Source organism: Medicago sativa, chromosome 4 (genome assembly GCF_051527215.1).
Source record: "Medicago sativa cultivar Bolivia chromosome 4, Bolivia_mono, whole genome shotgun sequence".
Classification (NCBI taxonomy): domain Eukaryota; kingdom Viridiplantae; phylum Streptophyta; class Magnoliopsida; order Fabales; family Fabaceae; genus Medicago; species Medicago sativa.
In genome coordinates this window covers 39,143,545-39,213,480 of record NC_140752.1, presented here as the reverse complement: position 1 = coordinate 39,213,480, position 69,936 = coordinate 39,143,545, and the positions used below count along the sequence as shown (strand labels likewise).

The window sequence follows — 69,936 nt, the reverse complement described above, 5'->3', positions numbered from 1 at the left end:
ATTATTTTTTTTTTTGAGGGAATAATTATTTTTGTTCTAGATGGAGTAGTTATAATGGTCATGTATTAAAATTTTAAAATAATTTTTAATTGTCTATTTCGTTAATCAAAATAATACGTTAAAATAGTCTTTTAATATTAATAATAACTTTTTTCTTATAAGGATTGATATAAAAAAAAAAATACTTATAAAAATCGATAAGACACTAAGTCAATATATTGAGGGACTGATATGGCAGTATCAACGGAACATTATAACGCGAGAGTCTATTTTAACTAACGAATTGCATAATTAAAGACTATTTTGAAAATTCGATACATTTAGGGATTATTGTTACTACTCCTAGCATATTCAAGGACAAAACGACTATTACCCAAAAAATAATTGTAATAAAAATAGCAAACAACGACGTTTGGTTTGAATCTTTTTAGGTTATTTTTTGACACAACCACACAATTCAGTTCGGTTTGCGACTTTTATTTTACCAATTAATACAATCAAACTACAAGTATAAGAGCTCTTTGGTGGTAAGTGGTGTCAAATCAAAGCAAGATGAAGCCTATTTATAGACGAGGCATTACAAGAATTCGTGCTCAACCCAGTAGTTACGGATTTAAGAGTTCATTTACACAATGTTCATTCAAGTGCCAAAATAAAAACACCAAATTGAAGTCATTTAGGTGTTACAAATGTAGCACTCACTTTGGCTGGTCGTAACAACCTTAACTTTTAAGATTTGATCATTTGACTTTGGCCATCATTTGGTGACGATTTTGGAACTTAATGTTGTGAAATGTGAAGTGTTGCTAGGTTAACATTCACATTTTGATCATTGAAAGTGGTATTAATTGACTATGATCTTGATCCGGCCAACGAATTTCCATAAATTAAAGAGTTTGCCACCTATTTGCATACTTACTACAAATATCTGTATTTATCTATTTACTCAAAACAAAAGAAAAAGTAGTAAAATGCAAATAAAGCTTAAATAAAAGTATCATTTTATTAAATAAAACATTACTAAAAAGTAGTAAATCATTGATAAAATGCAAATATTAAATCATTACTAAAAGTCCAAGGTTCGAACTTGACCCATATATATTATAATGCATAGTCATTAACAAATGAATCATGCTCATGAAAATCAAAAGAATCTACTTTCCCTTTTCTTTTGGGACAAAACCAAAGAATTATTTTTTGGAGAGAGTAAGGACACAAATATGAAATGAATTTGTCTTAGAAAATATGATTATACAAATATCACTCTCTCCGTCTCAAATAAATGAGTCATTTGATTATTTCACAAACATATTAAGAAAAGTGAACAAAGGAAAGAGTGAGAAAAATGGTTTTAAGTGCCCTTGTCATGTATTAGTGCATCCATCGTTATCATAAATGTAAAGTGAATTAAGATATTTAATTAGAAGTGATGAAAATAATATTAATTAGAAAAAAGACAATCCATAGTAAAATGTTCATACTAACCCGTGCCCCAGAGGCACCAGTTAATGAAGCAAAAGAGAAAATTTTAATTTACAAATGTGACTTTTTTTAAACTTTGAATGTATTGACTGCGCAACTCTCAATATAAATACTAATATATTTGATTCTTTAATCAGGTTAGCATTTTTCATATTAAAAAAGTGAAATAGGGAAAATATTTTGTGACAATTTTTTTTTAGCTTTTATATATGTTCAGTCCCTACAAATATGGTCATTTAAAATTTGGTCTTTCAATTTGCTAATCCTTGTTTTTTTCCATTGCAAAATTTAATCATTTAAAATTTAGTCCCTCATCCCATTTAAACACTGCCACGTCATTGATTAGCTGACGTGTCACGTCTGATTTCTCAAACAAACGTGAAAGGACGAAATGCCCTTGATTTTATCTTCATTTTCTTTAATATTCCTCTTCTTTCTCTCATCCTCCTCTCTTTTCTCCACCCCCACCCCACCACCACCACCACCTCCACCACAATTATAGATTCATGCAAATACAAACTTGGTTCAACTTCATCTTTTCTTTCTTCCCACTTGAATCAGGGATTAAAACATTTTCTGGCATTAACTGACTCCTTTTCTTCTTCTTCTCAAAACCCTTTTCCCTCCTCTTCCCTTCTTCTCCGTCATAATCGAATTGAATCGTCACCGCCATAACCACCCCTTTTCCACCTTCCTCCGTCGCGTTTCAAGAACTTCCCGACATTAACCTAATCAAAGCAATAACCATTGTGTGTCTTAGATTACCAAACGTAGCATCACAAATCTTAAGCGGAAACGACGTCGTTCACCGATCTGTAGCTTCATCTCTCCGCTTTTGCTCAGGCATGGTCTCCCCGTCGGCAAACACTACGTCCCTAACAAACCCCTTCCGATGAATGAAGAACCTACATGGGACAATGGTACTTCATTTCCTGAACCTTGTATAGATCGCATTGTTGATATTGTTGGAATGTATGAAGCATTGGCGTGGCTTTGTGGCGGATTGAGCTGTTTTGCGGGTTTGAGATTATTGGTTGTGTGGAGCTTGACGGTGAACCATGTGGTGTTTTTTTGTTGTCACATTGAATCCATGAATTGGAATTTAAGGGGTGTGAATTGTGGTGGGTGGTGATGGTTGGGGTGGTGAAACGTGAGGAAAGGGAGAGGAAGAAGAATGAATTGGAATTTCAAGGGTATTTTGGACATTTCATGATTTAAAATTGGAATTTCACATAAATGAGGAAAATGAATTGATGGTAGTTTTGTCATTTCACGTCATCATACGTGACACGTCACACGTGACAATGTTTAAATGGGATGAGGGACTAAATTTTAAATGATTAAATAGTGGCAAAAAACAAAGATTAGCAAATTAAGGGACCAAATTTTAAATGACCCCTATTTCTATTAACAGGGACCGAACATATATAAAAACCTTATTTTTTTTTTGTGTTTTCATGTCAAATTGTTACTCCCTCTGTTCCTTTATAATTGTCACTTTTGCTTACAATTTTTGTTTCTAATTAACTGTCGTTTTCAAAGTTCAAAGTATCATTAAATGTGGCTTTACCTATATTACCCCTATATATTTATTGCAGAGAGAAATGTATGAAATGAAGTATTAAATGATTAAGGTTATTATAGGAAAAAGATAAATTGTTGTATCAAAAGTAGTACTCCCTCCATTCCTTTTCTTTTGATGTTTTAGAACTTAAACTTTATTCCAAAACTTTTGATGTTTTAGAATTTTTAATACTTTTTATCCAATTTTACCCTTGTTGAAAAACACACTTTGAAAATTGGAAGTTTAAATAATAAATGCAATTTGTGTGGTGAGTTTCAATAATTAAGGAGATTAGAATTTTGAGAAAAAAAAATCAAGGAGTAAGTAAGGGTATTTTAGTATAAACCATACAATAATGATTCCTTAATATTTGTGCAATCACCTAAAACATCAAAAGAAAAGGAATGGAGGGAGTAAAAGTATTTGTTGTCTTGATTTGATTTGTGTAAAAAATGTGAGAATTAAAAAGGGAGTACAATTTACAAAGAGTTTTATCGAAAATGTGATGGAAATCCTATGACTCGAAGTCTGTAAAAGTGATGGTAAACTGTGATTCCTTGGTTTGGAATGCAATCGGTTTTGTTCCCAAGTCTAACATTTGACCCACTCTGTGAATTGTTGCATGTACTGTGAATGTGATGCGTTGAATTGAATTTTTAAATATACACCAAGTAATAGCATGTGGGTGGGTTGTACTTGTAGGGAATGGCAACAGCAAGGGTGGGTTCCACACCATTTCTTCTTACCTCTCTCCCATACAAGAAGAAGAAGTTGATGAAGAACAATAATGCACTAATCAAATCATTCCACTTGTCATCATCATCATCTTCATCATCTTCCGTCCAAGTAACAATGTCCACTGACAACCTCATCCAACAACCTCATCCATCCTTCGAAATACTCGGAGGCGCACGTGACCGTTTCCTCCCATCTCTAACTCACGTGACACGCCCCTACAACCCTTTCCCCTTCATCACTTGGAACCGCCACGTCGAAACCATCTTCGCTTCCTTTTTCCGATCAACCCCTGACGTCACCCTCCGCCGTCACTGCCTCAGAACTCAAGATGGCGGATCAGTCGCTCTCGACTGGGTTTCCGGTGACGACCGTCGCTTGCCTGCCGACGCTCCTCTCCTCATTTTACTGGTTCGTTTAAACTTATTTTTAAGTCAACCAAAGTAAAATTCTATCTATCTACCGGGGTCGGAGTTTGAACTCTGGATACTCCACTTCGTGACTCTAGCTACTAGATAGAGTACGAAAAAGTAAAATATAAAATTTTTGTTTGTTTATATGCAGCCAGGCTTAACTGGAGGTAGCGGGGATTCTTATGTTAGACACATGTTAATCAGAGCTCGAGATAAAGGATGGCGTGTTGTTGTGTTCAATAGTCGTGGCTGTGGAGGTAGCCCTGTTACTACTCCTCAGGTGAATCATTTTTTTTTTAAATTGTATCTACGGTGGTCCACTGTGATTTTGTTGACACTTGCCGTTGTGCTTGTGCAGTTCTATTCAGCATCGTTTTTAGGAGATATGTATGAGGTTGTTTCCCATGTCTCTGAGAGATACCCCGATGCTAATTTATATGGCGTTGGTTGGTCACTTGGAGCAAATATTCTCGTTCGTTACTTGGGTCAGGAATCACACAACTGTCCTCTTTCTGGTGCTGTATCTTTGTGCAATCCATTTGATTTGGTTGTGTCAGATGCGGACTTCCGAAAAGGCTTTAACAAAATTTATGACAAGGCTCTTTCCTCGGCTCTCTCCAAGATTTTCAACAAGTGAGACACATTTATGTTATTGATGTAAGGTTAATCTAACTACATATGACAACTTTTCTCTTTTATTTTTGGGTGTAGACATGCTTTACTCTTTGAAGATATTGGTGGTGAATATAACATTCCACTGGTCGCCAATGCCAAGTCTGTTAGGGACTTTGATGATGGACTCACCCGTGGTAGGTCATACTAACTTGTAAAAGTTGGATAGATAGATAGATCAAAATTGTCGAGTATTATTATCTGCTGAGATACTCTTCTATGGGGCTTTGCAGTTTCTTTTGGATTCAAGTCTGTGGATGATTACTACTTAAACTCAAGCAGTTCGGATTCCATAAAACACGTTCAAACACCTTTGCTCTGCATCCAGGTAGAAAATTTTGACTCTAAAAAGTTGTTACCCTTGTTTCTCTTGGATATGTAGTTGCATAAAGTTGAAAAGATATAAACAACTGGCTGCATTGTTATCCACTATCAAATGTGATTTGCACAATCTCCATTTATTGATTCAGTTATACTAAGTAAGGGTTATATGCGATTTTAAGAAACATATAAACAGTGTTTTTTTTTTGGACGAAATAGGACTGAAAGAGATCACTTTACCCTATCCAGTTATAATGAAAACTCACTGTATGAGATGATGCCAATTGATGACTCTCAACATTATTAGTAGCTCCTTTTGATTGCTTCATATTGAAAATTCACTTGTTGTGTATGTATACCTGCCACTCCTGATTGTGAGATTTAATGCCTTATTTGGTAGGTAGGATGATGTTAATATAAGTTACAGCAAATTATTTACTTAAATTTCATCAAAAGCTGATAATGATAATATCATGATTCCTAAAGTGCATGTGTTTGATCTTTGCCATTTAAAAAGATTGTCAATGAATTTGTTCTTATATTATATAGAGTTTATGCTATCTGTGTTGCAAAATAGTGAAATTTAAATGGGCTAATGGAAGAACAAAGTGTATTGGAATTATGAAGTTAATTTCCAAATGGGACTTATCATTTATTTAATATTAGATTAAGCTATCCAGCTTGTAAGTTGTTAAGTTGTTACTGTTACCCAACTGCTAATAGCCTTAATCTCTGGAACTGGTTAGAATTTTGCATCTTCATTCTTCAAACAACAACAACCAAGCGTAGTCCCACTAAGTGATGTCCGCTATTAGCCTTAATCTCTGGCACTTGTTAGATTTTTGCATCTTCCATTGTTTAAAAAGCAATATATTTTTACTCTGATGACTTTTTTTTTCCAGGCAGCGAATGATCCGATTGCTCCTTCTAGGGGAATTCCTCGTGAAGATATCAAGGTATGCAATTTTATTTTGAATTATGCAATATAGTGTTATCTTTCTTGACTAAAAATGTATTCGGTAATTGTGTAAAAGAGATCGAGAATAGGAAAAAAGAATAAATAGAGATTAAAATATTATAATGTTTCGATTTCATTTGTTGATGAATGGTATAGATAAGATGATACATGTAACGACTTTAAAAGAAATTTTATATGTATCTTAACGTGTGTTGATATCGTATTTATCTTTCCCCAGAATTTTATAACAAAATTTCCACCATTTTTGGAATTCAAATGCCGACGACGCTATTTTAACTACATTTCTCGTACTGTTTTCTTTTACTTCACCTTCTGTTATATACCAAGCACGTTGTTGATCCTTTTTCAACCATCACATTTTCATATGTACCAAGGACACTCTTCAGGTTGGACATTGTGATTTCATCACTGACAACTGATTCAGTGGATTATTTTATGGTATACGTCACTTGGTTGTTAAGATATGTTTGGGTTCACTGCAATCATGTTATGATGTAGTAGTCACTGCAGTTATAATCTTGTAGTTGTTGGATGAAGATCAAATGACCCATATTAAACAACAGCCAATGATATTTAATACACAGACTCTGAATGTGAGCTGTCTGATCTTCATATAACAATTCTTATAACTAACAATTTTTTCTTCTGTAAAAGATGAACACTTTTTATGTTGGCTGATTAACTAAACTATGATTCTGCTAATTTTCTCCTATGTCTATCTATATTAAGTAGGGTTAGTCTTTATTTTTGGGAAAGACAAATATTAGTGTGTTAGTCGTTATGCTAGTATTTTCTCAAACTCCTTTAACCCTTGGTCCAATCATCCCCAGGGTTAGTCTTTATTAACATGTTTGTTTGTATTGCTCGATATTCAAGAATGATCGTTCTATGTTGTCAGGAAAATCCAAACTGCTTGTTAGTAGTGACATCTAAAGGTGGTCACTTGGGGTGGGTTGCTGGTGACGAAGCTCCACTTGGAGCCCCTTGGACTGATCCTTTGGTCATTGATTTCCTTCAATATCTGGAGACAGAAGCAGCCAAAGCTCCACAAACTTGCAGCAATCCTGGAGTTAATAAAGAGACATTCCACCATCTTCAAGTGTAGTGTGACAGTTGGTTACATGTTTCGTCGTTCATTCATCAAGTACATTCACAAACGGAACATTCTGGATGTGCTAACACGTGGAAGCAACTACATTCTTGTTCCTACTCCAGCAAAGGATGGTGAATATTATTTATGATAAAGTATATAATTTCATTTAATGAATGGCTATAGAAAGTATAGATAGAATAAAATAATTAATTTGTACTGTAATTCTTTAAACATTCATGACTGTAATTTATTTTGAACTTTTAAAAGTTTATCATCGTTATCATTGTTATTTTATTGCTACACTTCTAAAATGATTTTTTTTTTTACACTTTGTAGGCACTGGGTTTCCATTCATCCTATATATTATATAATGTGAAAGGTTACTTGGCCAAACATTGCAGCAGTTTATTTAGTATGATAAAATAGAATTAATAAAAATTATCATGAAAATTAAGCTGAAAATTGCAGCAGTTTATTTAGTATGATAAAATAGAATTAATAAAAATTATCATGAAAACATGAAAATTAAGCTGAAAAAAAGTATACCTAACCTTAAGCTGAGGGATGATTGTGTTAAGTGACAGATAATTGGTACTGATAATAACGAAAATCTAGGTGTTAAATGGACTTTTAAAGGGTTCTTCATGATTTGTTGGTTGCAGCTTTTCAGAAAGATCAACCTTATTAGTCATTTCCATCCACTATCTTCCCCTCAAAATTCCAAACAAAATTTGCTCCGAAGTATAACAAGCTAATAAGATGGTGCACGATCAGCAACCAAAGGATTAAGATTTTCCAAAGAATACCAAGTCAAAATTAACTTAGCAAAAATAAATGCACATGTGGGTTAAAGATATACACAATAGCATAAAGATAAAAATAAATCAAATAAATAAATAATAGTAATTTCTCGGAAAATATTTTTTCATATTTCTCACTTAAAAAATGAGACCCAATTTATTGAAAATTTTGGAATATACACAAATTTTACACACTAACTCATAGCTGGGACACATTTTCCTCATGTCCCAAAAGACATCATCTTTATCTCTTTACTTGTCATGTATGGAAAGTGTTGTTCATCGTAAACCTATATGGCTTAAAGGTCACATTGTCAACTTCTTTCACATAAGCATAAGTAAGTACCAAAAAGAATTGTTCTATTCGTCTCTCAAGTTACTTAAAAATTTATCGATATAATCGGGTCGTAACTCCCAATTACATAAATCTATCGGGAATTACGACCTGATCGTTTTTTTTTTGTTTACATTGGATCGTAACTTCCAATTCAAAACACACCTTTGTAAGTAGCCACATAGTGTAATGGTGGGTGTCACCACTCACCAGTCCTTAACCCCCTCCAAAATCACAACTTTAAGATATGACACTTTTGCAAATGTTCCTCTCTTATTTCCCTTTCCTCTTCATCAACGACTACTCTAATATCCTCTATGAACATGTTAAGAAACGTGATATCCATAGAAATAAGTGAGAAAAGCTCAAGATCACATTGTTCTCTCCACCATTCGTTACTCTCATTTCCTTGACTCTCCACCATTCTTATCTTCAAGAATTCCCTCCGCCTCTTGTAATTGGTGGTCAAAAGTTCAATAAATGTATCCGGAAAAGTTAACAAGTGGGATACGTTTTCTTTCCTCAATTTCTCTTATTTTAGTTTGTCACAGACACACATAAGAGCCAACAAGTACAGAACATGTCATGTCATATAAAAAAATGCAAGGAGATCATTGTCCCAGCCGGGAATGAAGTGGAGCGTGTCAAGAGCATTCAGAGGCTAGACCCACATGTACCAGACATTGTTTTTGTTATACTTTGTTTCTATCGATTTAAATTATTATTTGGGAAATATTTCATAGACGTCTATCCAATATCCATTCTACACATTGAGAGAAAGAAATAGAGAAGGTGATGTGATATATTAGTGATGTGATGAAAATAGAAAGATGACATGTATTCCACCAAGTCTTTATTATTGACTTCCATCTCTTTTCCACCAACAATCTGTGAAATTCGCAATTTCTCTTTCGGGATCCTTTCGTGATAGTTTCTTTCACTTAACATAGGCAATGCTAGTACAAATATCATCTTCTCTGTGAATAAACATATATAGATGCTTATCTTAGCTAATAAGACTCATCGACACTATGGAATAAACAGTTTCAATTTTGTAAAATGTTTCTTTGGTATAATTTTATTTTTTGTGAAATGTTTTAAAATTCATTAGTTGATAAAAACAATTTCATATAATTTTTTTAAAAAATTCATTGACACTACTAAATAAACAAATTCAGTTTCTCTAAAAAATTACGAGTAACTAAATAATTCTATTTATGTTAGATAAGCTAAATAAAGTATGATCTATATATAATATGTAAACGACAAAACAAAAATATATTTAATTTGATTTATATTTTTTATTTTTAATAATCATTTAATTTTAAAATATTCCATGTTAATAGCTTTAAAAAAAATTATTAATATTTTTTTTTATAAATTAAAACCTATTAAATTGGAATATTTTAAAAAAAAGAATCATCAAAATTTATAAATATTAATTCTAATTTAATTTTGTTAATACCTTGCAGACTTTCATATGAGTTGAATTATAATCCAACATGAAATTTAAGCTAATGAGGCATGATACGATAAGTTTTAAGATTATCTAACTTATCATATCCTTCTGCATCATCAAATTCTGGATTATCGTATCATGTATTTTATCTTGCACACTAAACAAACCCTTAAAGAATATATAGAGAATGTCTGCAAATGCTAACTCAATTGATAAAAATAACGAAAATGCTAGATCGGACACCTCAAGTCAACTGCTCCACTTACGTGTGTGAGTCACTATTTCTTCTCTTTAGCAAAAAAAAAAATAAAAAGAATTAAAAGGAATATCTATAGAATTGAACCAAGACCTAAATAGATTGCGGATTGATTTGATCTTAATTGTGCTGCAAGCCGGTTGAATTACGTTGTACCATAGTTGTTCAGCTAGTTTAATTTTTGCATTTATTAGTTTCTTTTTTTTGTTAATATTTGTAAATTTAATTTATTTGTTATCCAATTCAACCATAATTGAAAGTGATTAAACCAACTAAAGTATAACTCAAGAGGTCTCACCTATTCAATCACCAATTTGATACTGTATTTAAAACATTAAAACAAAGTCGTGCTAAAGTGGGTAGATTAAGAACATATACCAAAGTGGGTATGGCATTAAAATTGTAACTATGAATTGTTGACTGTTTAGGCAGTAAACAGTTCAAAGGAAAGGGGGCAACTTGCCCCGCAATTAGATTAGATGAACTTACAACATCGATTTCTGCTAGACTCCACAAAACAGGGAACAATTAATTTTGTTTATAGAAAGTTAGTCAAAAAAAAAAAACTTTTTCAACCCATCTTCTCAGCATGCCACCATTCTACAGATCTCAGAATCTAAAGTCAGGGTCCACGTCCATTGCCCAAGCAAATTTTGCCAGCAGAGATTTGGTGAACATCTGAAATTTCAGGTAATTAGAAGCACAGATAAGTAACAAGTAGTAAACAAATATCAGTGGCAAGTTGTGATTCAGGTTCAAAACAGGCACAACGATTCATATCGATTGGGTTCAGATTTGATTCAAATTGGGACACAGTTTGCATGTAACGTAAGATACAGATAACCATATCGATAAAAGAATAAGTTAATCTGAACAAGTGAAGAAGCCAGCACCTTTTCAATGGGAACCTCATGCCTCTTGCACCAGGCAACTGTAATCCTGGGGTCGAGGTAGTTTATCTTGGATGTGCCCAATGCTACAGTTTTAAGATCTTCTTTTGTCCTCATATCACGTTGCATTTTCTCAATTTTTGCATTGGTTTGAGTTATCTTTTTCTCTAACCTGTACATTGGATAAACCACGATCATCATGAATCATATTCAAATTCAAACATGCAATGGTTAAAGATGTTTTGGATAAACCACGATCATCATGAATCATATTGAAATTCAAACATGCAATGGTTAAAGATGTTGAGAAAGCTAAATTACGCTTCGGGAGTTAAGTTCCGTTTGCTTTTTCCATCCGAACTCTTTGTAGGGGGTTTTCCTTTCCTTGCCCTGTCCAAATCTACTTTCAGCTCCTTCAGATCAGCCTACAAGTGAAGATTAAGGCACCTTCGATTATGTGTTCATGGCCCAGAAAAGCCAAATCTATATAATTCAAACATATTGATTAAGAAATATCATACAGTCCCAGGTTCACGATCTCATATATTCTAATTACCTGAAGTTCGTCAATTTTCTCATTTAATTTTGTCATTTGTTGACTGTGAGATTTTGAAACACTCCGTTGATGATTACAGATGATTGCAACCTGTTACGGAAAAAGAAAGACTGTTACAACATAAATGAGAGTAATTAAAATCAAAATACTAAAACCAATATTTTCATCCTAATTCACCTCTTTATTTGCATGATTATAAACAACAATCTTTTCTGCAACATCGCCATCTTTAGTGTCCTTATTCAACTGTTGTCACACAATTCAAGGAAAATTAAATATCAGTCTAATATATAACCTAACACAAGAAATCATCACATAACATGACAAGCTATACATGCTAGAATAAGGATATATGCAATTTTGTATATTTTGATCCAAGGTTGGGTATAGGGATGCGTGGATGGTGATCTGGGTATTTTTATCAAAGGGAATTCATGTTGGAAAAGAAAAAGCAGTGAAGAGGAAATTACCATGTAAGTTTAAGTTATTAAAAGGATTTTTCAGCCTCAGGTATCTGCTTTGATGTGAGGGCTACATATATAAAATTGTTGATGTAGCTCGACTGTGTAATACTAAGACGTAAGGCTACAACTTCAACATTGATCTTAACCAGCTTTTCTTTGGGGTGTGTCATGTGTGTGTGTTGGGGAAGGGGGGGTGGGAATCAATTTCGTAAATAATATTTTTAAGTTTAAACCTATTTTTACCTTATCATCTAATGTGATAGATGCATTGAATGTACGGAAGACTTTTGCTGTTAAGCCGGGCATGAGTTCCTTCAGATGAGTATTTAATTTATTTGTATCCAGCATATCAAAGAGATTTTCACCAGGGCTTTTATCTGAAAAGAGAGAAAAACACTTGAGGGATTTATCTCAAACTATAAACATATTAAAAAGAAGAATTAGTTTCTCACCTTTTTGGAACTTCAAAATTGCATTATAAACAGGAAGCTCAACCTCAACTGTATTTTCATACTTGATTGAATCTTTACCAAGGAAGTTAAACTGCATTAAAACAGATAATGAACAAAAAAGAATAATCAGTACGGGAACAGGTATTTGGAGAAATCTAAGAGATTGATAACTCCACTTAGAAAACCCCTAAAGGATCCTAAATTAATCAAACCCAACCAGAAGAACAAAGGTGAAAATAATCTAAAACTTCAATACCATCAATTTGTTGGGGGCTTCTCTTGTCACATTCTCTACTTTTAATGTGCAGCAGCCAACAGTATCAGCTTCATCATCATCCTGAGCAAATGCAATTAACAAATAAATAATGAGCAGAAATCAAGATAAACCGTCTGATAATGAAGGCACTAAACACACTAGGAAAGTTTACGATAAATTCAAAGAATAGAATACTTTTGTAGATTTATTGGAAAGGCCGTGGCTACACCGTCAAATATTCTATGTCAAATAAAGTTCAATTAAACAAACCTATTTTAAAAGCGGATTTTTATACAGAGTAAGCCAGGAACAAACAATACCTACTTCAATTATACAAACCTATACATTCGTGTCTTTTGGCCTCTTGTATGTAATTTTGTGTTTTAGTGAAGGGGGTAACTTGTAGATAGCACAGAAAAGATTTAGCAAGTGCACATATAGACATAATACCTTCTCATTACCAGCTCTCAGAGCCAGTTTATCAATAAGATAAGTAGCAACGGCTATCTGCTGCTTTGTAATATCCTTACTCGTAAAATTTTTCGTGTAGGCAGCCCTGATGTTCTCTATATAATCCTGCACCAAGAAATTAAAATCTGGCAATTACAGTAGTTTTTTAAAAGCAAACTAAAAATATCATGTGAGAAATATGGAATTTGATAAAAGCTAACAAAGAAAGCATGAAAGCACCTTCAACAACCTAGCCTTCTCGTACTTTTCCTTGTCACTTTGACCCTTCAAGGAACTACTAGCTGCCAGAAACACATACTTGAATAACTTTGAATTAATTGGGTCATTCCAATAGCATAACCATGTAACTGTATTGTCGTGTCTTATATCCTTCCAGCTGCCAAGGTTATATAACTTGATCATATTAACAAAATAAAAAACAAAGCTTTCGACTTGGTGGTAAATACAATATTCTTTTGCATTTAAATTTATTCTCCAAAAAGATTAGGTAAAATAATACCATTCACCAGGAATAGGACATTCAGGAATTGGTGCATCCTTTCCAATATTAATTGTGATGTCACTTGGATGAATGCGTTTTTTCAATTTTCCCATCTAATAACATAAACTTCCGTCAGTAAGTAAATACTATAAACTTTAGAAGCCAGTCAAAATTCTGAGGATGAAATCATATCTGAAATTCTACATGTATCTAGTTCCAGTAATAACTAGCATAATACCTTGGGATGCTCTCCACGGCCACGGAACAATCCTGGAGGTTCAACTCTGAAATTTCCAACCTAAAGAAGATTTAATAGAAAATAGTCATAAGCTAAAATTTTACTTCATGAGTAAATTTGAAATCAACAACTTGCGATATGAAGATACATCTAAAAATTCAATAGAAAAAGGTCAGACAATTTAATAGGAGAAATAACATGCAAATTCACCGGTGCATAACTCCCTTAAAAGCAACCATTTTCTGAACACTGTTTAAAAAAATCTTTGAAAAAAATGATATATCATTCCTTGCAATGCCACAGATTCAGCAAAATGAATTTTAATAATATGGCCAAAGATAAAATCATATCCACAAGAAATATCAAGAGTAAAGGCTAAGTCAAGAGAAGATCGTGTAACATTTTTCCGCTTACAAAACATGATGGTCAATTACAGGTCATAAAAGTTGTAGAAGAATTAGGAGAAAATAACAGGAAAAGAGAGAGCAAGATATAACCTTCTCTTTAACACCATCGACAATAGCCCACGTGTATTTCTCCTCTTGCTTCATTTTTTCTTCCTTCAGAGCTTTCTTCTCCTGCGTAAAGGGAAAAACAAAAGGGGTCAACAATTAAACAATAGATGACATGAATAACAACCTTTCAGGTTAACATGGTACAAACTTGCCACAACTCACCCACATAGTACATACTATAAGAGACATGGAAATCAGAATAAGGTATACAATATTTCTGAATTTTACTAATAATACACTTTCATTGACTTCAAATATGATCAGCATCAGCCCCAAAAGTAATTAATTACATATAACTCCTCTCTAAATAAAGAACAGGACAGTGAAAATATATAGACATTATGATCTGAAACACAAACAAAACTGTAGCTCTTCAAGAGTCTGGAATCCTCTCCCTCCCACTCCCTAATTTTGCCATGCATGAATTCTGTTATTCATGTACTGGGAATTCTGGGGTTGTCACTAGCGACTAACACCAGACAAGGCTGGACCTCTCCATCATCTTTAATTTCCCTTTCTAGTGTACAACTTAATTAGGAGTCAAAATTGTCTAATACACACGCACACACACACACACACACACACACACACAGAGAGAGAGAGAGAGAGAGAGAGACGAACATAATCTATAACATCACACCCACATCTCCGCTCCTCCCAAAACTAAAATATAAAAGGCCTGCGAAGGAGTAAAAAATTGGCTAGAAACTTCATACACTGCCTTAGTTTCTTCTCTGTTGCCTTTTAAAAGTAGTTAACAAATCAACAAACTTATACGTATGTTTCGTAACATCAATGAAATCGGTGTTACGGTGATCAAATTGTCAACAACCAAGCTAATTTTAAATAGTGAATTTCAAATTGTATTAAACTGTGAGATTGTAGGATTCAAGGACATTAATTAAAAAAGTTGGACAAATATAATATACATGAAAACAAAAGGGTATCGTTTAGTAGGCTCCTTCAGTAGAATATTCCAATAGGGTACCGTTTAGTAGTGCTCCTTCGGTTCTTTTTCATTCAACGAATTTAGATAATTTGATTTTCAATTGCTGGTGAGAATTTGTGAGAAATGAATAAAGAAAAAACGTCATTTACGATAGGAAATAATGGCTTGACAAGTTGTACCAAATCATGTGATTCAACTAATCACATGGTGCAGTACTCTATTGTAAAGAATATATAAATATACCAACTAAAATCAAAATTAAATTAAATTTTCATATTAACCAATTGGTGTGTACATATTGGAAAGAGACAAAAAAATCCACTCAAAAAAGTAATGTTCCAGAATGTATCAATTTCTATTTCTATTATTGAGAAATGAAATTACGTATACGCAGTTACCAACTTACTTCTGTAGTCATTTGTTTCTTCTTTTCCTTTTCACTTTCGTACCAGTCATAGATTGGGGTGAAGTCACAATCTTTCAAGTTCTGAATTACATGCTTTCTTCCTAGCACCTCTCGCCAGTCATTCCAGAAATTCTCCTTGAACTTATCTTTCTGCATGTAATCTGTATCTCGCATAACTGCATACATTGTAGCAACCTGCAAAGCATATTTAAAGACCACAATACAGTCAAAAACTCAGAAGAGACTTGAGAATTACAGAAACATGTACACCAAAGTATTTAAGTAAACACAATTCATTAAAAAATGGAACAAAAGCATAGTTTTTAGATATTATATCGCACCTCCTCTTGCTCAGGAGTCAAATCAACAGGCTTCCCCTTATAAAGCATTTTTACTCCATGGGGCTGGTAAGGAGGAGGGAAAATGACACCATTGTGAACCAACGTAGTCCATTTTTTCTGCCCATCACCAGAGCTAGGAAGAAGCGTTGAAGATCTGGAATATTCCGAATCTCTGCCTGATTGTTTAGACTTGTTCTTGGTCTGTTTGCTCTTGGTCTGTTTGCTCTTGGTCTGTTTCTTAAAAGATGCTGAACCAGACTTATTCACTTTAGTAACTTTTGTCAATATCTTCTTAGTGGAAGATGGTTTATCGGTTAATTTTGGTGACGACTTGAATCTGTGGGAAATGGGAAGTTCATCATCATCGTCATCTTCTTCCTCCTTAGCCTTAATCTCACACTTGACAGAGACTTGCTTAGTTTTGATTGAACCAGCTGAATCTGAGACCTTTGGCTTCTTAACGGAAGAGTGGGAAATGGGAAGTTTATCATCATCGTCATCTTCTTCCTCCTTAGCCTTAATCTCACACTTGACAGAAACTTGCTTAGTTTTGATTGAAGCAGCTGAATCCGAGACCTTTGACTTCTTAACCGAAGAGTGCATGGAATCACAATTTTCTAGTTCTCTCTTAACTGGTAGTGTAGATGACTTTTGCTGTTTACTACTAGTGCTGGAACCATTTTGCCGCTCTTTCTGAACTTTTGAAATAGGCTTCTTATTGGATGTTCCCAAATTAGGTTTCCGTAAGAACTTTGCTGACAGAGGGACATCATCATCATCATCCGAGTCTTGAGAAGATTTCTTGATAACAACAGGGGCTACAACTTTGTTATCATGATTAGATTTGATCTTCCACTTAGAACTCAGCGGTTTATCATCATCGTCATCCTCTGAATCTTCACAATAACCTTTTGTTTCATTCTTCACATTAACAGGTTTTGGTTTATCACCTAATGAAGACGAATTTGATGGTTTTGCAATTCCTGCACAAGGTTTCATGGGCAATGGCTTAGAAGTTTGGCCATTTGAAGAAGGCACGTCAGTAATCTTTCCATTTGACTGTCCTCCATGACTGTTAGAAGTTGTTTTCTTTACTTCGGGATGCAACGGACTCTTCTTAGCGAATCTTTTGAAAGTTATCGGCTGATCATCATCATCGTCGTCATAGTCATCAAATTTTTTAGGCAAGTTCGGTTGAGCCATTGTTCAAAATCTGGGCATGTCAATCACACACACACACACACACACATACATACACAAAATCTGGGTAAGAAATCAATCATGAGGAATTGAAAAAATCAGCAAGAAAATATCATTTTAACAACAGCGTCGATCCTAGCAATGGAAAGCAAAAACAAAAATATGAGCTTGAATTGGTTTCCCCAATTTATCTATCACACACTAACACTAGATAGAATGAAATGGGACCGCCTTGGCGCGCAATATTAGAATCACAGTGCGCTGCATTTTATCGCCGCCGCAGCGGAATCGCATTCTCGCGCGGGAAATAGGAAGGAAAATCGGAAATGGAACCAAAAAGAGAAAAAGAATGGGCGGAATTTCTACCTGTTTCCGGCGACTGACGACGGAAACTGGTCAGTGGTGCGACTCCAAGTTCTTGTTGCTGATACAAAAAGGGCAAAACGGCAACACCTGCATTCAGCTTCAAAGCTCGCTCGCTCTACCTCTGGTCTTGTTTGCTAGGGATTGTGGTTTCTACGACATTCACCTTCGATTACGTGCCTTCTATTCTATGTTTTGTAATCCTAGGGCTTCAACACAACACACAATCGAATTCTGCTCGCGTCTAACTGAAATACCAAAAATATCCCTGCGTTAGTTAAGTAACACAAGTGTTAAAATCTGAGCATTTTAACATGCGTTGCGCAACTTAACTCACGCTGGAATTAACACTTGCCTGAGTTAACTCACGCTGGAAATTAACACTTGCGCGAGTTAACTCACATTGAAATTAACACTTGCGCGAGTTAACTTACGTTGGAATTAACACTTGCATGAGTTAACTCCCGCTGCGTTACTTAAGTAGCGCAGGGTAAATTGGTAATTTCAGTTGTGCGCGAGTGTTTTGTGTTGGGAGAAGAGCAGAATTCCACACAATCGATGTACTTTGTTTATTTGGGCCTAATTTTTTTTAAATATTAAAGCCCGATTTTATTATCAGTCCGATTTTTCCCGCTCACATGTAATGTCTAAAAATGAGACGCCGACTCTAAATTGAATTAATTTAACTTGATGAGATGAGGTAAAAAATTGTTCAACTTAATTTTAATTGATGTACATTGTGAACCTTTCTTATTCTTTATTGAACTTGACTCAATTCAAACTCACAAACAATTCAGTTCAGATTGATAAGTTGAATGAAATGAAAAAAAGAAAAAAATAATTAATAGAAAATGTGTGCTCATTTAACTGTAACTTTAAGCTCAGATTTTTTTTTTTGGTCAAGTAGCCTAGTGGCTAGAGAAATTCACCTTTAAGATGAATAAGTGGGGTGTCCGGGGTTCGAACCCCGGCCCCTGCACAAAGTGTGCATTATCCCTTACCAAATGAGCTAAGCTCAGATTTAAAAAATAAATAAATAACTAAGCAATGTAAATTGTATTAAGCCCAATGAAAAAAAAATTAGAAGGTTCCTTGTCCGCCTGTATTTCTCAAAGCACGCGATTTGTCAAAATTAGTTAACCTATTTAGACGTTATATCCATATTGATAATATAGACAAATCATGTATTTTGAGATATGTTGGGAGGGGATAAAAGAAGCTTTCAAGTGTTTATATCACAAAAAATTTCATTACTCTTGTATATATGGTTTTTTTAGGAAACTCTTGGATGTATCTTATGATTGGTCTTGCACTCTTTTATGTACGAAAATATTAGACTGTAGAGAGGTAGATTTTTTTATAATGCGCGACTTCAATGGTAAAGTTGGTGAAAGTTTCTTAATTCTGAGATTTCTAAGTGTTGACAATACATAAATAGCTAATTCTTTTAGAAATCAACGCAAAAAAAAAAAAAAAAAACATTTTAAGCCGGATAGTTATAAAAGTCTACCTAAATGATTTGATTATAAGTCAATTATTTGTACATAATAACTTGATTATCGAAACTTTGAGACGTTTATAAATTTTCATCCAACCTAAAACATGTTATTTCTTCTTGTTTTATAAACTTTAAGTCGGCTGCAAAACCATTAAAGTGTTTCACATTTTGCGAACCGGAATTAGATCCAGTTTTTGCACTAATGTCAAAACATTTAAGATCATCTAGACCAACTTGGTTCCAACGATAAAATTAGCTTCACAATATCAGAGAATAAATAATGTGGATATTAATGGATCCATCGCATACAACGATCTTTTAGGCAAGTGTAGTTCTTGAAACGGATAAAGAAAGTGCAGCAAAGTTAAAGAAATTTAAGAATGAATGTAATTCATAGGTGAGAAGATTAAGAGATGACAAAGAAAAGAAAAACTAAGCAACACTAACAATACTTACAATAAATATAATGGAAGTTAAGATATATTCTAAAACATAAATGACAGACAAGACTTTGAAAAAGTGACTAAACAATGAAAGATATAAATTTCACTTTAAACATTACAAATTATACTGTATCATCCTGTAAAACGCTAATTAATTACAACATACTGATCTCAATGACTCAATTCCAAGATGGGAGAAGACTGGTGTTGATTATGATTTCACCATACTATACACATAATTGAAAACTCAGTAGCCTGCTGCAGATGCAATACAGTGTGGATCAAGCATGATTACTTCAGTAGAGGACCATATGTCTAAACTTCATCAATCCGGCATCACAAACTTTAAATTTGAGATCCAAAAACTAAGTCACGTAGAGAAGCCAAAGGTGAACTGTAACCATGCACTACACTGTCTCTCCAGAAAGCCATTCCTGTCGCAATTTCATAAAAATGTAATACCACTTTAATCAGAAAGCCATTTCAGCAGTATTTTATCTATAAAATAAAGGCAGCTTGTGCAATTTCGTATATAACATCTTTTAGATTTGAGCTGCACATAACTCAACGCAAAGGCTAGCTTAAGAGGCGAGAATCGCTGAACCCTTATAACTTGACAACATCTCTACTCTAGTTGTATGGGATCTCAGTAATATCTGTTTATATTTATAACCACTACATAAAATAGTTATACCACCTTAATTATTGATTGTGAACACAAAAATTGTAACCAATTCAAAATACAAATCAAACATTCAACAGAAATACGTATTCCGTATATAAATTAGATAATATGATTGCTCAAGAGGATAACCTATCCATGAGACCAAACCGACAGTTGCTGCCAAGAAGAATTCCTTGTTGATAATGTTTAAACTGGAACGAAAAACAACATCAGTTTAGAGATGATTCTAAATTTTGCTAGAGAGCACCAGACCCAAAATGCAGATGAAAACTGGACTTGCATTCACTTACAGGAACAGGCATGCAAGATTCCCATATCCATAGAATATGGTAGCCCACGATGAACCAGTGAACCTACAATCATAGTTAAATCGGTAACGTATTAGAAACAATTTCAGAAAATTGCAACACAGCATTTAGAAATGGAAAAGAAAGCAACAGAAAACATGAGTACACACACACAAACACACGCACGCGCGCACACACACATATATATACACACACAATAAATCAATTATCACTGGAGTCAAAGCAAATAAAACAATATTTATTTAAAAAATAATCCCATAAATTTTTTAAATTGAACCACCACCCACCATGACAATTAGAGTAACACCTCATTTTCTACATATTACTGTGACCAACTATTCTACAACAAACTTATTCAAAAAAGTAAAAAACTATTCAGCAACAAACATGCCAAAAAAAAAAAAAAAAACTAATCTACAACAAGGATTTAACCATAACGGGGGTTGTAAGTAACTCAGGAAATTTTCAGCGAATGGCAAAAACAACAACTTGCGTGAATAATGTGACAAATTTGCAACAGTCAAAGGCTACACTATAACACTGCTTTGAGATTTAACGAAAATTTGATATTGCTGTCATTTTTTTATCAATAGAAGAAAGTGAATTACCACATGAAATCACGAATGAATAAAGCACGTGGAAGCATGAGTCCATTTCCAAGCATCGCAAGCAACATAGAAAAAGCAGACAAGCCTTTCATGTTCTCAGGATTGAGAAAATTTGTCCACTAGAAAAAACAAAAAATGGGTCATAAGAAAAATGCATAGGGGATGAAAGATGAATTACACTGCTCTTAAAGCCACAAAAATATTCATCATATATAACGTTTACCATCTGAGAAACGGGCATCCACATGAAGAGTAATGTAGCAGTCCATCCAGATATTCCACCAACAAATTTAACACCTTTCTCAGAAAGTTTTCCAGTTCTTGCCTGTAAGTAAATGAAAATGAAAGTGAAAACCTATTTCCCTGCTTCAATTCCATCCGACCTAATCTAGAAACAAGACATGGAATTCCAAATTTCTTGGTTTAGTTAACAAATACACATTAAAATAGAACAATAGTTAATCACATTTTATCACCATCATCCTCTTTTGCATAAGTTGGTGAATTAAGTACTTAAATGAAAATTCAGGAAATATATTAAGTTATGTGTTTAACATTGGTATGATAGGGCTAATAACATATAACAATCTGGGTGGGAAATATGAATTCATTTTGACATTTTGAGGTTTGTCAAATGCGACAGACAAATATAGTTTTGTTATAATTTTCTTCCACTGATTCACAATGGGGTACAGTATTTGTAATGGGTATGAACACATGTACATTTTATCATGCAACCCGGACTAAGTTCTGAGAAATAATCAAATATAACCTAAAGGAAATAAGAAGATTACCATGGTAACAGCCACGACAGCTATGACAAAGGAAATGGCACCAGGCAAGATGCTGTTAGGTAGATAGGGGACAAATGTAGACCACATTATCTGTATCCAGATTGTAAATTGGGAAATGCGAGTTAGGAAATCGGTAACAACGTCTAATTTTACTAATACTAGGCTGGGAGAAGGAAAACACTATTACTTGAGGAAGCACCGATAAACCCCCAATTGTAATGAAATCTTCCCAAAAGCGCCAGATTCCAGCATTTAGTAAGCCAAAGTAATTCATGAAATTCAGAAAAAGACCTGACACTACAACCACTGAAGTTGCTAAAAAGTACGGCAAAGGCATAGATTCCGCTAATGCCAACTGAACAATGACAACATATGTTGAAATTACACCAAGTGTCTGCACTACCATTGCTTCCTTTTCTCTCTTCTTGGCAAAGTATGAAAGTAGTGACAGGTTTCCAAGCAAACTAGTAAGCATTCCCTGCATTGACAATCATGTCACTAAAGGTCAACCACATTAGGATATAAGAGCAACGCCACGCCGTGCATGTTTGATTAAAGTACATGAACAAAGAAAAATTAAAAAATTTACACTTTACTACTATGAAGCACAATTTTCAAAAAATGTTAAAACCTCATTAATTCAGCCAAGTGAAGTGGGTATGCAAGAGCTTTTGAAACAACAACTCTCATTCAAATGAAGTAAAGATACCATGTGACATCACATGTTCTCAAACTAGAGGATCAGCTATTTTTTCAGAGGAACTCAAAAGGTCTTCTTAAGGTCATGTAATCTCCATAGCACAAGGCCGTTTCTGAGATTTTGGTGGCCTAGGACGAACCTACAATTTGGGTCCTAACTAATAAATGTATATAAACATCAAACTTGATACAAAAAACTTTGAACTTTTTATTTAATATTCAAATGTTCATACAAATCAATTCCTACGAGATTTTCTAGATGCGAAGTCACTAATAATTGTATCTACATCAATATTTTTTATCATATCTTTCTCAATACATAAAATGGCTAGACCATTCAACCTGTCTTGTGACATTGACGATCTCAAATAGTTCTCCACTAGATCCACGAAAAGCTAAATTCTGTTTAACAAGACATTTAACAACAAATATTATTCTTATTAAAACTTGTCTCAAACGTTCTTTTTCCTTTGCAATTTCTTCTTGCAAATCTTTATCAATGCCTTTGTTCTTTTTTAATCTCACTCTTGTTTCATTCAAAGAATTATGATATCTATGTTACACTGATGTTTCTATATACTACCTATGTTTTTTTATTTTAACTCGGTTTATAAATTATAACAATCACAGTAAACGGAAACTAAGCCCATTACCAACAAGCACACCTCCCTTTAAAAACTAAGCAATATTTTTAGGGCCTAATAGACCCCTAAAAAAAATTGGGGTCCAAATTTCGTACTTATTTTTTGGAGCCTAGGACGGTCGCCCTCCTCGCCCTGCCTCAGATACAACCCTATTGATAGACACAACTCATAGACTTGTACAAAAAATGAGTTCAAAAACATCTATCATATCATAATATATATCTGAACACAATTTAATACTCTGCGTAGTAAATATTCAACATTCTAACTTAGTAATAATGCAGACCACAGTAACAAAATTAAAATATAAAATCATAAAATGATCCTGAAACCCACAAGACAAGTGTATGATTTAAAAATTACCAGCCATGGAATAGCAAAAAGAGCAGTATTATTTCCAGCAATGAGATTTCTGGCATTAAGTAAAATCTGTGGCATTTGCAGTAACAGGAAAGGGACATTAGCTGCTCCAGAGAATTTTGATGTAAGTGAATCCCATTGCTCATAATCATAGCTTCTTTCATTTCCCTTCAAACAAAACAAAATGTGATTAAATTCTTCAATTACGGGTGTGAGTGTGAGTGAGTGACTGTAGGTACCTACCTGATGATGTGGATCAGAATGAAGAGCATTAAGAGTAAAATTGGGTCGGCGTAAGAGACGGTATTGTGTGGGGAGAGAAATATGATTTTGGTGAAGGCGAGTAGAAGAAGAAGAAGAAGAAGAAGAAGAAGTGGGATATTTGTGTGGTAGAAAATTGCGGTGGTGTTGTTGACTAAGGTGTTGAAATTGAAGATGAGGAAAAGGAGCATAACAGGCCATGAGTTTCATCAATTATTATTAATTGCATTCAATTCAACAAAAGACGATGTTGTTGATGTTGTTGTTTAGTTGTTTGTAGAAGAAGTGAGAGTGAGTGTGTATATTGTTGTTGGGGTCGGGAATAGCAACGTGATTGGACGGTGGAAGATGTGCGTATCCCCAACAATACACGTGGATTCAGATTCACTCTTGATATTTGCATCCTTTACCGCTCCATTTCCTCCTTCTAAACGTTAAACTCACATGGACACACCTTATCATTCACGGAATCATTTTTTACGGGTCTCGCCAACCGATGTCTGTCTGGGATGCTGGTTAAGGAATTTAAAGATCAAAAATTCTGTCTTAGAAATATCAAGGTCTTCTTAACGAGTGTCCCCGGAACACTAAGTATTCTAAAAGGAGAAAATACTATATTCCATAAAAAAAGGCAAATGTTTCAATTTTCAATGCAATTATTACAAAAAATTTCAAAAAAGTTAATTTTTAAAGGTCTTAAAAAGTGCCCGGGGGCACTCGTTAACATTTTCCAAATATAAATTGTCATTTTTCATTGAGTAACTCTTGACACAAGTTTTAAGGAGTAATTAAATTGCATAAATATATGTATGTTTTGGACTAAAAATCCTTATTTATAATTAAATTCACATGTGATAAGTCAAATGTCACAACTCATTTAATAGTTTTGCGGTGTGTTTTTCAATAAGGGTAAATTTAGGAAAAAATATATTAAAACATCAAAAGAAATAAAAATGGCGGGAGTACTTTTTAATAAAAACTTACTTTTTTTGTGCTTAATCAATGCCCAGGTCATCAAAACTATTTTATTAACATGCTAAAGAATATCCTTCAACTAAAATAAATCAAAGATTTTGAGTTCGAATTCAACTCAGAAAATACAACAATATTAAATATTTCAAGTTTTGAAAAAAAAAATATATATTTTGAGTGAGAGTTTTATGTTTATTGTAGTCCTACTTTGCTAGAGGGATTAATCTTGTATTATTTATATTTACTTGAGTAGGTCATCTAATATATGTACCATTCTTTTTAAGGTTATGCTAGCAAGTGTCCTAAGGACATTGCTTAAGGAATCCACTACAAGAAATTTTATCTTGAAAACATAAGTCAAACACATGTAAAAGTAATAATTACACAAGTTTTTATACAAAAAATACTATTTTTTGTTGTTTAAACAATGTTCAAAGGACACTTGTTAGCATTTCACTTCTTTTTAAAGCATGTACCCTAACCGTTTGATCTAAGTAAGCTTATATAAAACCATAGAATTCTCACTAATGAGTCTCTCTCTCTCTCTCTCTCTCTCTCTCTCTCTCTCTCTCTCTCTCTCTCTCTCTCTCTCTCTCTCTCTCTCTCTTAAACGTTTCTGCTTGCATCTTTGCTCTCTACACAATTGTCTCCATCTAACTATCACCATTCAACGATGTCGATGATTCTCCGACGTTTTGCCCCCTTCATGAATCTTTTCTCACATGCGATAGTTGTAATAATTGTATCAAACTGAGATCTCTAATTCATTCCATCCGATGCGAGGATCTCATGGGTTTTCTTCATCCTGATTCTTTGCGTTTTTAATGATTTTGAATGTGATTCTGGTTACTGTTGAACGATTTTGAATTTATTATAGTTCATTTATTTCAGGACCCTAAATGTGGCTTGATGTGTTACACGCGCACTCTTAGACGAGGGTGTCGTTCTTCCCAAGAAACGATTCCATACGATTGTATTATTATCTTGCTACAAACACATGTCAACTATAGTGGCTCACTTTTCTGCTTCATGATCTTGGAGTTACTACCCGATTCAATGCTTCATGATCTTGGAGTTACTACCCGATTCAAAAGATATTGAGATATGCCAAATGCGAATTAAAGTCTCACATTAGATGGAAGAGTTGAGGTTGAGAAGACCCATATGGTTGTTGCTCTTTGTCTGATATGATGATCAAACCTAGTGAGACTTCACTCATGGTCCAACAATAAATGGTATGCAAGCTTCAAATGTAAAATAGTTGCCTTCCTCACCTTGCGAGGGGTGATAAACTTGTAGTAGGAAGAAGTGTGGCTCAAATGAAGTTTCCAATTAGTAGAGATAGTTAGATTTATAACTAACTCATCCTAGCTATAATTATTACTTGCCTCTATATTTAAGGCATCGTGTAACGACTAATACGTAAATTCCAGAATTCCACTTCTACGCACAAACCATGTTTCTTTTCTTCTTCTCCAGAAAAACTAATAATGAGAAGAAAAAGGAAGTAGTGTATTGAGAAGTTCATAGATATTTAACACCTAACACCTCAAAGTGATACTTTAGTAGATAGACATAAAAGTAAATGTCAAATGCTATTCATACTATAAACATAATTGTAACTAGCTCATGAAACTCCTCTTGATACAAGTCTTCCTAGGAAACAGTCGCCTCATCATTTTGGAATAGAAAGTTGAGATCTATAAAATCAATCCTTCAACATTTTTGATAAAACATAATTACTCCAAAAGACAATATTTTCAGGGGGTTTATCAACTTCAATGTTCCCTCATATCGTCCTCTTTCGTCTATTTTTATCAGGAAGTCAAATTTCTAGGTACATACTTCCTTTCTGTTCTGTATATATACATGTCTCTATGATGAGTCCATCATATCAATGTTTCAAAAGCATGGCTTCCATCTCCCTCTTCCTTGCGGCATGTTTTAGTTTCTCCAATGCAACAAGTCCAACTTGCCTTACTCTTTCTCTCGACAAACCTATCCTGTAGGAATAACACAAGAGTCAACACAGAATTTGAATGAAAACTAGTGCAGTTAGTGTGACACTTTCAGGCTTAATAAGTGTAACCTCAATTTGTGAAGAAAACTAGACTACTCCATCAAATGTACATTCTGAACACGTGAGTTACGTAAAAAGTTATGCTATGGATGAATCAGATAAGGTCCTAGTGAATCGCCAATTTAGTATTTGAAATTCTAGGTGACAATTTAGTCTTATGAAATTAACGAAAGTCTAAAATGATCTCTAAAATAAAATTAAAAAATCTTTATCACGTTAGTTTCTGTAAGATAATATCAAGGACTAAATTGGCACCTAAGTAAAAGAAAATTTTCAATTTCATGAATCATTTTGAAATTTCGTATTTTATGACCAAATTAAAAAATTGTCTAACACTAACAATTACATGGATAAAATTGGCAATTCACCCAATAAGATGATGTATCATCGTATAATTTTACTCGGCAAGGACATTGGATAAAAGAAGTAACAAAATGTCACGGTTGAACTCACCGTTTACTAATGTCTTCCCATGTAAGACATTCTTTATCCAATCCATAATAAAGACGAACAATTTCTCTCTCGCGTTCCACAAGGGTCACATTAATGAGTCTGTTCACTTCTTCCTGTAAATATTTACAAATGGTATTAATATTTATGGAAGTTTAGAACATAAAATGCTGCAATTTACTCATAAAACAGTTAAGCTGTTATATCAACATTATTATTTTGGTGTAGGTGTACAATATATTATTATGCTGCCTTTTTTGCTCATTCAGCATTTTTCAATTTAATAGGCACTCTCATGGCTTTAGGAATCAACAACAATAACCAAGTCTTCTCTCACCAAGTGATATTGATTATATGCATGTGTCAATGTGATAAAGTTCAGCTATGTATTAGGCCTGATTGTTTTTATACAACAAAAAGTAATTAGTGGCTTCAAAATCACCCATTTCGAATACATCAATTTTGATGCTTATTATCATCCTGATGTCATAACATACTCTACCATAAAATTTACGCACATAATTAAAGAAGGTTTGATATAAAGAGCATTGCAGGATAGAAGGCATTCAAACAATCTTCTGCTTTTCAGCAATGAAATGTTTATGCTTTGCAATCAAGACATGTTTAACTCAGATATTTTGCTTATTACCTTTAGAGCCCACTCATCTACTCCATTCCATGGGATGTTCTCATTTTGTTTATCTGCAATAAACTGTGAGCAAAAAGATGAAGAGAATGAGACGATTGATATTTTTGGGAAAAATACAAAGAAGAAAGATGTAAATCCAATGATCTTCCTTGATGGACTTGTAGAAAAAGTATTAAGTAAAACTTACGCTATGATGAGTGTCTCCTGGAAGACCATTCAGAGACGGGAATGCTTCCCTATCTAAGGAGAAAACTTTGCTTATAGCCTGCAATATGAATATACACACGTTAAATAAATGAAGAATAGTCAATAAGATATTACATTAAGTGTATGTGGATCGTGTAACTCTCATTGATTTTGTTACCTCAGTAGCATTTCTGACTTTCCTTTGAGACATATTAAGGCTTTTTGCAATTCTCTACAAAATAAGGGAACAGATGAATCATTTTTTTGAAACAGTGATACAGATTAAAGTTGCTTTATTGTTTATACATTTAGCTGACTTACATCAATAGTTGGAGTGATGCCTCTCTCTTCGAGTCTATACTCTGCATTGCGGATCAGAGATAACCTCTCATGCAAATGAGCGGGCAATCTTAATGTTCTTGAATTCTCAACTAGAGCTCTTGAAACACCCTGTCAGCACAATTATTTAGTGACGGTGGTTCGACAAATTTGAATTGCAAAATACCCTTGCACAGATTTCTCAAAACACAATTATGTAGTATTCCGAAACTAATGAAAACAAAAACAAGAAAAAATGGTGCACAAAGTTCATTCTCTCCATCTAAAATTATTACTACAGAAAAATGATTTATATGAGTAAAAAGTGAGTTACTGATTTATTGCAGAAATTATGGCTCAAAATGGACTGCAATGATGATTATAAAATAGAAGCTATATGGTAAACAATTGAAACAAAAGTATTTTAAAGAAACTGTTTTAGGAGATTTCCAGAAAGTATTTTCCCATCTACTGTCCTTGCATCCATCGGTGAATTTACGACGATTAATGTTTAAAAGAACACTAATAGAAGAATATCTGATAACAAGCCATACAAAAACTAGGTTTGGAAAATTCTTATAGAACTGTAAACCTTACCTGTCGTATCCACCAATAAACATAAGTTGAAATCTTGAACCCTTTTGAAGAATCAAACTTCTCAATCCCACGAAGTAGTCCAATCAAGCCACCCTATAGAAAAAGCAAGGCGAGTGCGGAGTGTTTGTCAACAGAGGAAGAAACAAAGCTAAGAAGATACGAAGTTAAAACAAGGATATCTTTATAATCACCTGAACAAGGTCACCCATTTCAGCACCCATATTATCATATCTTTGAGCAATGGACAAAACTAAGCGAACATTGCTCATAGTTAACTTTTCTCTTGCTAAAGAGCACTCTATTATTTTAGCTCGTAGTTCTGCTCGAGAAATCTTCAACGAAGTTGCAACTTGATCATCGGAAGGTTCACTTCCTAATCTTTCCTTCAGTCTGAAATTCAAGTAATAAGATTTACAAATAGTGTGATTCAGCTACTGTTCTCTTCAATGTAAAACCACAAGAAAAGAAGTCAATTTACAAAATTATCTGGCGGAATTCCCTCAAACGATATAAGATACATAAAGTAACATGGAGAATGTGCGTTTTCAATATAAAAGACAACTATTTTGTTGAACTTTATATGAAGTGTAATAAATGCTTAATTATTTCTATAACTTTTTCCCTATAGTACATCCTAATGCAATTATTTCATTGTCTACCACCAGCAATATATTGTTGGAATGAAGGCTAAAACCAATGTGAGGCAAATATTTGATTTCATTATTTAAACACAGTGAAATAAATTTAAATTAGTTGCTCATGCTCCACCTGCAAAAATGTTCAGTTCACTATATTATCCATAAACTAAAAAAGAAAACTATGTCTTCAACATTGACTTTCGAGGAGCAGTAGAGTCGTAAAATCAGCGAAGAAATTGCAAAGAAAAGTTGTTCTTGCCGAGAATGATAGAACCCTTGTTTACTTACGATAATAATAATGATTAATCTAATTCCTCATTCAGTTGTAGGATTAATAGCCATGATTGATCATTCAAACGTGTAATGCTTTAGTAACAAAATTTCTTTTCAAATAATCCAAAGATTGCTTAACTTAAGAAAATCACTCACTAACTTCTACAATTACACAATTATGGAACTAACAGTAAAACTACAAAAAAAGAAGAAGCATATTCATCATTTTTATGAATCACAATTACGAAAACCAACAATGCAGGCAATTAATTACCTAGATTTATGCTCATCTAAAGAAAGGCCAGCTTTAATTTTCTCAGATAGCTTTACAACTTCAGCATGAGAGAGCAATTCGTCACTCACGACACCTTTCACATATCCCTTCAAACGGTTTTGAATAAGTTCAGGACTGATTGTAGACCTCAGCTGCATCACTGCAGAACAACTTTTAGCAGCGATCTTCCTCTTGATTGTCATTCTTCTTTGCCTTGCAGACACTCCAGAACAAGTCACAGATACCTTCCTCCGGATTTTTTCTCTCCTCGAATTCTCACTCAACACTTTCCTTTCAAATGAAAGACTCCATTGCTTTTCCAACATCGACTTCTGCAGCAAAAGAAGTGCGTCCAATGAATAATCCATGTCAGAACTTTCAACCTCAAAGTCATTAGAATTGTATCCCTGAAACCATTGTTCCGAATCAGCATGCACTGCGCTATCGACAACGTGTTCCTTAAGTGCCTTGATAGACTGATTCTGCTGCCTTTCAGATGGTGGAAAAGTTGGAGTGTATTTTGATGATTTCTTTGCAACTATTACAGATTTTGAAGGAGGAAGTTGATACTGTGTGGAACCAAAATCACATGATGCATGAGAAAACTTTTCTATAATATCTGAATAATGGTAAGATGAACTCAATAGTCTCTTTCCTCCACTCAATCCAATAACTGCTGCAGTAGCCATTATTATACCATCAAATTTTCCTACTATACTATCAATAAACTGCACCTATTTCTTTCAGAAACTTCCCAAGCTCTGATAAACAAAAAGCAAAGAAATTATTATTAATAAAGATTAACAATTATTAAAAATACAACTATGCAAAAAGCTAAAAACAAAGTAAATGGTATATGATATTGTTGTGGGTGGAACATACCTTAAAAAATTGCAACTATGCAAAAATGTATAGTTTAGAATTTTTAGAACCACCGAATAAGCTATCCAGCTGCACACTGGAAAAAAAACCTTCTTGCTACTGCTATTACTAGATTTTTATTTTTTATTTTTTTTTTCTTCTGCTTTTTATTATTTATTGTTGATATAGAGTGGAAGTTAAATTTGGTTAGGAGAAAGAAAGGGATAAAAAATAGAAAATGAAAGGAAAAATTAAATTAAATAGAAAAGGAGAAAAATGAATAGATAAAGATATGGAAAGAAGAGATGTCATTGGTTGAAACAGATATGGGGACCGGAGTTGAGTGGTGTGTGATGCATAGTGTTTCTCTTCTCTCTTTGTTCCACGTTCCCTTTGGATTCCACATTATTCTTTTATGTTTCATATAACTGTCTTTTTTTTTTTTTTTAATAATGCATTAATGCTTTCTTTTTTAGGGTGGATAATCCTTATTTTTGTTTAGGGAGATGTTAACCCGTGCCCCCGGACACTGGTTAAGAAAGTCAAATGTAGTAATGTTACATTGAAACTTGTATATTCAAGGTCTTACAAGTATAAAAAGTGACATTTTTAATTTAAAATTTTCTCTTGTAACTTCCTTAACCAGTGTCATAGATTATTTTTCTTTTGCAAATGTTAAAATGTGTCCTTAAGACATAAGATAAAGATATTAAAATAGAACTGAACGATAAATATTATATTGATAATATAAATTTTTAATCTTTTAAGGTTATGAATGCACAATTTCCAAAGTTAAATTTTTACATTTAATTTCTTATCATGTGTCCTTAAGGCACAAGTTAGCAAATCCCTTTTTCTTTTGTGTGTATCGGGTGGAAAACTTATTTCATTCTTGTGTTAGAATATCCACATATCTTATTATGAGTTGTAACCAAAAAAAAACATATCTTATTATGAGTTGGATGAAAAACTTATTTCATATCTTATGTCATTTTATCTATCTATCGAAAATATATTATGTTAGCATTTATTTTAATTTATTTTCTTACGCAGAGTTAGCATTTTTTTTTTTTTGGTTACACTCAGAGTTAGCATTTAGTTATAGAAGATTTGAATTCTATATATTTTTTTAAAATAATATTCGATAATCATAATTAGACAAAAAAAAAATTAACAATCTATTTTTGAATAACAATGGAATATTATTAATCAAAAAGAGTATGGATCACAACAAAGATAACATCAAGGATTGAGAATTTCTTTTCTCAACCTCTGTCTTTCTCGTACACCCTCCAAAATACTTTTTTTTTTTTTTTTTTTAAGAAAGCCACCCTCCAAAATACAAGTTTTACATCTGATCGGATTGTATAATACGAATCATTTGTATACTATTTCGGATTATATAATCTGAATCCCCTAAAAATTCATAAGATCGTGTGTTTTGTCATTAGGATTACTATCAGCCTCGACAACTTCTATCATGTCATGTACCCAAAACATAAGCCTCTGATGAAGTGTGGAGGGGACACGTTCACTTATGTATATCTAATATCTGTCGAGGATGACAAAATACGAAAGCATTCAGTCTATGACAAAGAAAGCATATACCACCTCCTTTATAGCTACTAATACATCAGTTATTAGCATCCATATTACGTTAAATGCCACACCCATGAAGCTAGACATTTTCATATTAGTAGGGACTAATCTTCCATGTTTTACCCAGCTTCTTAAGAGTTGTACGTGACATAACATTAATGATTATTCCCTCATTCACAAAGACTCGACTAAACATATTACGATTGATGGAAGCCTTGATGAATAAAAGCTTAAGATGTTTAGTTCTTCGAACATCATACCTTATGATGTTTTGTCTTTTTTGGCCTAGGTGGCCCATTCAACATCCTAACCAAACACGTCCATTCCAACTCCTTTAGTTATAGATTACGTCCTTAGAATTCGAAAGGACTTATTACAATGATGTCGATATATGCCATGATGCTATCAATATCATCATTGAATGGTATATCTAGCACTAAATATTCTATCTAATTTGGATGCATGTCATATTTTTCCTCCCACGACTCTAGAAAGCTAGTTGATGATCATTGTTTCGTACTCGACTATCTCCAGAGAAGTTGGCAATGTAATCGTCTTCGACAATTGATTATGTCTCTGGTTTATGACTGCCTGAATTTGTTAAAACAACCCTATATGCGATTGGTGAGATAGTTCCTCCTAATTTTTTAGTAAGAACAACCTTTCATTTAGGGAAGCTTTAAAATTGTCTAGAAAAGCTTCATCTAAAGCTTTAGATACTTCAGGTGATGAAACTTCTTTCTTTCCCACATCTTGGACTATAACTATTAGTCGTAACATTTGTTGCATTTTCAACATATAATGTTTCCTCCTGGTGAGATTTGTTGTCTTGTTATCTCTTATTTTTCATGAAGGATCATCTTTTAGGGATATCATCTCCCCATTATCCTTGACCGTAATCTCCAAGGAGGTTAGGCTTTCTTCCATGTGGTCTTAGTCGGCCTTTCCTCATCCCATTAGGAAAAACATCCTCACTTATATGAGGTAAGATCATCTCTCAATTTCTCATTGAATCAACCTGACTTTTCCCCTAGTCTTAATGGACGAATCAAGAATCTGAATAGTGATGTACTCTCCTACTGAATCCTGGGTAACTTACCCTATCACCGACCCACTCCCTTAGTAAGGGGAGTTTTGTAACCAACATCTAGGATATCTCTTAGGTCCGTTATGCCTCAAAAGGGTAATACAATATCAATACCAAGTTAGATAAGACCCCAACCTATCACTTTCACAAATTACTGTAGCTAAGATCCTAGCTCAGTAAATAGTTGACATGGTCTATACTATTGTCCTCATTGCAAGTACACTCTTTACTCAACATCTCAATGTTACTATTGTTTAAAGAACCCACAAAAAGAACTTTTGTTTTAAAAAATACAAGTCAAACACATGTAAAAGTTATAATTACGTAATTTTTCTATGTAAAGTGACCACTTTTAATTGTTTAAACTATGCTCTAAAAACACTTGTTAATATTTTCCTTAAATTATACTACCTCTCATTTTTTGAATTTTGTTTAGAACTCAATTCCTTAAATTAGATGATAACGATACCTTCGTTGTCTTTTTTTTTTGGGCAAAATTGCAGTTTTCGTCCTTTAACTTAATTTCAAATAACATTTTCATCCTTTATTTTCTTTTTCTCAATTTGTCCTTTATGTTATAATCAGGTAACACTTTCGTCATTAATATTTTTTCCCGATGTAATCCATGATATTATAAAATGTCAACATTGTTATAATTTTATGGGATTTTTTTTCAATGAAATCTCGGTTTCTATGATAAAGATTTAGGTTTTGTTTACGAGTTTGATGGATTTTTTAGAAGTTGTTTTTTTATTTTTGTGATATGATTTTTATAAAAAAAAAATGACAACTATGTTGACAGTTTCTAACATAAAAGATTAAATCAGGGTAAAAACTAAAAAGGAAAAAAAAACGCAAATGTTACTTAACTATAACATAAATGATTAAATCGAAAAAAAAATAAAAAACGAAAGTGTTACCTGAAACTAAAAGTGCATTTAATTTGATAAACAATATGTACCGTGCATGACGACACGAGACATAACAAAACAACACAAGGCAGAACAACGTGTCAAATGAATTTTGTAGTTAAGGGACGAAACCTACAATTTTGTCTTTTTTTTTCTTTTCTTTATGAGGGATACCTTACCTTCGGCTCTCTCTGTTGACCCTTTTTGTTGCTCAATCATTTTCTTTGTTATTGCATATATCAACCTTTGTTCTCTTGTTTCCCACGAATTATGAAGGAAATAAAATGAGAAATAGTTTTTGGAAGAAAAATTATAAATTTTGCAATGTTTTTATATTATAGTATTGTAATATCTGATATAATAATAGTATTCAAATTAATTTGCATGGTTTTATATAAGGTTTATATTATTTTACTGAAGTTTTATTTATGAGATAGTTAGGCACAACGTCACCGATGAGATAGTTAGGCACCAGTCACAGTCACCATTGAATAGCACGGTTTTAGAAAAATACAAGTAAACTCAATTCCTACAATGCTCGTTCAAAGTGTGAACCTAAGGGCGGTTGAGCAGCACCTTCTCTTTTCGGGCCATTTTATTTCTTTCTTTCTTATTTATTTATTTTTAATTTCGTTTTTTCTTGATTTTTGAGGGTTTTGGTTTGCCCCCCCTCGTATATATATATTTTCCCTTTTTTTAATAATTATTATGAGTAAGGCGGTATAGGATGGGATATCTGTTCTTCAAACTCACCTTGATGTCTAACCTATCTCTTTGCCTAAAAAAAAAGTTTTATTTATGATATTAATTTATTAATTTTTACTTAATTTTCTATGCACGTAACATCTGCTTTTAGTATTGACATGAAGAAAAACAAATGGCAAAACATAAAGCAAGACAAAGGAACGACACTCAAATAAATTTCAAAAATGAGGATTTCATATAATTTGGCTCCATAAAACAGATACGATGAGTTGTGTGTATGTGACTTAGATGTCTATTGCAGCAAGAAGAACTGAAGCCAAAGGTCTAAGGGAAAATTATTGTTTTTCTGTCACTACTAAGTATTAACAATGGTGTATGCCTTATGGCTTAGAATTTAGATAGCCTGCATCTCCAAAGTAATGTGCTCATTGTTGTCAGCTGAGGATGTTTCAGGATTTTCCTTTTCGTCATTAGACTTCATCTCTTGAACGGGAGGAGGGTTTACAATGGTCATTTCTGAAAAAAGGTTGTCTGAGAGCCGTCCCTTCATCTCCCTGTGCTCCTGACACAAGGCGCACCAGTGCAAGCAGCAGTGCACACAACATGCATTACAAGGTGAATTCTGCAATCATAACAAGGTTCATGAATAAAAATCAGAGGAAATAATTAAAAAAATCATGTATAAATATTGTTCTACATGAACAGAATGTAACCCTTTTGTAGCATTCTCTATTCCAATTATGGCCATTGCCCAGGTTGGTAGGTTCCACCTTAAAATGGGAAGAATGAAACCACATTTTTTCGTCTAATAGTCATGTATTGATGCAAAGTATTCACTGTTGTTTAACAATGACTAATGTCTGCCAGGAAATTGGACAGCATACAAAGTGGGTAACCCCCTCCCAATCATTAAATTGGACAGCATACAAAGTGGGGTTCAAACCCTTAACTAAGAATGAAACCTCTCGCACAACATAGATGACCCCGTACTCAGAAACCGATTCAATGGAATCATCAATGAAGTTTAAGAGTTTCATACGAAAAAAGGAAAGAACAACCAGGCAATTACATCAGATAAGAGTGAAGATGTAATGTAACACAAAGTTAGCACTAGTCTTGAAACGTTGGTAGAAAATGAAAACACCAAATTTTGTTCAGGATTTTATAGTAAGATAATAAGATTACAGACCAGCAAGCCACCATTGTTTCCTTCATAGTAGTCAATCCCGGATAGTGGTGCGTAGCAGCCGACCCCAAAACTGGGATAGCGGGATAGGGTATAGCGGTATGACAAATAGCGGTCACCGATATTTGATTATTTTTTGGACAAATTATATGAATAATACCATAAAGCATAAACAAACTTATATATTTCTCAACAAAAAAAAAACTTATATTTAATATAAAATTAAATATAACACTCAAATCTCATGAGACATCCATAAATCAAAACACCGAAAAGCCAGAGGAACAAATAAAAAAATCATAAAACAAGAGAAACCATAAGATAGAAGATAGAAGAGTGTGTTTCGCGGCACAGGTGAGAAGAGAGAAAAAGTTGAAAAATGTAAGCGTTTACGAAATCCTCAAAATGTCCTAAAAAAGGTTTTAAAAATAGGGTCAATTTGAAAATTTCCTACTAAAATCAAATAACGGCTGAAGTGGCCGCTATTTGATTATGTGCCGCTACGACGATTACCGTAGTGGTTCGTCGCTGCTACGCTACGCGCGGCCACTATTGACTACTATGGTTTCCTTTATAATTAAAAAAATAGTTTGAAAAATGCACACATAGTTTCCAATTAAAAAATGTCTTGTCACCACATAATTTTCGTCGGAGAGAGAATAAAACTACGTTTGGAGTAGAACAGGATCCTGTAGGACACAAATTTTAAAATCAACCAATTCTATACTCTTAATCTGAAGCAAGCAGAAGCATATATTTTTCAGTAGAGGGGTGTCTGATTCCATCTTTAATGCAACTACTTGTCATAATCATAATGAAACCATTTTAAAGCACGTGTACCTTTAAGTGATATTTCTTCTGTAAGGATTGCCGAACTTGACCAGTGTGAATGCCACACATCCACCACGTAAAAAATAAACCCTCACAAATGAGGCATGTTGTCCCTGGGTCAATGCCAGAAATGAAGGAAGTTGCAATTACAGTTGCTATAGCCACAGAAATGCCACCTTCAACAAAAATGGCATGACAAATGCACGGTGTAGTCCAAGGAGTGTTTTCCCTCAAGCTCTCTACATTGCGTCCAAATAATACACAAGGACAAAACAGTCCAGTCAAGCCTGCAATGAAAGATGAAAGAATGTAAAAGGATGCAATATTCTACTATAGTATGTATAATGTCGCTGCAATATGCAAATCAAATACAATTTGTGAGCTATTAACATACAGCTTTCACGGTCTTCTACACATGCAAAGATACCAGTCATCCAAGGTTCATCTGCAGGTGGTGCATAGCTTTCAGGTAATGGCTGCCTACATTCAGCGCACTTGCGGACAGCCAACTGCAAAGTATCAAAGTTCATAATCAAAGACTTATCTGTTTGCGCATACTTGCAATCTATCAAAATCTTAAATATGTAACCACGGTTTTATATTGCTTCGATTCACTAAGTGAGGTTTTTAAATTGAAGAGAGAACAAATGTAAACCATGATTCTATGTTAATTTAAATCATTAAGTGAATTTCTAGGTGTACATACTAACTAAGCACGGATTTCCTCCATTTCTTCTTTCGTGCAAGTTATATAACCAACCATATCAACTAGTAATAAAACCAAAATCTGTCTTCCTACGAATATCTCCTAAGTGTAAAAAACTCTACTAGACACAAACTGACAGGAAAAAGGGGGAAAAACAATACTGGAGATGATCAATGAACTTGACTGTGTGCTCTGTCTAGAATGGCACAAACTTGTTCAACACTCTCCCTAAATGATGAATTTCAGAGTAGCAATCAAATTGAGAAGCCACCTATGAAGCACGGACACGTGTCGTGTCCGACACCGACACGACACTTGTAATTACACTGAATTATGTGATTTTTTCAAATTATTAGCTGTGTCAGTGTCTGTGTTGTGTCCGGTGTCCGTGTCTGTATCCGTGCTTCATAGGAGGCCACAAATGCATTTCTGCAGTCACGTAGTTGAGTGATCTTTGTCGTTGGATGAATCGTTAGAAGACAATTTGTTTGATCTTCATCCAAGTTACGCGTGCGTGACTGACAGACAGCGTAGAGTCCACATTCATTTGAAGAAGCTAAATTAGCCCAACCAAATTGGCACTGTGGTGATCAAACTTAAAACCTCGAGGAGGAGCGCACCCCCAGATCCTAAGCCAATACCACCAGGTCAACTTAATTGTGGCTTTCCACATTTACATTGTATTCATCAAAAAAATTCTTGATACAATTCTCCAACGAATTGAATTTTCAATGTCAACGAGAGAGTGAGAGAGAGATAGATTAGATCTGGGAGGGAAATAAAAGGAGAGAAATTAAGCAAGCATACCTGAGGAACATCAATAGGTTGATTGAGTTCACCGGGAATGATATCTTCTTGAACAGTGGTTTGATGATCTTTGGTTAGCTTCACGTAACGCGATTGATTACTGTTTTCTTCCATCTAACAAACAACAACAACAACGATGAACTCACTATCAGTGAGAGAGAGAGAGAAGAAAAAGATATAAAGACAAGATCGAGAGGATATAGGGTCACCTCACCTCACCTTGGTTGACGACGTTGAAATCAGATTGTATCGGAAATTTAGGAGAAAGCCAAAATGTGAAATGAAATGAGAAAGAAAGGAAGCAATGTTTGTTTCTTTCCAGTCAACAGTCAACTTTATTATGCTTACGTCACTACGTGCAAGGATTTCGGGTTGCTAGGTGCCCCATTCTAAATTTTGACCATTAAAAATGTTAACAACATGCATTTTTTCAACACACTCTTTTTAATTGGTTAAAATTTACATATGACCCACCAAATATATATGGAACCCACCCGATTTGGTGAGACTCATGTGAATTTTAATCAATCAAAGCAAAGAATGTGTGAAAAGTATATGTTAAAATGTGTGTTGCTAACATTCCTCTTACTTTTATATTTAATTATTTACGATAAAAACTTACAAAATTTATATTTTAAAAATATTAATTGAAATCAATTATAGTTTAATGGATGCACACATTATTATAAGTTATAGTCCGATTTCTGTATAAAATTACCAATCAAGTTGTATTTACAACACCACTTCGTCTTAATAATTAATCACTGTTTAATTTAAACTACAAGTTTAGCTTCATTTTTTTCTTTACAAAATATACTAGTGTGTTAACTTGCGTAATGCATGGGCAACAGGCTACTGTTTTTCAATTCTAAAAATATATTATTTTATTTTTATTAATGAAAATTATTTATCCCTATTTTTTTAAATTTGTCTGTGTTTGTTTATTCTGCAATGACAGTCCTTGTGAGCTTAACTCAGTTGGTAATGACAATGCATAATATATGTAAGGTCCGGGGTTTGAACCCCGACCACCACAAAAAAAAAATTCTGCAATGACAATTATGTGTTATATTTTTTTATGTTTATTGGTGATAAATATATGTCTTGTGTCTTTACGCATCAATGAAAAAGTATTTTTCTATTAATTTTTATATTTATCAACAAATTTTTTTGACTTTTTTTATTTATCAATCACAAATATTCATCCCTTGTTTTTTTTTTCCTTTCTAGATTTAGCAATGACAAATATTTCTCTCGTGTTTTTTATGTATCAATGACTAATATTTTAATAGTGGTTTTTTTATTTTTATCGATGAGAAATATTCGAGCAATAATTTTTTAATGTATCAACGATAAATATTTGTCCTATGTTCTTCAAGATTTATAATGACACATATATGTTATGAGTCTACTAAACTAAATATAAAAATAATAGTCCGTAGAAATTACACTTTTGCCCTTAATAAGGGCATTTTCGTAAATTAGTAAATGGAGCTGCCTACCAATATATGTGTTTTTTTTGTTGATGAAGAAAAGGAAAAAAAACAAGAAGGAAAACAGAACACGGGACAGAGAAGAAAAAAGAAAAAAAAACAGAACGAGAGAAGGGAGGGAGAGGAGAAGAAGGAAAAGAAGCCGATGGAGGAAGTAGGGAAATTGGAGAAGAAGGCAAGCTTCAATTTTAAGGTGAGTTTCCCTTTTCCTTTCCCTCATGCATGTTGAAATTTGATGAATTTAGGGTTAGGTTTTCATTTGGGGGAAAAGGGAATTTTAGGGTTTTTCATGAATCTAATGCCATGCATGTCTCAGATTGAATGAGTTTTGTGTGTTTTCTGTTTTATTTTTGTTTTTGCTTTTGTGGTTTGGTGATTCTGAGTTTTTTTGGTTGTTGATTCTGTTTTTGGTGTGATTATGTTTTTGTTTGTGATGTTTCTATACAAGTAACTTGTGAAAAAATTGATTCTTTTGAGATGAAATCACACTTGGTATAAATTGCACATAAGGTGTTTGTGAAATTGACTAAAATTGGTGATGCATGAATTGTTTACTTGATGACTTAAAAATTGATGGCATATTTGTAGTCTCAGTGATATATGAATCTGTTCAATATGGATCCTCTCATATGTTACTATCTAAAATGCCATAAAAAATAATTATGAACAAGTTTTAATCTGTTGCAGAAAAGGTTAATGAACTTGCTACATGCCATGGTGAAATCAAGGTCGTAAGGGCAATTGAAGCTAAGAAAGATAAGGCCATAGAAGAGGTATTAATGGTAATTACTAAGCCACCATACTTACAAGGTAATTTTCTGAGGTTTTTTGTGTTTGTATGATGTTGAGTGATTGTTTTTGTATTTTGCATGTGTTGTGACATGTTTTTGGGTATGTTTGGTGGTTTTTTTTTTATGCATGTATGTTGATTTTTTTATTTGGTGTTTGTTTTATAGGAAAATATATGTTTAGTTTGATTATGGTATGGTCTGTTCATTTTGAGTATTATGATTTATAGTTTTTTGGTATGCATGTTTTGGAAATTTTGTTTGGTGTTGAAGGGATTGTAAAAAAAAATTATTGCTGAAAATGTGTGTCTGGATTTTGAAAATACTTTTATGGGTTTTCAATTGGTGAAAATGAAAGTTATAGTCTGTTTGATATGAGTAATTGAAGACTCTTGTGGTTGATATGATTGAATTGTTTTTATTTGGTGAATAATTTACCTGTTAACATCTATTTAGAATATAGTCTGTTTGGTCTCATCATTTTTCTTGAGGATTTGTAGATTATGTCTCAATTTCATGTTTAACTTTGAGAGGATTTTGATATAATTTGGTTTGATACATTTAGCTTGGTGTTTTTGATGGTTACAGTTGGTAGCACAAGATTCTAGAGAAAATAGGTTTGCTCTGTCATTTGATGTGCTAAAAAATATTGACTTTTGGCAATAATATTAGATATTTTGAGATTTAGTACTTGATTTTTATCTGGATTGCAGCATTGAACACTATTAAATCTACATATGATGCTTTATTCTCTTATGATGTTCTTGAATTTATGATAGCAGAGATGTATGATAACAGTAATGTTGGAAAGATAGCAACTGAAGCATGTGCATTTAAATTATGACATTAGAGTCTATTTAGAATATAGTCTGTCTGGTCTCATCATTTTTCTTGGTCTCAATTTCAAAACCTCTAGAACGATCCATCTGAAACAGGTTTAGATTAGTCCCAATGCAAAGATTTTTTTTACAGAAAAGAGCATTCTGGTAATGTGACAATGATATATAGAATACGCATAAAACAACTTATAACCTTGATATTCCTCCCTGTCTTCCTTATTTTTACGCCAAAGCTCATAAGCAACACATATAACTTCATGAGTACCAATCATGGAAAGATACATAAATATGAACTTTTATTTGTTGAAGTTGTTTATATATAGGTGTATTGAATCAGCATAAGAGAATAAAGCATCATATTGTATCTTACACTTAAAATATTTTTCTTGCTTCTTTATCACTCTTTAAGAAAAGGAATTTAATATATTAGTAAATTTGAAAGAATTCTCACAAGCTAAATGATCCTTATATGCATCTGTCTGCCATATTGTACTCTTTCATTTGTCAGATTTGATGAAATTAAAATTTTGTAGCTTAAATTTTGAATTGGGTGTTCTTATTGAGGTTCAGTTGTTTGTTAGATTTGATGAAGATAAAAATGGGTTTATGAAATGCACTATTGATAACAGTTCAATGTAAACTGAAAAAGATTTGAGTAGGCAGATTATACAAACTAAATTTTGTTGACAAGTAGTTGTAGATAGTGATCCTATGATAGAGGTGGTTTGGATTTCTGACTATGCTATTGGGTAAGAGTTCATTTTCCAGAGATTTTAAATGCTCAGTTTATCTGTGATTGTAAATTTGTGGTAAGGCCAATTGTTCGTGAGGTCATTCTCAAAGGTTAGGTTTTTCTGTGAAATTGGATATCTGACTTCAGTTACTTTCATCTTGGCAGGGAGAACAAGCTTTATTGGAGCTGATAATCTGTGTTTCAAGGATTTTGTATGTTCTCTTTCTTCACTCTCTTGCTACACTCACATACCTTTGGATCACTTGCAAGGATATGATAGAAGCATATTTATGCACCTCATGGCTTAAATATTACATATAATATTAATATGTATGATTATAATGTAAAATAAGTGGTTCAATGCTTTTAGAAGTTTAGTTTTTGCCTAATCTTTCTAATGGAGAATTGTTTTTAAAGTATTTTTGAAAAACTAGCAATTGGTAGCACAATTCGAGTTCTGAAATTTCTAGAGTTGTGCAACCATGTAACCAGTTGCTTGCCTTAAAACCTTTTCCCCAATATCAGTTCCAACACAGCAATCAGGGAAATAATTCTCAATGCAATGGTTATGGCCATCTAGAAGCGATTGCAAGAGCAAAGATCTTGAAATTTATTGTGTGATCTGGTGTTATCACGAAAGTTTTGCAATTTGCAATACACTTTTGCTTCTGCTCATTTTCAACTTTCAGCTTTTTGTCGTGGAATTGAAACTTTAGCATAAAATGTTTTTTGCTACAGGTTCTACATGGTGCATCTGGTATGTACAGAAATTTGAATTCATTGGCCATGCAACTTACAAAAAGAAAATGTGTCGTTGCGTGCTGAACAAAAGGATGGATCAGTGGTGGAGAGTAGAACACAGGTTGGTGAACTTGATGGAGGGAAGGCACGTTCGAAGAAACAAGGGAGGAAGAGGGATGTTGTGGATTTGAGGACCCTTTTGGTTCTGTGTGCACAAGCTGTGTCTGCTAATGACAATAGGACTGCTAATGAATTGTTGAAGCAGAATAGGAAGCATTCTTGTCCTTCAGGTGATGCATCACAGAGAATGGCTCATTACTTTGCGAATGCGATTGAAGCGCATGGTTGGGGCTGGTACCAGTACACAAATATTATATATGAGCCAAAAGATGTTTAATGCTGCTGATTTCTTGAAAGCTTACCAAGTTTTTATCTCTGCTTGCCCTTTCAAAAAATTTGCACATTTCTTTGCAAATATTAGCTTTCATTTTTGTGTGTTTAGATTCATTCGAATCAATTTTATTGCTATCAAAGACCAAAATTGCCATGTTTTTTAAAGATGTATGTTTGGATTGGCTGTGAGTGTTTAGATTTGTTTGTAGGAATTCTGACTTTTATAATTGTGTTTGTTCATGAAGGTTGGTGAAGATGATCCTATGATACATCAACTTAGCTTCCATATTTCAATATTTTTTTTTTATTTATGGCTGAAATATATGTTGTTTTGTAAATAGGAAACTTCTATTTGATTAGGTAGATTTGCTCATTTTTCCCTTAATTTTCTCATCTCTAACTTTTGTTTATTGTGGTACACAGATTCAAGTCAACAGAAGTGACTATGACAATGTAATTGGAGCTTTGCCATATCTGAAAGTAAGCAGAAAAGCTATGTAAATGTTGTGTTTGCAAATCTGAATTATGAATCTTGCATGGTCCTGTTTAAGGATTTGTAAGTCTCCAATATGCTTTTACACCATTTGAAAGTTGTTTTATTTTACAAATGAATTGAGGTGGTTTTTGCCACTTGAAGGTGGTCTCAAGGACAAGGTAAAGCATAGAACACATATAATTGTTTTTGGAATTTTGAACTTCATTGGTGGTTGAAGTAGGTATTTATTGAATAAATGGCATGTATATTATCTTGCATATGGACTGTTATAAGTATGTATGTATCTTAGTCACAAATTATTGAGAAATAATGTTGGTTTATGTTATAATAATGAGTGAATAGGATAAAAATTAATTTTTGATTCATTTCATTCTTTTAGTTCCTGATGATTATATTTAGGTTTGTTGTTCCTTAGTGTATGTGAAGACTCACAATTTTTTTCCTTGGTGATAACTTATTTTATGCAGCAGCAATTGCAATGCATTGTTGCAGCCAATGCAAAATATCTTCAATGATTTGTGTATGGAGGAATTTGTTACTTTGTTTCCTACCAGTTCTTCAACTATATGAATTTCAGAATTTGGCTTAATTATATACAAGATAAGTTCATTCCCACCATATTTTTGTTTGTTACATACTAGATGGCATTCACCTTTTAGGTAGTCAGCATGGTTAATATTTGAAACACATGTATAATTTATATAGTTAGTATCACTTTTAGGTCATTGCTTTAGGCATTTAACTTCTAATGCAAATCAGGACAAACTAATGGACTTATTGCTCGCTACCAGCCAACAAGCTTGCAGGACTGGAGCCTATTAATTTTATTACGTCTGTAACGCCGCACCTTGGTTGTAGAGGGCATAAGCAGCTAATTCTTTTGGACATGTAGTATATCATGTTTTCTTTTATTAAATTTTGTGTGAGTTGTCTGATGAAACTTTACTGCAAATAATGTAATTTCTGTCTCCTTTACTTTGGCTGATTACTCTGCTACAAGTGATGGTTATTGAGGGTAATTAAATAGGAGTTTGCAACATCATTGTGTAAAAAAATATGCATGTCATACTAATCTGTGTTGGTGAAAGCTTCATGACATGGTTTTGGAATTTCACATACTTTAGGTTCCTTTGTTATGTGGATTTCACTCTTTGGAGAAAACAGCATCTCGTCTTTCGCGGTTTCTTGGTAAAACAGGGAAGCATTTATTTTTATCTGATGGTAAGAATGAAAAACCTCCTCTTCTTCTCCAGATGGTTCGTGACTCCAAAGATATTAAATTCATGTAAGGTTTATTGTTCGTTTAGTTTGATTTTCGCAACTTCCTTATGGTTTAGAAACCAAATCATGAACAAACAACATACAACATATTATATCTCTTTCTCTATAGGTCTGCTTTACGGTCCTTCAAACTCCGCGTTGCCTATGCAAATATTCGTTACGACCGTATTCTTTTGTTTTAGTTCAGATACATTAACCTTTGCATATTCTATTACTATCACAATTAATTTCCACTGTCTGTAAGTTTAAATGAATAACTTGACTCCTAAACATAAGCAAAACTTGAAAATTGTTTTTCGACCACTTTTTATTATTACTTCTTTCACTAACTTTGTCACGTATTTAGCAATGACATATAAAAAATTGTATTTCACTTTTTCCCTTAGTTCCCTTAATTGGTGTTTGATGCAGATGTATAGCGACTATATGAAGAGTTATAAAGAGAATATGGCAAATTTCTTAGAATCTGAGCTACTGATAGACATTGAGGTAGGACTTGGCCCTGCTGGAGAACTTAGATATCTTTCTTTTTCAGAATGCCTAGGCTGGGTATTTCCTGGTATTGGAGAATTTAATGTGAGTTTGTGTATTTTTTGTTGTAGAAATTTGTGCACAGTTCCACGTGTATACATATATGTTCATGGTCATTTGTATCCTGCATATTGTTTCAGGCTGCTCATGATGCCGAGATTCTTACATTAAGCTTTACTCATGATGCTGAAAGGTGTAGTTATCAGTCTTATAAGCGTGTACGTGGCAGGTTGACCGAGGTATGATGGAACAATTTCATACGATGACTTGCCATTTTACTAAAATTTGTTATGTAATGTTTAATGTTGGAATATTTATATGAAAATTGGAAATGCAAGGGACAGGCTTCCAGTAGGTGCACCAGCCCTTATGATGTCACCATAAGCGGTGAGTCCAGGATTAGTGAGGCCAGATATCATGCATGAGAGGGACTCCAAATACAAAATTTCCTCAGAGATCCTTAAAAGCTCGAGGATTGAGATTCCAGAGCCAGAATGGCTGACTATTTGAAGCAGGATGGCAAAGGCTTTGTCATTGACTTTGAAGAAACTGATGAAAAAGAGGGCTTCTTTTCCTTGAACATATATATAGATATAGCTATATATATGTAATCTTGAGTGAATAAATCATATTATTATATATGTTTATAGATTAATTAGGGGGACAAGCTTAATAGCAGCCTTACTGGTTCATATTTGACAATTTGTGTATGATAATTTAATCAAAGTTGGTGACATTGTATAATCAAAATTGAAGAATCAAACCATAGAAATGAATCAATTAAACAATTACAAATCCATTCTCGACCAGGACTAATATACATTAAATCACTTTTCATGATGTTGAGATATACATGTTTCTCTCATACTCTTTTACTGTTAATGTTGTGTCCTAGATCTAGAAAATTAACTTCTAATAAGTCACTCCTAACTCATTTTTATGTGTTACGATTCACAAATAAGCTGGTGCATGTGCATCACAGTGCATTATAATTGCTCTTCTTTTTCTTCTATTTTTGTTGAGGTATTTTTACCTTCTTTCTCTTTCATTTTTATTCTACTATTTTTTGAGATATTTGTTCTACATCTTTGTGACATAACCAAATTTGTCTCTCTGTATTTTGTGATGTAGATTGATTGAATTGAGAAGTGGAAATGACTTTTTCATTTTTAACTCCAATTGTATTAAGACTTGCAAATCTTAACGCCTCACACAACAACAACTTAGACTCATGTTTGTTATGATCCGATAGCACTTTGTATTTTTTCTCTTCATAAGTTACTTCTTTTGGCAATCTGAATGTCTCACTACCTTTATTTGTTTCTCTTCATAGAGTTTGTCCTTTTGGCAGCTTATATTCTTTTGGCAATTGTGGCATAATAATTTGTCATGCCCATGGAAATTATGATTATAAATACATTGCAATTATCGGATTTGATATTGAGTGATATGATTCCTATTTATATGCAACCCCCTCAACTTTGCAGCATATGTGGAAAATAAGGGTTTAATGCTAATTGATTCAAGTTAATTCTATTTTATTATTTTGCATTATGTAGTATATATTTTGTGGATGATAGGTTTATTCTTGAAAGTTTTGATTAGTGAATCCATTAAAAAAAGAGTGCTCACTTGCATAAAAATTTCAATGTCTACTAAATCATCTGGGCATCCTACTATTATGAACATAAGATAAATAACAATTGCGAAGCACGCGACATTCGTTCTCAAATTTACTAAGAATAGAAATGTTCCGTAATTTGTACATCTCTCCAAGCTGCAGAAATCTTCTTACTCATAATTGCTAAATATGCTTGCTTGATTTTCATATTTATAAACGACAAAAATCTCTAAAAAAAATTGCGGCTATCTCCCTTAATTTACTCATTTTTCCTTTAGAACAATCTCTTTACAAAATACGTTACTGAACCCCATACTTTAGACCATGCATCACAAATATTTGGATTATGCGACCTTCGTTGAAGCTGGAAGACAATATGATATAAATCAGGTAATAGGGTTTTCATTGGTATACGTTAAAGCTTTGGTAATAGGGTTTCATTGGTTTATAGATAGATATCAATTATTAATAGAAAAGTGTTTCTACTGCTGACTAAATATGTTTTCATATGTTTTCGTGATCAAGCCATTTTGGATATTTCATTTTGTAACCCGTAATGCATGAATACTCTAAATATTGTATTATGGTTTATAATTATCTATCATTTCGCGATTTATCATTCCGATATAATATTTTGTCAAAAAAGTAGCTGAACCCCGTGCGAAGCACGGGTTTGTAACTAGTTTATTATTGAAAAATATTTGTTTCATTTATTTATTTATCAATGATAAAATCTCATAAAAGAACAATGATAGATACTTATCCCGTAAATTTTATGTATCAGTTTCAAAAATGTGTACCCTGTTTTTTTAATTTTTATTAATTAGTTTATAGAAAAATGAACACATGTGCATATAGGTGTTAGCTGTAATTCCGACAGGATCAATTAATGCGGTCAACATTTGTTGACTTTTTTCTTTTCAAGAATCAAAGTCTTTTTCTGCAGCATGAGGATTTCGACAGAGTCTGGACTTAGCGCTTGGAAGAGTCTAAAAGCTTCGAAGTTCGACAAGACGTGAGCCAAGATGTAAATTCGTCGAAGTCAAGAAGTTACCGTCAAAGAGGAAATAATTTGAATTCAAAAGCAGCGGTTTCCTTAGTGAAGACGTGGGGGACAAGCAGTTTTCGTTGGAAGACGCGTTGATCGTGGTAGTTAGCCTTTTTTCAGTTATTTTACTATGTATAAATAGTAGTTTGTCAAATGAAAAATATGTCGCAAATCATTTATAGAAATTCTAAGCACTCGAAGTACCGACATCTAGAGAAAAGAGTCATACATAATGTATGCAATCTGATTTGTCGAACCACACTTACATTAATGCAATGCAATTTACCTTTTCTTTAAGTTTCTGCGTATTAAACTTTTAAGTCTTTTACTTTTTCTTGCATTTTATTGCGTTTTTCCCTGTCGAGAGACAGTCCCTTTCTTACCAAAACTTCATCTAGTTCATAAAGCAACCTATGAACTTGGTGAGCATTTCTTACATTTTTTGGAAAAACTTTGCACTACATGTCCTGAATTTTCTAGTTTGATTCTGTTTGTAATAAACAAAACTAGACTCGTAGTTTACCAAAAACACCGAACAATAGGTTAGCTAACATTGGCTTAACATTTTCTTCTTTTGGTTAGTTTCCTTCCCTTTTCTGAAAGGATTAACCTAAAATACATTAGAAATATGTTTAGGTTTGCCTAACTTTACATTTGTGTTTTTTGAAAAGGTGTTGACATAGTTTCCTTTTTTTTCTTCTTCTTTGTATTTCTCTTTTTGTTTGAATGAATTTGGTTGATACATCTTGCATTACTTTTGTTTAAAAAAAATATAATATATATCTCTGACAAATATGTATCTCGTATTTTTATGTATCAATGACAAATAATGGTCTTACATTTCTTCCTAAATTTTTTTTTGTATTAGGGGCAACTATTTTACATGTATTTTTTTATCAATGATAAAACCTCATAAAAAACTGTGATAAATACTCATCCCGTAAATTTTATGTATCAGTTTCAAATATTTGTCCCCTATTTTTAAATTTTAATTAATTAGTTTATAGAGAAATGAACACATGTCTAGATAGGTTAGCTAACATTGGCTTAACACTTTCTTCTTTTGTTTAGTTTCCTTCCCTTTCTGAAAGGATTAACCTAAAATACATAAGAAATAGGTTAGGTTTGCCTAACTTTACATTTATGTCTTTTGAAAAGGCGTTGACATAGTTTCCCTTTTTTTTTTCTTTGTATTTCTCTTTTTGTTTGAACGAATTTGGGTAATACATCTTGCATTACTTTTGTTTAAAAAAAATATAATATATATGTCTGACAAATGTTTGTCTCGTATTTTTATGTATCAATGACAAATAATGGTCTTACATTTCTTCCATATTTTTTTTTTGTATTAGGGGCAACTATTTTACATGTATTTTTTTTATTTATCTATGACAAATATATGTCTCATGTTTTTTTATGCATAAGAGACACATATTTGTCATTTTTTTTAATATTTATCACTGATGAATATTTGTCTTTTTATTTTAAGTAGTGGTAACGGATATTTTTTTTATTTTATTATTATAACAGATTAATATTTATTTCTTATTTTTCTTTTTATGTATAAACACCAAATATTTGTCCAAGTTTAATTATTTTTATATTTATTAGTGGCAAATACTTATCTCATGTTTTTGTATATATCAGAGGCAAATATTTATCCCGATTTTTTTATGTACCAGTTACTAATATTTATTTTATAAATGTATCTATGATAAGTAATTGTCTTGTGTTTTTTCTTATATTTATCAGTGACGAATTCTTGTCTAGACTTTCTTTTTCTATCCATAACAAACTCTTATATTATGGTCAACTGTAATAGTCGGTTAGTTTCTTCTTTTTTTTGGTTAATGTTAACTTGTGCCCTCAAAGCACATGTTAAGATACTCATTATAGAAATACACATATTAAAAAGCGTGCATTCAACTTCTTAAAAGTTGTTATATTGTGTTTTCCAATACAAAATTGCTCTATTTAGGTTGCTTAACATGTGCCCTAAAGACACAAGTTAACATGACCCTTTTTTTTTGGTCAACCGTAATAGTCGGTTAGTTTCTTGTGTTTTCTGTATATTGAAAAAAAAAATGTTTATGAGTTTTACGATTGACTATATATTAAAAAAATGTTTATAAGTTTTACGGTTGATCACATATTAAAAAAAAATGTTTATAAGTTTTACAGTTGATCACATATTAAAAAAATGTCTTGATCAAAAAAAATATTAAAAAAAAAATGTTTATATGCTTTATGATCATAATAGACCATAAAATAAACCGTAAAATTGAAAAACTTTTTTTATATTTATCAGTGATAAGTAATTATATATATATATATATATATATATATATATATATATATATATATATTACATGAAGAAAAATGAAAACGTGACTCTCTCTCTATACATATATCACATTTTATTGAGAGAGAAAATAAAAAAACAAAAGAAAATGCAAATAAATCAATTTTAAGCATAAAAAAATACCTTTTATATTACTTTAGAATTTTTTTTTTAAGAAATATTACTTTAGAAAGTTATTGCAAGCTTTGATGTCAATTTTTCCTTTCATGATAGTACAATTTTAGTTTTTTAAAGTTCTTTGTTTTCCGAAAAAAAATGTTTTTTTTTCATTGTTGAATAAATCATACGTTTTAATTGTGCAAATTTAATCACTAAATTAGATGGAGATTGAGTAGTTCAACTGCTTTAAGATAAAGGTTAAAGAGTTTGAAGTCAAGATTCATATTCGGACGAAAAATTGAACAATAATCTAATAATTAATAACCAATGCATTTGAGATATGACACTGGTGCTTTCATTCTTACCAAAACAACTTGGTTTTCCCTCTTTGTGATGTTGATGTGGGGGAGGTAGTGGGCTTGCATACGGCCCTTGAATGGATGGGTGACCTTCGGTTTGACAATGTTTATTTTGTTCTAAATTAATCTAAGAAGGTTATAAAAAAATCTTAAAATAGGCATGACTAAATGATAATAGTGAATTTGGTTATATTCTTTATGTCTGTAAGCAATTTCTTCAGAATAGCTTTCAATACACTCATGTCAAGTTTAGTTTGAGGCAAACTAATGGGTCACTCATGAATTAACAAAGGTAGCCTCATATAACGCACGCTAGCTCCCACCTCTATCCTCATGTACCATCATGCATTTGGTCCATTTTAAGTAATAAAATACATTTGAGTTACTTCCTTAAAAAAACTAATACTTGTCATTAAAAAAATCGTTAAATGAGACGTAGGCCTATATATCATAATGAGCTCAAAGCACCTTTGAAAATTTAAATAATATTAGTGGAGTAATAATGACCGATAACCGAGATGTGAGCTTGTAAGTCATATTGAGTTCAAAACACTTGAGATGCTGTTCAAATGCAATTCCATGCGTTTAATTTCTCCCTCAAACTTCTTTAATGGTTTCTCAATAGGCCCCTTAAAATTTCTCACATTTATTAAAAAAAACTAATTTTTTATGAAAGAAAAAAACTAATTGAAAGTTATGATCTGATCGAAGTTTACACACTAAAAAAACCGTCAGAAGTTACGACCCGATCGACTCAACATTTTAGAGACCTATTGAACAATGAACAAAATCCACTTCTCAAAGGGGCCAATCATGCAAAAGTAGGTTAAATTTGGGTTTTCCCAAGTCCAAAGTGATATGTTAAAGAGACCTCAATTCAAGTGGAAAATTATTGTGAAGATGCATGATTTTGAAGTTGTTGCTTTAGATAAAGTTTTGGTTAAACTATACATACCTCACGACCGAACTCCTGATTATCAGAACACCCTTCTCTTGGAAACCGAATGGTTAACACTGAAAAAAAAATGAAATGGACAATATATAGCACTAGGGGGTAGTTGTATCCCTCTTGAAAAAATTCTAAATTGTTTTTATTTGTTCAGGGAGTGGCAAACACCACCTTGTTGGAGAATCTAGAGATAGACTTTTAAAAATTCTTTTAAAAATCAATCTCAAGAACGGAAAATCCCCTTTGTCAAGATTTCTTAGAACAACTAGAATCACTATGAGTTTATGTGATCTCTTGAATCACAATGTCGTTGATACTCAAAACCAAGGCGGTTGCTCTCAGACAACATCACCTCTACTCGGTCCATGCAAGTACAAACCATAATGTAGTGTTAGCCGTCATATGAAAAAGGGTTAATGATAATTAGGGTTAGCCTCGTATTATAGAGTGTGCTTCTCTTCTATTTATAGAGAATGAATCACTCAAATCCAAAGACTCTCATTTTCGGCTTAGCCTAAAATAAGCACAATAACAATTATATTTAATTAAACTTCTTTAAGTGATAATATATATATATATATATATATATATATATATATATATATATATCAAACACAGTGCATAGTTTGTATCATCCTTGTATCGTCCAATACTATTTTCCTATATCCCAGAGTATACTGACAAACGAACTAGCCCAATATCTCATACTGACTCAGTTTGACATAGTCATGCTTACTTACAGTCATACTCCATCAAGAGGCCCGTGAATATTACTCTTGTTATATGGGAGGGAAAAATCTCATATGGGCTAATCATGTCCATTAGTATGATTCATGAAGTACCCATCAACGACTATATAGTCATCCTTTTATAGACAACATTTGAATGACAATAAAGTAATCGACTCCTTCTAGGGTACATGGTGGTTTTAGGTCTAAGGGTGGTATACACCACTATCACTGGGAGAATAACTTATGAAACTTTACATAACTTACTATGTAGCATTCTCATGGTGGTTCAACCTGTATAAATATTACTCCTAATACCTATATGAATACTTGATATCTTATATTCATGACTTGTGAGACATGTTTTACCCCATACCCCTGCATTTATATCTTCACCCCCAACAATTGACTCAAACTACCCATTATACCCTCTTATATAAAAGATAACTCTTTGATCGCTTTCATTTGTTCCACACATTTTTCTGAAAAACATTCTGACAAAACCAAAGAGTAAGTCGTGTTCATACCGGAAACGTTATTATTCATACCAGAAACGTTGTTATTATGTGTTACAGATTTATTTTTCTTTTCCGGATGCGTATTTTTTTCATAGAAATCATTGTTCGTACCAAAATCGATGTGATTTTAAGATTTTTCGGCATTTGTATTTGTTGGCTAACAAAATCATTATTGTTACTTTTGTCAAAAAAAAAATCATTATTGTTACCGAACCCTACATAATTGATAGTTTTCGTCAATTGTCTTTGTTCCAAGAACCATTGATTGAGGTTTTTCGGAATTGCCATGGTTAACGGAAATCGCAATCTAGAAAAACACATGCAAACTAGTTGATCATAAATCACAATCATTGTTAACGAAATTGTTGATTGTACTTCTCCGTTTTAAAGTTGTTTGTTCCCGAAATGGTTTCTTGATGTATTATGGAATGTTTAATTGAGGCTACTTCGTTTTTTCTTCTTCTTTTTTTAAGGTTGTTATTGTTTTCTAATTTGCTAGTTTTTAAATTAGTTTCTATCTTTTTATTTAGTAGTACGATGAGAACAATTGTTCTATCAAGCTACGAAATTGTTCTATCAAGGCTTTCCCAAATTGTCCTATGAATTTTCTGACGCCGATCAAATTACTTCAAGTCTTCCATTAGAGGTGTTCATGTCTCACGTTAAGTGACATTATAGCGTGTCCACATGGATGTCACACCATAGAGAGCGTTTTGATATAATAATAGCACCGTAAAAAATGTGAAAATTCCAATGGCTATCTTCTTCCATTCTTCCCTAAAACCCCAAAATTCTCAAATCTTAAAAATCATGAATCAGGTAGTACTCTATTCGTTTGTTCAAAAAAAAAGAGTTAGTACTCTATTCGCAAAGGGAAAAAGCAAGCAATACAACAAGAAGTTCTAGTGTCAATGTGGTTCAAACTTCAAAGGTTAAACCATTATTATCTCGAATAGAGGTGTGGAAGAAGAGTTTTCATTACACCGGTAATACTAATAAAATTTCAAGAATACCTTTCTTCACTTGTCTTTTTTCCAAAGTCAAATGAACCATTTTATTTACCTTTCTGCACTTTGTCTTCTTCTTCCACACCTCTTTAACACCTAGCTTTTAAGATTATTTTTACTTTGTTTAAATTTATGATTTTTTTTTTTTTTGAACGATTGTTTAAATTTATGATGTTAACTCATTGTATTGTAATAGCTCTTTGTATGGGTTGTGGTTTAGGGTAATTTTGGGAATTGTGCTTTTTTAGATTTTTTTTTCCAGATGTTTAGATTTGAGAATTTTAAGATTTAGGAAAGAAGATAAATAGGGAAGATTGGTAGAGTATAATCATTAGGAGTTTCTCGTTTTTACCAAGCCATTTTTATGTCAAAACGTTTTCTATTACATTGCCTCCACGTGGACACGCCACAATGTCGCTTTTAACATTACACATCAGCACCTTTAACAGAGCAACTTGACGAAGGGAGCAATTTGACTGACATTAAACAACTCATCAGGAGTGCAATTTGGTGTTTTCTAAATTTGGGATCCTAATTTGACCGTCACTTGCAATTTCATGACTCAAAATGATGGTTTATTCTTAAAAATGTTATTGATAGGTTTTCTGTGCGGCCTTTGGTTGTGCAATGTTATTCAATAAGCTCGCAAACAATTACAACCGCACTTTCATTTTTTTTTTACCTTATTTTAAAAGAAAGTATATACCGTTCTATGTTATAGAATCTAATCAACCACCTTTAGTGAGATCTTTCCTTTCAATAACATTTTTTCTATTCAAAAGACTCGGTGGATCCGAGGTCTTACTTAAGTGATCCGACTTAAGTTTCACCTCAAACTAATGTAATGTTATAACTACACTTTACACTTTGATTTGTCATTGCTCCTTTCCTTATTTTAAGTATCTTTATTTTTAAGCTGACCTTAAATAACTATGATGTTTTTGTATAATCTCAATCAAAGGTTGAAACTGATTATGATGTAGATTATACCAACAAAAAGAAGAGTTCATTGGCAAGACAATTAAGCATGAATTAATTGAAAAGTAAAACATTACATAGTGTGCATTTGGAATTAATTGACTTTATGAAGGCCAATTTCTATACCAACCAGCCCATGCAGAAACCAATCCACTAATACCAAGAGAAACAGTGTGATTGCAGAAAGGGTTTGGCTCAATTTCAGCCAATGCTATAATCAAATCTGCAACATTAGCAGCAACAGCCATAAGCCTCATTATTCTATCACTTTTTAATTTCTGAATCTCTTTCTCATTATCCTCTGAACTTCTAAGCTTTCTCTCAGCCTTCAACCCTTCATTCAACAAAATGAAATCAGCTATAATGAAGAAAACATATCCCACAGCCTCACCAAAAGCAGATATGAAACTCATCTTCTTTGCCAAGTTTGAATCCACAGTTCCAATTCTTGACAACCAAAGAAAATGGTCAAAGAAGAAATAAACCATTTCTCCTGAATTAGAAAGCACTGCTAGTAGCCTTAAAGTGAGAGTAGAACCAGGGTTTCTTCTAAGAGCATTGAATCCAGTAAGAAACCTTCCAGTTCTGAATGCTTTTCTGCTGAGACCAGAAGCTACTTCCCAATTTTTGAACCTCTTGGATATATCAGGGTGAGTGACTTCCACACGCCAGTTTGCAAGCTTGGAAACATATTGGAATGTCTTCACAAGCTTGTCTATGCCATCTCTTTTTGCTAGGAAGATCACCAATTTGTCCACTGTGTCATTCATGGTAGAAATATGGATGTGGTTGGTTTTGTTCATGTAGAGGATAGGATCATTGTGTTCATTCTAAGTTGTAAGTGCCATATAATATTTTTATGAGTTAAATTAGAGTCACAAGAACTGGTTTTTTGGATAAGTGAAGTTTGTGGTTACACTTTATTTTCCTTATATGACCATTCAATTTCTTTCTTTATTCATTGGAATTTCGTGCATTTTTAATATTAGGACACTTGGTTTTGTTGTGTTCTTCATCTACTGCCTCTAGCTATACGTATAGATCTAGCCATCTAATTTTGTGGACTTTGAGTGTAATATATCATCTATATTTATACTTATTCTGTTAAAAAGTTTTTCTTGGATTTTTTTATGCATCTAGTGCAGTTTTGTTGGGAAATTAGACATTGGGTGGCTTTAATTTTTTATTTTTTTTACATATTTTGTAAAAATAATTGCATGGTGGTGGATGTGAAGTTGCAGATGTGATCCACAATTTGCATTTTTTTAATTTAAATTTGAAGTCGTGAATAATTTTCCTATTGTTTTTTCTAGTAAATTCTTAGGTACCCTTCTAATTTAGTTGGGTATTAATACTCATATTATCTGGTCATTGAGTACATGACATGTGTCTTACACTTATCTCCTAATCAATATTATTTTAATTTGTGAGAATATTTTACCTTGATTTATTTGAATGTGTGTTACCATATAAATTATAGTATTTCAAATAAAAATCATAGATTTAAACCACTTTATAAATTAACCCCTAATTGACTCATGAATAAACAATAAGTTAGCAATAACATTGTTCAATCTTTAATATACTCAACCAAGATGGGGCAACGATGAATGATAAATTTGGATAGTTTTTCCATCATCCATCCCAAAGCTTATGGATAAAGTTAAGTTTCATTCTTACCGGTGGTTGAAAGCTAATAAAATCACTTTTGTGTATGGTTGTCAGAGATGGTGGTTGGACCCGTTGAAATGTTTGGGTATCAGTTAATCTTTGTTTTTGTATTTATTTGATTGACAAATTATACTTTTGAGTGGTCTTTTTAGCACGTCTTGTGCTAAGGAGGTGACTCGATTGTGTTAATATATACCATTTTTTATTCTTAAAAAAAAAGAAGATATTCTCTTTGAACTAAGAAAATAATAAAATCAAATATATATAAAACCAAAAACAAAAAGCAAGTAATTTGAAGGGAACACCAGAGCCCGCTCATACAAACTAACATAAACCTTTGAAGTTTTACAAAATGGAGCAAAATTTTCAATATAATCTTGTGCCTCAACTTTCCAGGATCAGTAAATGGAGCATGTGTCCTTAAATATTATGAGTTGGAGAACAGAAGCCTCTCAAATAAAATCCATCTCTGAGAAGCTTCCTCCATTATTGCACTAAATCACCTTAAATTAGGCTACTTGAGCAACAGACTCAGATGAATCCGATTCTTGCCTGAAAATATGATGTTCATAAAATAGTTAAAAATCAATTAACAAAAACATCAACTACATTTTCTGATATGAAGAACATGATGAGAATTTGATCCACATTTTTATTCTTCAATTCTCAAGACTTGCAAGGGTATCCATCATTTTTATTCTTAAATTCTCAAGACATGATTTTTGGTTGAATGAAAACATGATTACGGTAGGAACTTGGAACATGATTTTTAGGCTATATACATTACATGATTTTTATCCTGTCATTTTTGTATTGTCGAATGGAGAAATTTAGCACTGTAAAGTTTAAACTGACAAAGCCACATTACCAAAGACACCTAAAATCACTAACTCACTAACTATACCACATCATTTATTAAAATCTGATATCTGATATGCCCATTAGGGGTGAGTGTGAGAGAGAGGGAGAGGGACAGAGAGGGAGAGATAAATTTCCAAAAAAGTACAGGTCTCACCTTTCAATTGCTTCCCCAACTTCCATTCTGAGAAAGCTTACAACCCTCACGGATGATCCCACCTCTTTGGATAGATTATCCAGCACCACCTACAAAAAGACAAGATACTAGATAAAGAATGAGCAAATAAATAAATCGGCTCCTAAGATGGATAATTTTTTTTTTTTTTTGACAGATCCTTAGATGGATACTTCAGAACAGAGAATAGAAAGAACTCCATACATATATTATAAATAGCACATTTTGGATGTGTACCTTATGAAATGAAAGGAGTAAATCTTGACCACATAATTCTATACATAGATGGTCAAGATATAAGTTTTTTAAACAGGGACATAATTTCTTCAAAAAGTTATATGATTACTTAGAAAAGTCTGACTTTATGTTTAAATCTTAATCATGTAGACATATACATGTACATACATACATACATATCTACAAACATACAAACATTATCACATACATGCATAAATGTCCATAATGCTACACATCTAAATGGTGGTTTTGAAATCAAGAAAAAAATGTCCGCTGGCATTGCACACAATTAATAACCTTCATTTGCTGGTCAATGATCATTAGACATTTTAATACCTTCCTAGAATCTGAATGGCTTTGAAGTTTGAAGGCTACTCGCTACCCACAGATCTATATTGCATATTTTAGTGGTAGAAACTAGAAAGTTCTTAGATTTGCAACAACAAAAGGGTTTGATGGAAAGTGGTCTGAATTGCACACAATATACTCATTGTTATGGTTGGATTTAGTGGGGGGAGAGACATTTTCATCTCATTAAGAAGTTCTCTAACTTTGCCATTATTGAACCATATGCTCACTTTTATGGTTGAAATGAAAAAATGGTAGAAACCAAGGTATCACATCATGGAATGTTTTCCATTCTAAGAATAGAGGAAGAGTGTCAAATAAAATTAAAAAGTAAAAGGGACGGATTCTGAACAAAGTCCAACCCAAGCATTGGTAGAATTTTATTTCTTTCACTGATCAAATTTACGATATTGGCAACAAATCGTAAAATAATCCAATTCGATTTAGAGAAAAAGAGAAACCTCACATACCTGCACTTTCATAGTATCATTCATAACAAACTTTTGGTCCATAAGCACAACATTCTCAAAGTACTTGCGTAGACGACCTTCAACCATTTTGTCTATGGCCATCTGATGTTTACCTGAGGCTTCTGCCTGAAATATAAAAACCAAAAAAGAGAGTCTTAAACAAAAAGTTTTTGTTCTGTTTCTATAATGTGGTAAAGAAAGTGGCACTTCAGTGCAAGAACTAGAAAAATAACAAAATATATAGAACATGAGATAAACATCGAGCAGATTACATTTTCTGATCTGTTTTTTTTTTAATTTTTTTATTTCATTCTGAATTTTTAAGTGCAGATAAATAGCGGTTTATCAAAAAATTTGAATTAGTCTAAACTAAGACAATCCTAAATCTACGCACAAGTTTCTAGAGCTCTTATTCATGAATGCATATTCTGTTTGGAACTTGATTAACACAGTAGCAATTTACAAGGAAATTAGATCATCAATGGAAAAACAATCAAAGCTCCTACGAAGACAACATGAATATCATAAAGGCCACAGAGCAAAGCTCCTACGGAGGCAAGACGTCAACTGTTCATAACAAACTCATACTGTCCAAGATATCCCCCTCACTCCCAGCCACGTCAGCATTCTCAACTGCTCCCTCCTAGCATAGAATAGCCAGCCACATAATGGGTTTGGGAAGCTGATGTGCTTATTTCCTATTTGGGCCCAGATTCTCTTATAGGGTCCTATCATATTGACATATAAAAGGCAAGGAGGTTATCATTTTTGGGTTGTGTCTGGCCATTTCCATAGAGTATAGAGAGGCTGGTCCAAATGTCAAATTCGCCAAACTGAACAAAACCTTGTCAGTCAAAGTATACCGGCATCCAGCTAAACTACAAGCTATGTTGACCCACCTAAAAACCCTACAAGACAGTCATAAGAAACATATTCGAGCAAATATGGTGCAGGCATTTACAGGAAAGCAACTTGCATCTATGCAAGCATTGCAATTTTCACATCAGACCCCATCCTCATGCATTCTAAATTTTTCAATTTAGATAACACTTGAACAAAAGACAAAATTTCAAATAATTCTTAAAGATCAGAACTAAGGGAAGCCTAAGCAAATGACCACAACAATTATGATTCATAAATTCCTATCATCTTATCTATTCATAACTCCAAAAGAAATAAGAGAATACCAATACCTGAGATTTAAGAATTTCACGCTCATTTTCTAAAGCGTCTAAAGACACAAGTTCCTTTGTTAAGAACAATGGTTTTGCCGCCACTACATGCATGGCCAATTCTGATCCAACACGTTGAAGTGTGTCTGCTTGTGTTTCACCACCATCAACTTCAAGAGATAAGATCCCAGCAATGCGTCCCAAACCTAATCAAATAGGAGAAAGTCAGGATCTTGAATTGGATCATGTTCTTAGGTGTTGCATAGAATTTGGTACTTAGCACAAGATGTCATGTAAGAAAATGATAACAAACTTGTGTGTGTTTAGTATGCGATAGCGAAAATTGATAATTGATTTTATTTATTTGACAAAGATGATCTTGAATAAACTGACTTTTTATAATTATTTGGCTTAAATGCAGTTTTACTCCCCGTTTTAAATCTCCGAATTTTACCCCCTTGTTTTAAGTTATTCAGGATTTTGCCCTCCACCACCACATTTGAGTTCATTTTGGCTGATGTGGCAAAATGTCATGTATAAATAATTAAGCCACATCAGCCAAATGAAGTCAAACGTGGTGGGGGGCAAAATACTGAAAACATCAGATAGGGAGGGCAAAATCTAGATTCAGTCAAAATAAGGGGGGTAAAACTACATTTAAGCCAAATTATTTTGACGCAAATGTTGAAGGTAAAATGACGTATGTTTGAGCCTGAAGGACTTTCCTTCCTTGGACTGGGGCACCAACCCTTCACCCTAAATTTTTATTAGCAACAACAGAACAAGTTTTATCTCACTAAGTGGGGTCGACTAAATAGATCAAATAACGCCATAATGTTTTATCATAAATATGGGTGGCAATATGATCTATGAGATTTATATCCATCCAATCCATCCATTTTGCCACCCCTAATAATAAACCAGATTTGGATCCAACTCATTAATCTCTAGATCTTTCTTAATAGTTTCTCTTATAGTTTTTCTAGGTCTTCGTCTACCCCTACCCTAGTCATTAGATCTACTATCCTCACTTTAGAATCTATAAATCTGTTCTCTGTTGAGATAACTAGAGTTAGTTATGGTAGTTAGAGTTGGTTAAATGTTAGTTAGAGAGAACTATAGTTAGTTACAAGTAGTTAGGGTAATTGAGGTCTATAAAAAGACCAACCATGTACTCATTGATTAATCCTTTTCAATACAATTCATAATGAATTCTAAGGGTTTTCCCTATGTTTCTTCTTATCAATCATACTTCTCCTATGAAGCTAGTCTACATTTATTCGATCCTATCATTTCTGATATGGTATCAGAGCGATAACGTTGTGCATCAAGCTATAGCGATCATGAAGATGAAGTTTTTGCTTACGAAGATGAAGACAAAGAATCTGTTTCTGACTGTGATGATGAAGTTCTTAGCGAAGATGAAGATTGCTACTCAAAATCTCTACATCAAGCATCACCATTCCAAGCTATGGAGGATGGTTGTGTATTGCAGATGATGAAGAAGACAGCTTATCTCTTCCCTGGATTCTCAAAGCAGCAAGTTTCAATTCTTGAATCTGAAATCATGGAGTGCAAGAATAGGTTCAATCTTCCTCAGTTGTTTTCCGGTGCCACTGTGAACAGTTCGATCAAGATTGGAGAAATCATCGACTCAAGAACCACTGCTTTCTTGTTTCCAACTCCAAGTTTGAATCGGTTTTCACTCTTCGAGTTTGAGAAGTTGGTTTCGGCAACAACCACAATGCTGCCGGAATGCGTCAGTTTGTTCTACAATCTCAGCAGCGTCCACATCAAAGTATTCGATCCCGGTGGTAATTTTTGCGATTCATCGCCCTCACTTCTGTCAAGTTCAATTTGCATTTCATCTGTTTCTGTTAGTATTTTCGTTTTCAATTCCAACGGCAATCGATTGTATTCGCTGTTGCGCTTGTTTCGAGGCGGAGGCTCTGCATTTGTATTTGATCCTGGCGGAACAAATTCCTTCCGATTTTCTCTGTTTCTGTCGGCTGGGTTTGTAGTGGCGTTTCATCTCTTTTTCGTTGCGATGATGCTATTACCGAGTGTTCATCCTTTCAAATCATCGCACTTTGTATTTGATCCCGGAGGCATATTGGTTTCTTCTCCCTGCACCGTAACATTAGAATCAAACACTGGAATTGATGAATCAATTCTTCAGTTTTCAATCAGAATGAAGAGTAAGTGCTTTGGAATTACGGGTTGGTCAAGCTATTTTGATACAAACGAGCTTTATCTTGTTCAGAGAATCAGGTTTCAAGTTATGACGTAGAAGAGTGTTTTTGGAGAATCTCATTTTCAGATTATCTCGTTTACACAAGCGTGTTCTCAGAAAGCGCATTTGGGATGGAAAAGCGCGTTTGCAGAAAGTTCGTTTGGGTTAGAGAAGCATGTTTGCAGATTCGCGTTTTGCATAAGCTGGTTTTGGACAACCGTGTTCTGCATAAGCTATTTTGTTGAAGTAGTGCATTTACAGAAAGTTGTTTCGATTGTATAACCGCTTTTCAGAAATTTCAAAGGAGAAAGTGATGCTGTTGTACAGTTCCTGCCTTAACTCAGATTCACATTAGGACTTGGATCTTCTTTTCGGCTTGGGCCACTGGATTGCATTTTCGGTTCTCCACTAATCATTTCCTACCAGTTTTCTGTTTCTTTTACCAAGTGTACCCCCTTTGTTTTAGTTACAACATTATTCACTTTGGGATTTGTATTTCAAACTCAAGTAAGATTTCTCTCACCTTGAGTTTGAGGGGGGTTGTTGAGATAACTAGAGTTAGTTAAGGTAGTTAGAGTTGGTTAAATGTTAGTTAGAGAGAACTATATAGTTACAAGTAGTTAGGGTAATTGAGGTCTATAAAAAGACCAACCATGTACTCATTGATTAATCCTTTTCAATACAATTCATAATGAATTCTAAGGGTTTTCCCTATGTTTCTTCCTATCAATCATACTTCTCCTACGAAGCTAATCTGCATTTATTCGATCCTATCATTTCTGATATTCTCTACATGCTCAAACCACCTAAGCCTAGTTTCCATCATTTTTCCTATGTAGGTAAAAGTGAGTTGAACAATAAATTCGGGACAAAAGCTCCAAATCATAGGTTTAAGTTAGAATCCATTTGAAAAAAATTAAATTCTATTCTATTGAGAACACTCCAATATGTCAAAATCAATTATGCGTTTGAGGAGATACTTACCAGGTTGGGGACTGGTATGAAGATATGTAGATACAAGACCATTAGATGGTGCATGCATCACATAACCTCTTCTAAGTCTGACATTCTCTCCCATTATGGCAGCTACTTCAGTGATGGCGTTTTGAACTGTAGTTTCTCCATTGATCTTTGGATGTTGAAGATTGAATTTCATTTCCTGGTGAAAGAGGAATTTATCAATTGATTCATTTCAACAACGCAACACAAAAAGAAATGTAAATAGAATAAAAAAGAGATTGTTAATATTTATACATACAATAATTATCCTGTTAGCCGAAATCGGCACATAGAAGAGTTAGTTACCTCTAAAGATTGAGGTCCAAAGTGAAAGGAAAAATTACTATCCAACGACAAAGCTTGGTTAGCGAGAGAACGCGCCAAGTGTTGAAAGATGTCATTTCTGGCAACGAAGTCAGTTTCACAGTTGAGTTCAATGATAGCGGTTTTGTGGTGGTTTTGAGCGAGAGCGAGTAAACCTTCAGAAGCGGTTCGAGATGATTTTTTGGAAGCGAGAACGATTCCCTTCTTTCTCAGTTCCTTCTGAGCTGCGTCAATGTCCCAGTTGGAATCGACGAGAGCGGCTTTCACATCCTTAATGGGAGCGCTTGTTCTTTCTCTCAATTGTTTTATCAGAATAATTTCATTCGACGCCGTAGATGAATAATTGGCGGCGGTGAAGAGTTTCATAGACAGACGTCTGCCGACTACTCCTCTTAAACCCATGGCGGCGAATGATGGATACGACAATCAGAAGAGGTGTATGTTCACCTCAATTTCTAGAGAAACCTGAAAGGAAGGAAACCATCTTAAACAGCATAACCTTTAAATATTGGAATTATATAAAGACAAAGGAAATGAGAGATGAAATTGAGAATGAATTTACCAACACACCACTATTTAATTGAATTGAATCAGACATCAAAGGATGGTTCTGGTAATAGATTGAAGACGAATAAAAGATTTGAAAGCGATATGTGAAAGGAGGGAAATAAGTACCAATAAACTTAAAAGGGTTTTATCTTAATTTAAAAACCAAATACCCATGGCATTTGAATTGGAAAATTGTTGTTGACACATTAGCTTTGGCTAGGACACACATGTAAAAGACGTTTTTACCCCTTCGGTAGTTAACTGCCGAATTATGAAACCGGCTGTAGTTAACTACCGAGGAAAACTTCGGCAGTTAACTGCCGAAGAAATCTGAAAACTTCGGCAGTTAACTGCCGAGGAAACCTCAAACCTGTTTTTTTTTTTGACAAAAACCATTAATTCTTTTTATTCTTTAAACCTAAATTTTCCTTAATTAAATTTAATTCTTTAATCCTTTTAAGGAATTAAACATAATTCTTTTTATGATTTCATTCATGTGATTTTGTTGCCATAAATGAAGAAATACGAGAGATGAATAACATCTGCAATCAGTAGTTAATGGACCTAAAATGATGATTCAATAAAAAAAATGCAACAACAAAAATGTTACAAATAATAGAATAATTATATTTGTAATTATTAGTAATTAATTATAATATTTCAGATTTTTTTTGTTGTTGACAAATTATAATATTTCAAATATTATTCATCTCTCTTTCAAATAATTATATTTGTAATTATTCTATCAATAATACCTTTTTTTTTGTACAAATAAAACCACTTTTCTATTCTTAAAAAAAAAACCCTCTTTTTAATTAAGAAACGTGATTGAATATGTAGTAATTATAGGATCTCATATTTTTTTTATTTATGGCAACAAAATTATATGAATGAAATCAACAACTTTATAAAAAGAATCGTGTATTTAATGGCAACAAAATCCATATTTCTTCATTATGGCAACAAAATCACATTAATGAAATCATAAAAAGAATTATGTTTAATTCCTTAAAATAATTAAAGAATTAAATTTAATTAAGGAAAATTTAGGTTTAAAGAATAAAAAGAATTAATGGTTTTTGTCAAAAAAAAAAAAAACAGGTTTGAGGTTTCCTCGGCAGTTAACTGCCGAAGTTTTCAGATTTCCTCGGCAGTTAACTGCCGAAGTTTTCCTCGGTAGTTAACTGCAGCCGGTTTCATAATTCGGCAGTTAACTACCGAAGGGGTAAAAACGTCTTTTACATGTGTGTCCTAGCCAAAGCTAATGTGTCAACAACAATTTTCTTTGAATTGAGAGGCTTTCATAAGTTAGAAAGTAACCATGACATAGAAATCATTCATATGTTTTCATCCAACAACTTAAGCTCAGGACTTTACTCCTCCATAAATCAATAAATTAGCTACTAATAAACAAACCAAAGGCTTTAATCAACCAGAATCAAATACTAATGTAATCCATAAAAGTATAATGATATAATTAATAATATAATAATTAAATTCAAATGTATAAGAAGATATCTATTTTATAGTAAATAGTTTTTTTTTTTTTTTTTGTATAAGCCGAAGAAAGAAATACATTAAAAACAAACAGAGACCACACTAACCCACCAACACACAAACACAATGAACAAAAAATTAGACCAAAAATGCAGAAAATTGTAGGTTCACAAATTACTCATGCAGCCTTACAAATTAAGTAAAATATGGGACAAAACCTGCAGAATTTTGCAGGTTATCACCACTGCTTCCTTGAAAAAATGGTACAGCAAATCAACCTGCAGCATAGAAGCTAAAAACCATAGCAATGTATACTAATAGCCAAAAACATAGCACTAACATTATATGATCTATCTTTAAAAGAAAAAGGAAAAAAAAACATTATATGATCAATTTCATTCCTTACCTTTCTTATAATTTGACAACAATATTATCGTGATTGATAGATGTATCAATCGGATCAGGTTTCAAAGTACCTTTCTAGAGACATTGCTCCAAAAGAACGTTGTCAGACTAATCATAAACAATGTGGTTAATTAATTAATCAAAATAGCACCCAACAAAAAAATAGCATCCATTAGTACTAAAAAAAATCACAACAATGTGGTTAATTAATTAATCAAAATAAAAACAGTACTAGATGAATGAAATAAAAACAGTGGTAGATATGATGTATTGGTGTAGTGGTCAAATGCATGTTTTCCGAACTCAAAAAAACATGACGGAATCGACATGACATAAACCTTCACTCTAATCGATTGAAGCCTTCTTTCTAGGTGAGAATAGTTTTTTTTTTAATGGGGTTTGATTATTGGAGAGTGAGAGTTTTAATTGGAGTGGGAAAACATTGAGTGGGAGAGTTTCAGTGGTCTTAGAATCTGTTTGGTTGCAAGTTGAGGGAAACAAGAAGCACGTTTAGAAGGCTAAAAAAGTGAGTTTTTGACATCTGTTTGGGTCTTGTGATGGGAAATCGATTTTGAATAACATTTATATATGGGAAACAAGAAGCACGTTTAGAAGGCTAAAAAAGTGAGTTTTTAATTGTAACTTAAGTAACATTATAAAAAAGATAAAATATTTTAAATAAATGGTCAACTCGAAGTAAAAAATCTCACCCAACAAATGTATCCATTTATATATATTTATTGATTACGTACGAGTAATTTACAAACTTTTAATATATGATGATGTTGCAACTAATAAAACATATCAAACACGATAGTCTAGTGGTTGATGAGTTATTATTGAAGTTTATGTCATGTATTTTTGAGTTCGGAAAACATGCATTTGACCACTACACCAATACATCATATATAATTATATTTCCAAATTAAAAATTAAAAATATATGATATAAAACTTAGGATTGAATAAAAAAAAATGAGTTGAGCTGAGCTAGTGTGGCAATAGCCACACCCAGCCTTGAAGGGATTCGTCCCGGGCTCATGGTGACTCATTAATGACTTTCATATTTTGATATATACAACACCAAACATATAGTTTGGTGAATAATAGTTATTATGAATTGTGAGATTCGTAGTCATTTTTTAAGCTGATTTTCTAAAGCACAAACCAACTATAAAAAAATAATATATCAAGATATATGTAACGTTTTTATATAAAAAAAAAACTAAAAATCAAACTTATGCTTATATTTCAACAAAAAAAACATTATTATTTCAACTAAAAATAATTGTACCAAAAAAAATATTTCAACAAAAAAATAAATTGTTTTGTTTGCATAGGTTCAATTTGAACATTCTTTATTGTTGGGGGAGAATACTGATAAATATTAAAAACATTATTTTTGATCTAATGGTTGATAATTATTCTCATCATTCCTATATAAGATAGTCATTCTCATAGTATACATCATATATATATATATATATATATATATATATATATATATATATATATATATAGAATAGATAAATGATAGACAAATTTGAGGAAAATATAAATAAGCAAATATAAATCTTAAATTAGTATAATTGGTTTTTTATATTTTTTTTAGGAAAATGACATGATAACAAAATTTTGAGTTTGTCAAAAAAAAAACAAAATTTTGGGTTATAGAACAATTTATACAATTGAGATGGTAATGGAATAAATGGTTTTATGGTGGTTTTTTCACCTCTAATCATACCCTTAAATAAAGTTACCTATATAAGAATGCTTTATTGTTAGTATCATTAAGAAAGAAAAAAATTTATATTATATTTTTTATATCGTTGGTATGATTGAAAAAAAAAATATCGTTGGTATGATTGAAAAAAATAATATCGTTGGTATGATTGAAAGTGCAAAAAATCTATACCTATAATTTAATCAAAATAAATATAATTTTAAGCAAAATCAAAATTTTATAATAACTACTTTTTCTAATTTATATGCATTAGGGCAATAAAAAAAATGGACTGTGCCCGTCTTAACGTTAGTGTGTGTGTGTGTGCGCGCGCGCGCGTGTTGATGCATGTAAGTTTAATATGTGAAAAATGTTTGTAATTCTGCATGTATCTAGACCTGTTGATATGCTATATTTACACTTACTATGCATATAACTAAATAAAAATGGTAAATTTGTAAAACAAAACATATATTTGTGATTTTTTTTTTACAATACATACAATTATGATTTGATCGATATAAATAGAGAATATTTCAATTTCTCCACAACAGACTTCCTACCAAAGACAATCTTTTTCGTAGGAGGGCTCTTCATCAGGACGACACTAATTGCATAGGTGGTTGTGGCTACATAGAGTCGACGTGTCACCTTCTAATTCGATGCGACATCTTTGGCAGTGTTTGGTACAGGGTTTATCGGTGGCTTGGTATTTATTTCATCTCTCCAGGCTCTGTCAGTGCTCATCTACATCAGTTTGGTCACATGGCGGGGTTACCGCGATTTACACATTCTTATTTCAAAGTGATTTGCATGCTTGCGTGGATTGTTTGGAAGGAAAGAAACAACAGGATCTTCAAAGACAAAGCAGACGACTTGGAACAACTATTTGACAAAGTAAAATTTGTGCCGTTTTCTTGGTTAAAGGCTAATAGGCTAACTTCAGCTTTCAGTTATAATGACCGGTGGCGGCACCCTTTAATTTGTATGGGTGTTATGGAGTAATGTTCCTTTTCTTCTTTCTTTTTGTGTTTTTTATTTGACATCAGAGAACTGGACTTTGTATTCTTAAGCGTTTATCTTTGCACGCCTTGTGCGAGATGAATAGCTCTTGGTGATTATTATATTTCATTTTGCCTTGTTCAAAAAAAACAAATTCCTTAAAATAAAAAAAACAAATCATTACTTTGAA

General features: G+C 33.0%; 8 protein-coding genes across 26 annotated transcripts; 2 read left to right on the top strand and 6 right to left on the bottom strand.

Annotated features, from left to right (window-relative positions):
- Positions 1-3,725: 3,725 nt before the first annotated feature.
- LOC146929314 (esterase/lipase/thioesterase family protein) lies at positions 3,726-7,652 on the top strand. Of its 2 annotated transcripts, XR_015005990.1 has the most exons (8): positions 3,726-4,192; positions 4,346-4,474; positions 4,553-4,827; positions 4,906-5,003; positions 5,100-5,194; positions 6,090-6,143; positions 7,065-7,390; positions 7,596-7,652. XR_015005990.1 is itself a non-coding variant. In XM_085701290.1 (7 exons), the coding sequence occupies exons 1-7, from the start codon at positions 3,752-3,754 to the stop codon at positions 7,269-7,271; spliced, it is 1,299 nt and encodes a 432-aa protein (XP_085557416.1). In that variant the 5' UTR covers positions 3,726-3,751; the 3' UTR covers positions 7,272-7,553. The 2 variants fall into 2 exon arrangements, 1 of the variants encoding a protein (XP_085557416.1); XM_085701290.1 differs by lacking the exon at positions 7,596-7,652 and having other exon boundaries at positions 7,065-7,553.
- Positions 7,653-10,481: 2,829 nt separating this feature from the next.
- On the bottom strand, positions 10,482-17,859 carry LOC146929313 (DNA topoisomerase 1 alpha-like). Its single transcript, XM_085701289.1, has 16 exons — positions 17,694-17,859; positions 16,128-17,340; positions 15,787-15,981; positions 14,414-14,494; positions 13,917-13,976; positions 13,697-13,791; positions 13,417-13,573; positions 13,177-13,302; positions 12,727-12,807; positions 12,471-12,561; positions 12,262-12,395; positions 11,732-11,800; positions 11,555-11,644; positions 11,320-11,423; positions 11,002-11,170; positions 10,482-10,786 (listed from the first exon to the last, which is right to left on the bottom strand). The coding sequence occupies exons 2-16, from the start codon at positions 17,328-17,330 to the stop codon at positions 10,718-10,720; spliced, it is 2,724 nt and encodes a 907-aa protein (XP_085557415.1). The 5' UTR covers positions 17,331-17,340; positions 17,694-17,859; the 3' UTR covers positions 10,482-10,717.
- A 1,762-nt stretch (positions 17,860-19,621) lies between these two features.
- On the bottom strand, positions 19,622-24,266 carry LOC146929312 (maltose excess protein 1-like, chloroplastic). The gene is made up of 9 exons (XM_085701294.1): positions 23,973-24,266; positions 23,733-23,897; positions 22,214-22,504; positions 22,027-22,116; positions 21,456-21,557; positions 21,233-21,351; positions 20,607-20,669; positions 20,446-20,507; positions 19,622-20,065 (listed from the first exon to the last, which is right to left on the bottom strand). Exons 1-9 carry the CDS (start codon positions 24,198-24,200, stop codon positions 19,977-19,979), a joined length of 1,209 nt encoding a protein of 402 aa, XP_085557420.1. The 5' UTR covers positions 24,201-24,266; the 3' UTR covers positions 19,622-19,976.
- A 2,144-nt stretch (positions 24,267-26,410) lies between these two features.
- On the bottom strand, positions 26,411-31,514 carry SIGA (sigma factor A). Its single transcript, XM_085701293.1, has 10 exons — positions 31,310-31,514; positions 30,428-31,188; positions 29,434-29,632; positions 29,243-29,335; positions 28,649-28,777; positions 28,506-28,559; positions 28,329-28,406; positions 28,142-28,204; positions 27,496-27,608; positions 26,411-26,965 (listed from the first exon to the last, which is right to left on the bottom strand). Exons 2-10 carry the CDS (start codon positions 31,114-31,116, stop codon positions 26,857-26,859), a joined length of 1,527 nt encoding a protein of 508 aa, XP_085557419.1. The 5' UTR covers positions 31,117-31,188; positions 31,310-31,514; the 3' UTR covers positions 26,411-26,856.
- Positions 31,515-35,806: 4,292 nt separating this feature from the next.
- On the bottom strand, positions 35,807-39,421 carry LOC146929310 (cell number regulator 6-like). Of its 3 annotated transcripts, none has more exons than XM_085701286.1 (5): positions 39,330-39,421; positions 39,121-39,234; positions 38,002-38,116; positions 37,617-37,894; positions 35,807-36,212 (listed from the first exon to the last, which is right to left on the bottom strand). In XM_085701286.1, exons 2-5 carry the CDS (start codon positions 39,232-39,234, stop codon positions 35,985-35,987), a joined length of 735 nt encoding a protein of 244 aa, XP_085557412.1. In that variant the 5' UTR covers positions 39,330-39,421; the 3' UTR covers positions 35,807-35,984. The 3 variants fall into 3 exon arrangements, with proteins under 3 accessions (XP_085557412.1, XP_085557410.1, XP_085557411.1); XM_085701284.1 differs by having other exon boundaries at positions 39,335-39,421; XM_085701285.1 differs by having other exon boundaries at positions 39,340-39,421.
- Positions 39,422-40,645: 1,224 nt separating this feature from the next.
- On the top strand, positions 40,646-47,212 carry LOC146929309 (uncharacterized). Of its 12 annotated transcripts, none has more exons than XM_085701282.1 (10): positions 40,646-40,806; positions 41,301-41,423; positions 43,139-43,185; positions 43,712-44,004; positions 44,531-44,587; positions 45,071-45,525; positions 45,728-46,049; positions 46,296-46,460; positions 46,556-46,654; positions 46,754-47,212. In XM_085701282.1, exons 7-10 carry the CDS (start codon positions 45,822-45,824, stop codon positions 46,838-46,840), a joined length of 579 nt encoding a protein of 192 aa, XP_085557408.1. In that variant the 5' UTR covers positions 40,646-40,806; positions 41,301-41,423; positions 43,139-43,185; positions 43,712-44,004; positions 44,531-44,587; positions 45,071-45,525; positions 45,728-45,821; the 3' UTR covers positions 46,841-47,212. The 12 variants fall into 12 exon arrangements, with proteins under 12 accessions (XP_085557408.1, XP_085557405.1, XP_085557402.1 ...); XM_085701279.1 differs by having other exon boundaries at positions 40,647-40,806; positions 45,071-45,491; XM_085701281.1 differs by having other exon boundaries at positions 40,648-40,806; positions 45,071-45,888; positions 45,994-46,049.
- Positions 47,213-56,115: 8,903 nt separating this feature from the next.
- Positions 56,116-56,985, bottom strand: PEX11B (peroxin 11B). Its single transcript, XM_085701270.1, has one exon. The coding sequence runs from the start codon at positions 56,885-56,887 to the stop codon at positions 56,189-56,191; it is 699 nt and encodes a 232-aa protein (XP_085557396.1). The 5' UTR covers positions 56,888-56,985; the 3' UTR covers positions 56,116-56,188.
- Positions 56,986-57,986: 1,001 nt separating this feature from the next.
- Positions 57,987-67,584, bottom strand: LOC146929307 (elongation factor Ts, mitochondrial-like). 5 transcript variants are annotated; one of them, XM_085701264.1, is made up of 7 exons: positions 67,361-67,584; positions 64,554-65,036; positions 64,233-64,407; positions 61,037-61,221; positions 59,844-59,969; positions 58,771-58,859; positions 57,987-58,307 (listed from the first exon to the last, which is right to left on the bottom strand). In XM_085701264.1, exons 2-7 carry the CDS (start codon positions 64,971-64,973, stop codon positions 58,265-58,267), a joined length of 1,038 nt encoding a protein of 345 aa, XP_085557390.1. In that variant the 5' UTR covers positions 64,974-65,036; positions 67,361-67,584; the 3' UTR covers positions 57,987-58,264. The 5 variants fall into 5 exon arrangements, with proteins under 5 accessions (XP_085557390.1, XP_085557394.1, XP_085557393.1 ...); XM_085701268.1 differs by having other exon boundaries at positions 64,233-64,377; positions 67,361-67,488; XM_085701267.1 differs by lacking the exon at positions 67,361-67,584 and adding an exon at positions 67,024-67,092.
- Between the last annotated feature and the right edge of the window lie 2,352 nt (positions 67,585-69,936).

Coding starts and splice junctions, on each gene's coding strand:
- LOC146929314 (XM_085701290.1), top strand. CDS start 3,752: ATGGCAACAGCAAGGGTGGGTTCCACACCATTTCTTCTTACCTCTCTC. Junction 4,193..4,345: donor CTCCTCTCCTCATTTTACTG/GTTCGTTTAAAC, acceptor GTTTATATGCAG/CCAGGCTTAACTGGAGGTAG. Junction 4,475..4,552: donor GCCCTGTTACTACTCCTCAG/GTGAATCATTTT, acceptor GTGCTTGTGCAG/TTCTATTCAGCATCGTTTTT.
- LOC146929313 (XM_085701289.1), bottom strand. CDS start 17,330: ATGGCTCAACCGAACTTGCCTAAAAAATTTGATGACTATGACGACGAT. Junction 13,977..14,413: donor TCGATGGTGTTAAAGAGAAG/GTTATATCTTGC, acceptor AATCTTCTTTAG/GTTGGAAATTTCAGAGTTGA. Junction 13,303..13,416: donor AGAAGGCTAGGTTGTTGAAG/GTGCTTTCATGC, acceptor TTCTTGGTGCAG/GATTATATAGAGAACATCAG.
- LOC146929312 (XM_085701294.1), bottom strand. CDS start 24,200: ATGAAACTCATGGCCTGTTATGCTCCTTTTCCTCATCTTCAATTTCAA. Junction 20,508..20,606: donor AATCTTGCATGCCTGTTCCT/GTAAGTGAATGC, acceptor TTTTCGTTCCAG/TTTAAACATTATCAACAAGG. Junction 20,066..20,445: donor CGGTTTGGTCTCATGGATAG/GTTATCCTCTTG, acceptor AAATTGCGACAG/GAATGGCTTTCTGGAGAGAC.
- SIGA (XM_085701293.1), bottom strand. CDS start 31,116: ATGGCTACTGCAGCAGTTATTGGATTGAGTGGAGGAAAGAGACTATTG. Junction 28,205..28,328: donor CAGGAGACACTCATCATAGC/GTAAGTTTTACT, acceptor TTTTGCTCACAG/TTTATTGCAGATAAACAAAA. Junction 27,609..28,141: donor TAGATGAGTGGGCTCTAAAG/GTAATAAGCAAA, acceptor AAATATTTACAG/GAAGAAGTGAACAGACTCAT.
- LOC146929310 (XM_085701286.1), bottom strand. CDS start 39,234: ATGGAAGAAAACAGTAATCAATCGCGTTACGTGAAGCTAACCAAAGAT. Junction 38,117..39,120: donor AACCTATTGATGTTCCTCAG/GTATGCTTGCTT, acceptor GATACTTTGCAG/TTGGCTGTCCGCAAGTGCGC. Junction 37,895..38,001: donor TGTAGAAGACCGTGAAAGCT/GTATGTTAATAG, acceptor CTTTCATTGCAG/GCTTGACTGGACTGTTTTGT.
- LOC146929309 (XM_085701277.1), top strand. CDS start 45,660: ATGCATGTCATACTAATCTGTGTTGGTGAAAGCTTCATGACATGGTTT. Junction 46,050..46,295: donor TGCAAATATTCGTTACGACC/GTATTCTTTTGT, acceptor TGTTTGATGCAG/ATGTATAGCGACTATATGAA. Junction 46,461..46,555: donor CTGGTATTGGAGAATTTAAT/GTGAGTTTGTGT, acceptor ATATTGTTTCAG/GCTGCTCATGATGCCGAGAT.
- PEX11B (XM_085701270.1), bottom strand. CDS start 56,887: ATGAACAAAACCAACCACATCCATATTTCTACCATGAATGACACAGTG.
- LOC146929307 (XM_085701264.1), bottom strand. CDS start 64,973: ATGGGTTTAAGAGGAGTAGTCGGCAGACGTCTGTCTATGAAACTCTTC. Junction 59,970..61,036: donor GTGAAATTCTTAAATCTCAG/GTATTGGTATTC, acceptor TTTATATTTCAG/GCAGAAGCCTCAGGTAAACA. Junction 58,308..58,770: donor GTTGGGGAAGCAATTGAAAG/GTGAGACCTGTA, acceptor TCATATTTTCAG/GCAAGAATCGGATTCATCTG.